The 68,673-nt window shown below is 52.0% G+C and overlaps 1 protein-coding gene across 1 annotated transcript; it reads left to right on the top strand.

Annotated features, from left to right (window-relative positions):
• The first annotated feature begins 32,722 nt into the window (after positions 1 to 32,722).
• Positions 32,723 to 43,217, top strand: CCR7 (C-C motif chemokine receptor 7). Its single transcript, XM_008144910.3, has 3 exons — positions 32,723 to 32,777; positions 39,065 to 39,114; positions 41,781 to 43,217. The coding sequence occupies exons 1-3, from the start codon at positions 32,768 to 32,770 to the stop codon at positions 42,852 to 42,854; spliced, it is 1,134 nt and encodes a 377-aa protein (XP_008143132.2). The 5' UTR covers positions 32,723 to 32,767; the 3' UTR covers positions 42,855 to 43,217.
• Positions 43,218 to 68,673: the final 25,456 nt, after the last annotated feature.

Here is a 68,673-nt window from a genome sequence, read left to right as displayed (position 1 = left end):
CCATCACCACCTACTTTGCACGTAAATTTTATGATTTCCCATGTAATTTCCCAAGGTAGGTCTGTAAACCAGGAGAAGGTGGATAGTTGCTATACAATTGGGAAAAAAAACAACAACAACAAAGTAAGCCATCCAAGTACTAAGTACCAACCAGGCCTGACCCTGCTTAGCTTCCGAGATCAGACAGGATGGGGCGCGTTCAGGGTGGTATGCCAATCTGCTCCGCTGTGGCCTGAGGTGCCAGGCTGTCAGCGTAGTGACAGCTAGAACACCCTGGGCAGCCTGATAGCCCGAAACGAACCACAACTGATTTATCCATGACATGCCTTCTCAGCACCAAGACACGGGGAGAGTTCCGGCTCATCTCACAAGGTCACTCTCCGTTCTCCAAAAGGCGTCGGTTCCCCGAGAGGGGCGTTTCCTCTGGGAGCGGGAGGAGACGGGTTGTTCTGTGACTCCCTGGCCGGAGGCAGACACCTAGTCTACAGAGTGTGCTGTGAGCAGCGAATGCTCTGTCCCCAAGCACCTGCCTCCTAAGTGTGCCTCCGGCGCCCTCTACAGGACACTGGCAAGAACTGGATGCAGGGAACTAGGACAAAGCTGTCCCACTCACCCCGTGACTGAGTGGAGACTTTCGGTGCTCAAGCTCGGAAAGTCCCAGGCAAGCTGAGACAAGCTGGCCACCCCATTAAATAAAGGGTGACCTCAAGTGGCATGTAGCAGATGGGAAAGGGACCCTGCCCTATTAATCCGTCACGGCTTTATGGTTGAAGTGGGGGTGGGGGAGCGGAGAGCACCGAGACCAGGATTCCCAGGAAAGAGGTGCAGGGCCCACCTAAGGGAGAGAAGGAGGCTGTTGAGTAAAGAGGCCCTTTGCCCTGAGTCAAACCCACCCCGGCTCCGGCCCCTCCAGCAGAGCCATGTGCCAGGTGGCTGTCCAGGTTGGGGAAAGGGCAGGGGTGGTGACTACATGTTTCCTTGTGAGTCATTCTTCTGACTTTCATTCTCTCCACAAACAACGAGGGAGCCTTCATGCTATGCTAAGAACCCTTCCAGACACCAGTAACAAAGATCCGGGGTGACTTGGCCCCTGCTGCTCGTTTTATGACGGAGACGTCTGTAAAAGAGGTCAGAGTCCAGGGAGGGGGTGCCCACACGACTGAACAACTGTGCACGGAGGCACACGCGTGGAGGGCAGCTTCCTTTCATGGGCAGCTGAGCACGGCAGGCACCGGGTGGCAGGAGTCAGGCCCAGGGCACGTGAGGGGAGCAGAGGAGGATGAGCTGCTCAGGTACCCCCACCTTCTCTCTGCCTGGCCCCAGGGTCTGACAAGCCCCAGAAAAGAGCACCTGGGTTCAAAGCGTGAAAGAAGCGATTCCATTTCCCACCGCAGGAGGCGGGTTGAGTAAGTTATGATACTCAGTGGGTATTGTGTATAAGGAAGGTTATGTAGCAACATGGGAAAGGCATGCACCGTCAGATTAGGTTCTTCCCAAAGCTAAATGTGCACTGGGACTGTGGACAATTACCGTATTTTCCAGCGTATAAGACGATTGGGTGTATAGAAGATTTTCCTGGGTTAAAAAGTCGTCTTATACACCGGAAAATACGGTACTCTGCATGCAGATGGAGACTGGAAGGGAAGACACAGAAATTGGACCCAGTGGGTTTGTGGTACCTTTTGTTCTTCTCTTTTCGAGACTGGGTTTAAGATAGCTCATCAGCCCCAGCCAATGTGGCTCAGGGGTCTCAGCATTGTCCCATGCACTGAAAGGCCACTAGTTTGATTCCCCCAGATTTCAGGTTTGGTCCCCGATCAGGGTGCATCTGGAAAGCAACCGATTGATGTTTCTCTCTCCCTCCCTCTCTCTCTCATCCTTTCCCTTCCTCTTTTTCTCTCTAAAAATCAATCAAAACCTATTTTTAAATATATTTATATAGCTTGTTATTTTATAATAAACAAGGAAAAATATCTTTAATGTTATAAAGCTCACACATCCTACACTCTAATGAAAAAACACAGTTAAAATAAAACACCACTGCTTTAGATTAATCCTGCTACAAAAGGAAAGAAGAATAATCCTGGATTAATACCTTTGAAGTTCCCCAGGAAGAGAAGAAACAACAGTTTATACAGGGATGTTCCGTCCCCTTTCAACTCCTGGGGCTTAATTATTCTGTCCAGCTTCCCACCCGACCGGAGCCAGAGGTGGCGTCCGAGCACGCAGGCCAGGAGTGCGAAGCCCGGCCAGAGAAGGCGGATTCGCTGAGCTGCCCCAGGCGGGCAGATGTCAGGAGAGGCCGGTGTCCTTCCCAGAGGTGATAACACACCTGGGCCGCCGTGGAAATGAAGAGCTGGAGACTGACTCCACAGTGGTGGCTTCCTGCAGCACTCGGGTGTGTGAGGTGACTGGGGGGCGGGGAGGGGGGGAAGGGGAGGCGAGAAGCTGCGGGACAGGTTCCCAGCTGCTGAGGGTCCAGCTCTGGCAGCCACCCCGCGGCTGCTCCCTCCCTCACGGCCCCTCACACGCACCACCGGCCCCCACTCCATGGCACTTCAGAGAAGGTGAGATGGCTTATGTAAGTTTCAAGCAGGGTGCTTCCTGTTCATCCACATTCAAGACTCCAGGGACTCCAGAGAAGCCCCATCACATTCAGTTCCCACCCCAGTGCTAGCCGGTGTGGCTCAGTGGATAGAGCGTCGGCCTGCGGACTGAAGGGTCCCGGGTTCGATTCTGATCAAGGGCACATGCCTGGGGCTGCGGGCTCGATCCCCAGTGTGGGGTGTGCAGGAGGCAGCCAATCAATGATTTCTCTCATCATTGATGTTTCTATCTCTCTCTCCCTCTCCCTTCCTCTCTGAAATCAATTTTAAAAAAAATTTTTTTTAAAGTTCTCATCCCAGCATCTATCCCAGATCCCAAGGCCTCTCCCTGGGGAAGCCTGGGCTGAGGAGCAGGAAGCAGGTGAACAGTTGTTGGATCAAACCTGTACCTGAGCTTTAGCCATCTGGAAACATGGTTCTGGGGTCAAAGGTGGCCACCCTTGGAGGTTGCCCAGCACCTTCGTTCCTTGTCAGTCACCCCATGCTAGAGAGACAGAAGGAGCTGGAATATTCCTGGGAGAACCCTCCGGGCCTCACCTGAAAACCGACCCCCTGCCAAACCTGCAGGCTGGGCAAATTCCTACAATGCCAGGACCGTGTCGGCCAAGATCTCCACCCCCTTCCTCCTGCCTCAGACCAGAAAACTGCTCTGTCATTCCTCGTCACACTGGCTGTGAGGCCCCGGAGCCTCAATCCTGACCCCGACAAGGTTTCAGTTCTCCCAGGTGCCTGGGGCCTTTGCTCTGAATGTCCCTGCCCCCCTCTCTCCCCAACCTCTTCCTCAGACACAAACAAACTGCCTCTTCTCCAGGAAAGAAGATGGTACACAGAGGCCGAGGGGCCAGCGATGGATCTTTCTACATGTTCATTCAACATTAGCGAGAGCTTCACCTCGGAGATGGGGCCCACGCAGAGGGGAGGGGTGGGGCGGGGGGAGACCAGGGCCCAGGCCCAAAACCGGTTCGGCTCAGTGGATAGAGTGTCGCCTGCGGACTCAAGGGTCCCAGGTTCGATTCCAGTTGCGGGCACATCCCCAGTAGGGGGTGTGCAAGAGGCTGCTGATCGAGGTTTCTCTCTTATGGATGTTTCTAACTCTCTATCCCTCTCTCTTCCTCTCTGTAAAAAATCAATAAAATATATTTAAAAAAAAAAAAAAGAATCTCGAGATGGGAGAGAAACACAGGTGGTAACTCAGGGCTGGGGACCCAGGTCCTGTCTTCCGTGACAGGCGCCACCCAGAGGACAGGCAACGCAGACTCCCGCTCACAGGGACCCTTCTCCCCCAAGTACAGATGAGCCTCTGAGCAGCTCTCCCGGAGAAACTCAGAAACCCCAGCGCCTCTCCAGAAGGGCCCGGAAGAATTCTCCCTTCTTCTGGACTAGCCAGTCCCCAGCCCTTGCCGCCAGCCGCAGCGGCCTTCCGTCTACCAATGAGAGCAAAACTGGGGCAGCTCCGGGTTCTGCCTCCCACCTCGGGGAGCTCCGAGAACCAGATGAGGCAATCCGGGGAAGGGGACCCGCTGCCAAAAAGTACAAGGCGCTGTTCACACCCGCGGGGGTTTTTGGTTGTTGCCTGCGGGGCGAGAGGTGCAAAGAGCAAATTCTCCCCTCCTGCTTTCACTTCCTCTTCTCTCTCTCCACCCTGGGAAGGGGAAAATCCTACCAAGAATAGCAGCTGGTGTCTTCAAGAATACAAAACAACCTTCTCGTTGCATGTTAGCACCATCTCCTGGCGGCAGCCACGTGATTGGGCTGTGACGTGGCCAGGCTCCAGGCCTGAGAGCATGACTAGATCAAAACAAACGGTGCGGATGGAAATACCCTCTGGTCCCATGCGCCACCAAAGCGCCCTGTCAAAGGGCCTCCATCCCGGCACGGATGCTTCCCAGGAAGGGCGAGTGCCGTTGCCATAGGCTGGCCGCTGCAGACGCTGTCTGCGTTATGCTTAGGCGACATGGGCCTGCCACCCACCAGTCCTCGGTGGGAGCGGGCGGGTCTTTCAGTGCCACAGGGAACCCCGGCATGCCCTCACCCTGCCCAGCCTGCTCCCCCTCCCACCACAGCTCCCAAGGGGGCCGGACCGAGGAACAGCGGCTAAGTGGGAGCCACAGCCCCCTAGCCCCGTGGTCGGCAAACTCATTAGTCAACAGAGCCAAATACCAACAGTACAACGATTGACATTTCTTTTGAGAGCCGAAAACCGACTTCTGCGCATGGGCCACGAAGTTTCAATCGCACTGTACGTGCACGTCCGCTCGTGGTATTTTGTGGAAGAGCCACACTCAAGGGGCCAAAGAGCCGCATGTGGCGCGTGAGCCGCAGTTTGCCGACCACTGCCCTAGCCAAACCAGCACCAATCCTGTCACCACGCTCTGAGAACCATTTTTCGATTACTGGGATGAGTAGTGACACGTCACTGTGCCGGGGTGCCAGGCCCTGGGGTGAGCCAAGCGGGGAGTGAACAGCAAAGGACCAGCGAGGAGGAAGGACATGTGCAGTGGGTGTGGGAGGTGGCGAAGCGATGGGGGAGGGGGGTGGCGGGAAGGCCCAGCCTGCCTTTGAGAGACACCAGGCCAGGCGTCCTCAAACTACGGCCCGCGGGCCACATGCGGGTGTTTTTGCCGTTTTGTTTTTTTTACTTCAAAATAAGGTATGTGCAGTGTGCATAGGAATTTGTTCATAGTTTTTTTTAAACTATAGTCCGGCCCTCCAGCGGTCTGAGGGACAGTGAACTGGCCCCCTGTTTAAAAAGTTTGAGGACCCCTGCCTAGGCCTTGACACTTGCAGCCTGAATGCTCCCCCGGGCCCCACCCCAGCCTGAGGAGCACCTGCCCTGCCATCCGGTGCAGCCACACCTGCCCTCCTCTGTGAGGCTGTTCCCAGCACCCACACTTCCAGATGGAGTGAAATGCTCCCCATCTATGGTGTTAACCGTCTGCCTCCCACCAACAGGTGTGGTCACCATGGTATCCCCAGAGACTGGCTCAGGATGGGTTTAAAGAAATATTGATTGACTTTCATCTTTTTTTTTAAAAATATATTTTATTGATTTTTTACAGAGAGGAAGAGAGAGGGATAGAGAGTTAGAAACATCGATGAGAGAGAAACATCCATCAGCTGCCTCTTGCACACCCCTACTGGGGATGTGCCCGCAACCAAGGTACATGCCCTTGACCAGAATCGAACCTGGGACCCTTGAGTCCGCAGGCCGATGCTCTATCCACTGAGCCAAACCGGTTGCAGCTGACTTTCATCTTTGTGCCACCTGTTAACTACACACAGTATATTGCGGAGGAAGAGGAATATATGAATGAATAAATGAATGAATGAATGAATGAATACCAAGTGGTTACAGGGCAAGCAGATGGCCAGACCTAAAGACAGGCACCCTACCTTACACTTACACCACTTTTAAAAAAAAAATGTTTTTATTGATTTCAGAGAGGAAGGGAGAGGGAGAGAGAGACAGAAACATCAATGATGAGAGAGAATTGGCTGCCTCCTGCCCGCCCCCCACTGGGAATTGAGCCTGCAACCCGGGCATGTGCCCTGACCTGGACTCTAACCATGATCTGGTTCACAAGTTCAACCCCTGAGCCACACCGGCTGGGCACACTTACACCACTTCTCTTCCCCATAGAGCTTCAGAGGGAAGCAACCACTTCATTCGGACTAGCTCAACTGGACATCGGAGACTCCCTCAGGGACCCAACGTGTACAGAGCTCCCCCGATGTGCCAGGTGCGGTTCCGGATGCTGGGGACGCAGCAATGAACCAAACCCAGGAGGCACTGCTCTCACGGGGTTCACACGCAACGGGGAAGGAGATAGCTCTGTCCTTCGTGTCACGTACACACTTACTCCTTCCCTCACACCTTCTCCTCGCCCGCCCCGGGGCCGCGGGCTTCAGCGCCTCCAGGCACGAGTGCTGCCGTGTGTCCTTCAGTGAGGCCAACAGACGAGTGACCCCTGACCTAGAAGAGTGGAATGGTGCCAGCCCCCTCACCGGTGACGGGTTCGGGGAGGAGGGCCTTTTGCTTCCTGGTCCTCAAATCTCTCTGCATCCAGGGACAGCCTCTTCCGCTTGGGTGGCCCGGGCCCTCCTGCTTTCGTTAAAGTGAACTCAATAGAGCCTGCTTTCATGACTGGATGACGCCAGATGTCCTGGCGGCCACCCTCGCTCTGGGCCCCGGGCCCACGGTGGGCCTCTGGAGAGCCTGTGTCCCGGGTTTCCTCCCGCGGTGCCCGCCTGCCTCTCCAGCAACCCAGTTTCTAGCAAGAAGCCTGGCAGCCTCGCTGTGTTGTCCTGCAAGCACTTGGGCAGGGGCTGCCAGCCCCCAGGACGGCTGTGGGTGCGACATAGGCACACTGCCTGCTTTCCTGGGTGGCACGACTCTCTCACCAGGCACTGGAGCAGGTGCTGACAAAGACCGAAAAATTCACTTGCGCCCTGGCCGGTGTGGCTCAGTGGATAGAGCGTCGGCCTGTGGACTGAAGGGTCCCAGGTTCGATTCCGGTCAAGGGTTCATGCCTGGGTTGCAGGCTCCATCCTAGTGGGAGGTGTGCAGGAGGGAGCCAATGGATGATTCTCATCATTGATGTTTCTCTCTCTCACTCTCCCTTCCTCTCTGAAATCAATAAAAATACTTTAAAAAAAAAAAAAATGTCACTTGCCCAGAATGAGGGGGTGTGCGTCCGCCTTCGCGACCTGGCCTGTGTGGCTTTCCTACAGAGCTAAGCACACAGTGCAGTCTCAACGAAATTCATTAAAAAAAGAAAAGATACAAGATGCATGAGGAAAACCTGCCCGATGAAAGCTATCACATGAGCAGGGGGGAGGGGAGGGCGGGAATTGTTGCAAAGTGACCAATCCTTTCTTGTAGCAAATGATCTCCATGGGCTTCTCATGATGCGGACTTGTTAAAGGCTGGAAGGGAGTGGCCGCCTTCCCAGATTCACCTTTCCTGTGTCCTCACTAACGCGGCGATCGCTTACCCAGCCCTTTCCTGCCCACAGCACCAGGAGGGCTGTCAGTGCACCCCGACTCATGGCTGAAGAGCGCCTTACCGGTTCCCCATTGCAGGGAGTCCCAAGGATGGTGCTGTCTAGCAGAAACGATGCACACTCCACTTTATACTTAATCGGTAGCTTAATACTTAATACTTTATACTTAATACTTTATACTTAATACTTTATACTTAATCATTCTCTTCCTGTTTCCGCAGGAAAAGATGGCTCGGCAGGCCTGCCTTTGACCTTATAATGCCCACTGGTAAAATCGCTTCCAAAGTGCTCTAAGAGGGAATTGCGGAAAATGGCCTCTCTGCCCTGCAGTGGGGTAGGGAACGTGCCACTCTCCATCAAAAGTTCAGTTCAAAACCCGGTTCCCCAAGATACGTGATCAGTGCTGGGGCCCCGCCAGCAGGCGAGGGGATCCCAAGGCAGGTGCTGGGCATGGAGGCCATAGGGGCATAGGCTACCAAGGAGACAGAACTGAACCTCACATCACCCTGCTTGGCCCCAGAGGATGGCTGGTTAGCCAGAGACAGGTAAGATTCCTCAGGGAAGGAACAACCTAAGACAGGCACAGTCGCAGAGGAGCCATCAGGAGAGAACTTGGGGGTCAACAGAGGTGGGACACAGACCCTCACCCCCCTAACTTTGCAGGGGCCTGAACCCTCACCCCTTCTGAAGGAAGTCTCCTGCCCCCATGGCTGCTTAGCTTCCCATGCCCAGCTCAAATCGGGATCCGGGTAACAGACAGAGACTTGGCCAACAGCAGCTACCCTCTCACTGCAACAAGAATTGTTTGAGTTGTCTTAAACCCATGGTGTGGGGAAGTGGGTTTTTTATGTCTAAATCCAGCCTACCACCAGGAATGCTCAGGGCCTACTCAAGAAGGCAAATAATCCTTTCCACTAATATTTACAGGGTAAAATAAGATTGTTGTTAGAGTAATAAATTTGACAGTAAAATAATAGTCAGGTTTCAGGCTAATTTAAATTGGCTAATTGAAACAAGCGAATATTCTAGAAAAATTAATAGTACTGGACAAAAAGCAGTTCCTAGAGTGTTAACTAAAATTTTTATTGGTAGTTCATCTCATGATAAAATTGCATAACATATAATGAACCTAAAGCAGTTATATTATAGTGCAAAAAATTAAAATTTAAAAGCTATCGAGACTACATTATAAAATTTTCAAAAGCCTCCTAATATTTAAATAAAAAAAGGGGGGGATAGTAGAAGAATATCATGTAAGGAAAAATATCCTGTTAAGTAAATTACATCTAGAAAATTTGTACTTTAGAAAATTAATTGTAATGCTAACAGCAAGACACCCATGAAAAACACACATGGTGTCAAAACAAGCCAGAGGAAAATCATTTGGGCAAAAAATGAAAAAGGATCCCAAGTCAAATTTGTAGAAAATATTCCTTTATTAAATTTTGGTCGAGAATATGTTTGTATATTTTCAGAAAACAACTCCGAGACCATGTGGATTCCGGCAACAGAGAGGAATCGACAGGACTACTCCAGCCATGAAGACAGAAGAGAAGCAGTGCAGAGATGGAAGACGCTGATGTCGCCTTGCCATACTAGCAGTCAGCAGCTGTGCGTCACTGCAGGTTGCCCAGGACCAAACCAGAGAGGGTCGGACCTGCATTACCACCATTTGTCCACCATCTAGAACTGAAATATCATTGCTGACATGTGCACATAAGGAACTGTTTGACATTGAAATTGGGTCTCAAAAGAACTGTTGGCCCAGAAAGAAACTCACTACAGACTGATCCATTTGCCTTTCAGCATAACCATTATTGCTTGTCTCATTTTCGGTTCTTATAAGTGTATTTCTAGTAGCACTTGATCTCACTCATCTAGGGGAAATGATGAACAACATAGACTGATGAACAAGAACAGACCCAGAAACAAGGAGGCATGGATCAGACTGTCAGGTCTCAGAGGGAGGGTAGGGGAGGGTGGAGATATAGGGACGAGATCAACCAAAGGACTTGTGTGCATGCATATGAGCCTAACCAGTGGTTAAGGACAGGGGGGTAGGGGCATGCGTGGGGAGGGGTGTGGGATGGGAATGGGTGGATGAGAACAAGTATGTGATACCTTAACCAATAAAGAAATTTTTAAAAGAATACACACACACAAAAAAAAATTCAGTTCAAAAAGAAAAAACAATCTAGTTCAGCCCAGCCAGCATGGCTCAGTGGTGAGTGTTGACCTATGAACCAAGAGGTCACAGTTCGATTCCCGGTTAGGGCACATGCCCCGATTGTGGACTCAGTGCCTAGAGTGGGGCATGCAGGAGGCAGCTGATGGATGGTTTTCTCTCATCATTGATGTTTCTCTCTTTCTATCTCTCCCTGCCTCTCTCTTCCTCTCTGAAATCAATAAAAATATATTTCTAAAAATCCAGTTCAAAGGATAGATTTGACATGGTGATAGGTTGAAGATTTTTGTCAAAATATAAACCTTGCTCTCCTGAGCAATGTGTGGACTCCTGTAGAAATTCATCACCGTTCTCAGACAGACATGGATAGAATGAATCTCTCCCTGGATGCGTTCCTTCCACAAAAGGGTCTGGTAAGAGTCCTCCCGCTTTAGAAACGGTTGCCATGTTCTATAAAAACGGGCCCCAAAGTCACCTGGTGTCTGGTTTTCTCCCTGGAGAATGGTTGTCTTAGAAATAACATTGTTGCCACATCTCTGCTCCCCAAACTGTCCTGGGGCTCTCTCTCTCAAACCACAAGGAAGTCATTCCTACTTTCTCCCTCTCCCTCTTGCACGGTGGACACTGTGGGCTTCTATAAACACAATTTCTCACTCTTGGTTATTGATATTAGTAGGGCTAAGCATTTTCCCCTACTGAGCAGCCCTCTGGATCATTTGAAATTCACAAGGGGTTGGTAGGCATCCTGGAGTTATGTTCCCTCCCCATTCTCTCTGCTGCCTCTCTCCCCAAGAAGCCCTCCGGGTCCAACTTGAACTTGCCTTTTGGATCCTTCAAAATCTTAAGTGTGAAATGAGACAAATCCCCGTCTCTTGGCTTTGTTTTACCAAAGACTTCTCATCGGGGATGGACATTGGGGAAGGAAAGAGGGGAGTGAGAGATGAGGAAAGCAACCATCACTAATCCCTAAAAGTCACTCGTAAAAAAGCAGCATCTCAATTAAAACTATCACGTGTGCATCAAGTTCAGTCTCGCCCTACAGAGTCAAATGCTGACTTTCAGTTGCGCTGCAGGGACTCATAGAGATTCCGATTCATCAGACAAAAATTCTACAGCTGGCTTATTCTAGGGACCCTTCAGGACTTCCCAGAAGCACTGTGGCATCCACGGTCTCTTCCCACACACAGACAAAACATTATACATTTTTATAAGTGTCAAGTGTCATTTACCTGATTCTGAGAAATCTTTGTCTGATTCCAATTTGCTGAAGTGTAACCAACTGCTTTGCTCTGGGAGCTCATATTAGTCCCTCCCATAAGGCTATTTCTTCTCCACCCCAGTCTTGGCTAATCAAAATCTCGCCATCCAGCGATTGAATATATCCTTATAATAAACTGGTATGCAGCCATGAAACGTGGCATTGTGGAAGAATAGTTCATGACAAAGAGGAAAGTTCGTGATACATTTATCAAGTGAAAATAGCAGGTTACAAAACAGCAGGTGCTATAAAGTATAGCCTTTTTCAAAGGTATATATTCATTTTTTAAAAGATTGAGCAGATATGGTTACCTCTTAAGTAGTTTTATTTTCCATTTTGTGCTTTTCAACATTTCACATTTTAGGAGTACTTTTGTAATTGAACAAATGTAAAGTTCCTGGCTGGGTAGCTCAGTGGGTTAGAACATCACCCGATACGTTAAGGTTGAGGGTTCAATTTCTGGTCAAGGCACATACAAGAATCAACCAATGAATGCATAAATAAGTGGGTACAACAAATAGATCTCGATCTCTCTCTCTCCTCTCTCTCCCTCTCCCCCACTCTCTATTAAAAAAAAAAAAATCAATAAATAAACAAATGTAAAAAAAAAAAAAAAATCCCCTGGCCAGGTGGCTCAGTTAGTTGGAGCATCATCACATACACCAAAAAAAAAAAAAAAAAAAAGGGAGTGTGTGTGTTTGATTCTTGGTCAGGGCACATACCTAGATTTCTGGTTCGATCCCCAGTTAGGGCACATACAGGAAGCAACCGATTAATGTTTCTCTCTCCCATCAATGTTTCTCTCTCTCTCTCTCTCCTTTCCTCTATCTCTAAAATCAATGAACATATCCTCAGGTGAGGATAAAAAATCCAACTTATTATAGTCTAAAATGTGTTTCCTTGAAAAAAATTAATACATTCAAGTTCTAACCCCCAGTACCTCAGAATGTATTTCAGATAGGGCCTTTAAAGAGGTAACTAACATCAAATTAGGTGACATGGGTAAGCCCTAATTGAATATGACTAGTGTCCTTATAAGATGAGAGTAGGACATAGACAACACAGATAAAGGAGTGACCATGTGAAGACACAGTGAGAAAGGCAGCCATCTGCAAGCCAAGGAGAGGAGTCTCAGAAGAAATCAACTCGCCCTAACCAGCTTGGCTCAGTGGATGGAGCGTCGGCCTGTGGACTGAAGGGTCCCAGGTTCGATTTCGGTCAAGGGCATATACCTTGGTTGCAGGCACATCCCCAGTAGGGGGTGTGCAGGAGGCAGTTGATTGATGTTTCTAACTCTCTATCCCTCTCCCTTCCTCTCTGTAAAAAAATCAATAAAATATTTTTTTAAGAAGAAGAAGAAATCAACTCTGCCAATACCTTGGTCTCTCTTCTAGCCTCCAGAACTGTGAGAAAATAAATTTCTGATGCGTACACCACCCAGTCTGGGGTATTTTGTTATGGCAGCCAAGCAAAGTAATACACTACCCATCTTTCAAAGACCAGCTCGAATGCCAATCCGGCCATGAAACCACCTCTCACTCCCAAATTTCCCCTCCTTCAGTCCTTCTGTTGCTCCTTCTCTTGTGTCATTCACCCTCGTTTAGCATAACATTTGCTCACACTTCTCCCTGCTATGTTGTAAACTTCTTGAGGATGAAGTCCTTGTCTCATTCTTTTTTTCCACTCCAGCACTTTTCACTCAGATGGCCTGGAGGACTCAATGAGTGGTTATTGAAATAACCAAAAATAAACTCCCCTAGAATGCCAGTAGGGGTCAGACTACCTAGATGTTTCCTGATGGTGGTGGTGTGTGCATGTGCACGTGCATGCGTGTGTGTGTGTGTGTGTGTGTGTGTGTGTGTGTGTTTTGTTGGTGGGTGTGGTTGTTCCAGGAGGGCAACACCTCTTACTAACTGTGTAATCTTGGGGGCAGTCACACTTCACACCCAAACCTTAAGAATTTGCAAAGCATTTTTATATGTATTCTCGCATTTGGTTGTCATAACAATCCACCAAGATTGTATATTATTTCCTCTGGTTCACAGGTGAGGTAACCATCCTTTGAGAAGGTGCAGAGACAAAACACTTCAGTTGTGGAAACGTGTAAGAACAATAGCCAGAACGCCCTGAGCGCCTGGCACCGCACTAAACATTTTGCATGACTTGTCTCAGTTAACCCTCACCACGAGCCCATGAGGGAGGAAATCTTACCAGACCTATTTTGCAAATAAGGACATTAAGGTTCAGAGGCGTCACCTGAGATCACACATCTAGTGGAGCTGGGACTCAATTTATACCCATAGACTCAGACAGGAATTGCACCAAAATTCAGAGACTAAGTTGGTCTGAAAAGTCTTCTTCGCTGTGGCGAGATTTGAGCTGCATCGTTTTGGACATAGTTGAGTGGAGAGGATGGGGTGGGGCAGCCTGCCTCAATGCTGTTTACGGCTAAGAGTCTCGAAAGTCAGATTTAACCACCCCCTTCAACTCCCACACCCATCTGTGCCCCCAGTAGGTGCCAATCAATGGTCTTGGAGGTGCAAGGGTACAGGGGAGGTCGCTGCCCATGAGTAGCTCAGTCTTCTGAGAAAGCAGATTGTGCCCACTAATAGCAATCCAAGAAGATATGAATGGATTACATTGCCATGGCTTTAAGGCTCTATCCAGGGCTTTGAGGGGAAAACCATGGTTCCAGTGCTGCCAGTAATTTTCTATGAGACTTCAGGCGAATCACAGCCCACCCTGAGGCCTCAACTGCTGGGAAATGGAGTCACTGGATACGTATTGCCGAATGACTCCCGTAGGCTAACTTCAATGCCTTACTTGCAATTTCCATTCTCTTTCACTCTTTTTGTTGTTGTTGTTGTTGTTAGCCATGTGAGTTTAGTGTTAAGGAGAGAGGTCAAAGCAAAGAAATGTGTTTAAAAGTCAACAACATATAGATAAAAGTCATGGGAGCAGATGGACACTTAAGTGGAGAAGTTTGTTAAATTGAAAAATTAATTAACCCATTCTCCCAGGCTCAGCTCATGATCCCACACAACCCAAAGCTCTAACCCTGGCAATTAAAATTTTAAAAAGCAGTTATTTGTTGAAGGAGGGGATAGAAACAGCGCCAATCGCCAGTTTACATGCCCCTGGGATGGACAATTCAGAAGAGTTTGGGTGAATGGATTAACCACACAGGTCCCTGGGAAATCCAGTGAGAGAGGCATGGGTCTGTAGCAATAATGTGATGCCAACAGCAGCACCTGTCCTAACCCAGAGCTGGAACTTGGGGGTGGCCTCTCTTAACTTCTGCCTCTTGCTGGACCCTCTCCCAGTGGAACAGGCACCTCAGCAATGAGGGCACACCTCTCATTGGCTGGTTTCTCATAAGACTCAAGAGACAAGAGGGAGTCTTAAGGAGTTGGTTTGACAACATTTTCTTAAGTAAGTACACAAGTTGAATAAATGGGAACATTTCCACGGCCGGGTCCAATTGATCAATGTGAAGTCACTTGGGATTCTTGAGCACATTTAGCTCGTCAGTCCGTATCTGATTTCTTTTTCTTTGCATTTTTTAATATACTTTTATTGATTTCAGAGAGGAAGGGAGAGGGAGCGAGATATAGAAACGTCAATGATGAGAGAGAATCATTGATCAGCTGCCTCCTGCATGCCCCCTACTGGGAATTGAGTGTCCACAACCCAGGCATGTGCTCCTGAAGGGAATCGAACCCGGGACCCTTCCGTCCTCAGGCTGACACTCTATCCACTGAGCCAAACCAGCCAGGGCCTTTCTTTTTTAATTACAGGACAAAAGCCATCTGCAGAGGCACTCCTTCATCTTTAAATTGAGCCCTTCACTTTTCTCATCCCAGTCTCCAAGGCTAGATACCCAGACACAGTTTTAAGAACATACACTACCATGAGGTGATCCTTTCTCTGGAAGGTAAAGAGAAGGGTCTCTTCTCTCCAGGGGTCTCCCATTCTACAATCTCGGGGCTGCCTCAGTGGTACGGGGCCTCTGCTGATTGCTCTCAGAGTTGGCCTTCTACAACCACCCCCGCAACACCTTCCCCCCCCTCCCCGCCCCCACTCCTGTATGGCAAGGGATCAGGCTCTGTCAGAAAACCTCGTTCTTCCTGAGCGGCTGCAGAACCTGAGAAGATGAAAGAGACAGATTTCCCAGAAACTGCACCCACAAGCTCGGGGGGCCTTCACAAGCTGGAGCTGTACCAGGTGACTCTCCTACCTGAGGGCCAAGCAGGACAAGCCATCAGCGCTGCTGTTCATTCTATGCACTAAGGCTGTGGTCGGCAAACTGCGGCTCGAGAGCCACATGCGGCTCTTACACAAAACACCACGGCCTGGGCGAGTCTATTTTGAAGACGTGACGTTAGAAGAAGTTTAAGTTTAAAAAATGTGGCTCTCGAAAGAAATTTCAATCGTCGTGCTGTTGATATTTGGCTCTGTGGACTAATGAGTTTGCCGACCACTGCCCTAGGCAATGTACCCGAGTCACCTTCATTCACTGATCTGATCAACATGATGGTGTGGGGCATCTCTCTGCCAGGCACCATATTCTGTCCTGGGGCTACAACAATGAAAAGACAAGGTTTCTGCCTCCAGGAACTCAACATCTAGTGGGGCAACAAAGAAGTCTCCATTCCTTCTTCCTCACCCGCCACCCCCACCCAGCCCTGTAGCCCCGATATCGGGAGGTGAGACACGATGGGTTGAGTCAAGTTGGAAAAACTGTTGGGTTGGGCTGTTGACTACCGTGTTGGCTAAGAACCCAGTAGAATCTGAGAAGTTTAGAATTTGCAGCAATTGTGACCGTCTCAGAGGACCTTCTATGTAGCACTGTTTGGAGGGGGGAATCGTCTAGGCTCTTAGTAAGGGACAAGCTTATAAAAAGAAGTTAAAACAGTCATAAAGCTGGATATACTTCCTGCTCCCCTGGAGAAAGGAAAGGTGCAAGTAGAAAAAGATGCAGGCAGCAGAGATTTAGGCTGGGACAGGCAGCCAAACGGAGAAAGTGTGATCCCAGGTCTCCGTGCAAGGGCCCTGAGGCCTGGGCCAGGGGCTGGGGGGGGACTGTGACCACCTGCCCTTTTCTGGCTGGAGAAGTATAGAAGGCAAGCAGAGAGGTACGTAAGTAGACTAAACTCACGCAAACCCCAGCCAACCCCTTTCCCTGCCAACAACAACTTAGTGCCAAGAGGCTGGGTCTGGTTGCACCTGGTTGGGTCTGGTCAGATCTGGTCAGGCATGGAGCTCAAATACTGCCCAAGCCCTTATGTGAACTAGTAGTCGACACAGAGACCTGAGTTCACGTCCCAGCATTGCAAGTCTCTTGCCTTGCTTCAAAAACCTCTGACTCTCTTTAGGCTTCAACTTCCTCACGTATAAACTGGGGAGCATTATCAGTACTTACCATGGGGTGTTGTGAGGACTAAATAACTTGCGTAAAGCACTTAAAGGGTGCCCAGCAGAAGTGGGGGCTCAATATTTGTTAACTATCGTTATCAGCTACATGGAGTCTCTCCCAACCCTCCCAATAAAAGTGGCCTCTGCTTCACAGTCTAACTTTATCTTTCAATTTCTGCCCTTGATGGAAAGATCCCTGTTCCATTCACACCCATAGCCTCCAGTAAGAATTCAAATGATGAGTGAGAATTCAAATGAGAGAGGGGAGAAAAAGAGAGAACTTAGAAGGGTGTCTATTGGCAGAAGACACAACTACCACCAGCTACCAAAACACAGTGAGTTGCTGGAGCTTGCGGTTGAGCTTGCTGGTGAGAGGGATGTGAACTTGAAAGACAGACTTATCCAAGTGTGGTCCCTGGGCACCACCGAGACCTAAGGAATGAGACTCTGAGTTTTGACACGGGGACGCCTTTGCACCCTAAACTTGAGAAGCGCCGGATAGACCAGCGCTTCTCAATCTTGGCCACACACAGGACTCATCGAAGGAGCTTTTAAAAATCCTGATGCCAGGTTGTAGCCCAGAACAATTAGAGTTTTTGTTTACTTTTGCAGCTCACTCGGTTATTCCAATACACAGCCCAGGTGAGAGCCATTGGGCTAGGCCAGCGATTTTCAACTCTTTTCATCTCATGGCACATAAAGTCATGACTAAAATTCTGTGGCACACCAAAAAATACATATTTTGCCGATCTGACCACAAAATCGGTATAATTTTGACTCATTCACACTCGATGGCTATTATGGTGGCTGTTGCCATTATTTTTATTTTTTAGTCTAAGGCCGTGGTCGGCAAACTGCGGCTCGCGAGCCACATGCGGCTCTTTGGCCCCTTGAGGGTGGCTCTTCCACAAAATACCACGGCCTGGGCGAGTCTATTTTGAAGAAGTGGCGTTAGAAGAAGTTTAAGTTTAAAAAATTTGGCTCTCAGAAGAAATTTCAATCGTTGTACTGTTGCTATTTGGCTCTGTTGACTAACGAGTTTGCCGACCACTGGTCTAAGGGAAGAGAGGTCAGTGCCCCTGGCTACATAGCCAGGTATTGCATGTTTTAAAAATTCTTGCAGCGCACCGGTTGAAAATGACTGGTCTGGCCCAACCCTCCAATTTACAGGTCAAGAAACGACGGCCCAGAGGGATCAACGGACCTGCCCAGGGTCACACAGCAAGAAAGGGGCCAGAGCTGGGGACTGGAGCTCCAGCCCTCCGACCCCCGGGCTCGCTCCCCGCAGCAGAGTCTGGGAAATGGGGTGAGGTGAGGGAGCCCCAGGCTTCCCTTTCTGGCTTGGCGTCTTCATGATTGGGTCCTAAGACATGAGTGGCCGTGGGCCTCTGAATTCCCCGGTGCACTGTGTCCGCGGGGGCCTCCCGCTCTGAGGCAGCAGGCCCAGGAGCCGGGGCCAGGGAGGAGGCCGCTCCCCCACACTCTCATCCAGCCAGCCTGGCCCTGCCATTCCCACCACCACCCCCCTGTCTTCCCAGAGACACAGCCACCCAGGGACTGTCCCGCCACCCAGGTGGCACCTTTCTCAGAACTCAGGTGAGGTTTCTGAGCCCCCACAGCCTCAGCTCCTACCTCCTCTCAGAACTGGGACAGGCCCGTTCTCAAGTCAGCAACCACGACAGACAGTCTCGAAACCATCGGGGCCAGAGGCTCCCCCGTGACTTGTTTTTGCTCTCTTGTCAGACCTCTGATGGTCTCCGGTTTCTGACTTTTTCTGGTGTGTTTTGAAGTGGCTTTTTGTTATTCTGCCTCGGCTCACTCACCTTTCTCAGCCTCTCCGCCGTGGAAAACACTCAGCCCTGCTCTGCTGGCCGCCGCGCCTGGATTCCATGTCAACAGCTCGCCGGGTGGCCTGCCCAGGCTCCCAGCCCGTGGAAAGAATTATGTGGCACAAAGCTGGCCCAAGTTCAAGGAGGAGGACAGGGTAGGCCAAGGAAGCAGAGCAGCTTTCTAGGCACACAGTCACCGATGGCCCGGCAGGTCTGTTCCAGGCACACAGTCACCGATGGCCGGGCAGGTCTGTTCCAGGCACACAGTCACCGATGGCCCGGCAGGTCTGTTCCAGGCACAGTCACCGATGGCCCGGCAGGTCTGTTCCAGGCACACAGTCACCGATGGCCCGGCAGGTCTGTTCCAGGCACACAGTCACCGATGGCCGGGCAGGTCTGCTCTAGGCACAGTCACCGATGGCCCGGCAGGTCTGTTCCAGGCACACAGTCACCGATGGCCGGGCAGGTCTGTTCCAGGCACAGTCACCGATGGCCGGGCAGGTCTGTTCCAGGCACACAGTCACCGATGGCCGGGCAGGTCTGTTCTAGGCACAGTCACCGATGGCCGGGCAGGTCTGCTCTAGGCACACCGTGACTGCAGGCCCGGAGCAGGTCAGCACAGGGACCCTCTCCTTCCATGAGCATCAGGCCTGCTCTAAGGAGGGCGCACGCCTGCCAGGTGTCTCTCTGGTCTCCTCTGCTGAGAACTGAGGGGTAGATCTAGAGCTACACTGTCTAGTATGGCAGCCCCTAACCGCACAGGGCTATGGAGCACTGAACATGTGGCTCGTGTGACTAAGCAACTGAATTTTTCACCTCATTTTCTTTTATTTAATGTTAATTAAACTTAAATAGCTACATGTGGACAGCAGTGGTTCTCAAAGTAGAATCACCTGGGGAGATGGAAGGCCCTGCGATGCCCCGACCCATCCTGGACGTCTCCGTTGATTGGCATCAGGTGCGGACTAAGCTGAGCATCGCTGGTGTGAGTTTGGAAAGCTCCACAGGTGACTCTAATGCGCAGCCAAGTTTGAGACCCTCTGGCCCACAGGACTGCCAGCAGCTCTTCCGACTCTGGCTTCCTGTATTTTTATTTGGTTTCTACAACTTTCAAAATTTGAGGACCAAGGAGTCCATGTTCTAAGCAGAATATATGTTCATTGCAGAACATTCAGAGAAGAAAAAAAAAAGGAAGGTTAAAATCCCACCACCCAAATAAAAGGTTAAACATTTAGGCGTAAATGCTTCCAGGTGTTTCCTCATGGATATATCCTTACGGTTTCTTCAAAGTTGGAATCACACTTTCTATTTTATAATTGGATTTTGTCATTTTGCTTTTTTTGGTTAACAAGTATTCATATACCATCCACTGGAATAGCTACATGATATTCTATCACATATGTCAACCACAATTTAAACAAATCCATATTAATATTAGTCCCAATTTTGCTATTGTATTTTAAAAAAGCATTGCTATGAATATAATGATAGCAATATCTTTATGCAAAGCCATTCACTAACCCCTTAGGAAGAAAAGAAAGGAGAGGGATGAGGAGGGGAAGAAAAAGAAAAGAAAAGAATATGCTCAAAACGCATACAAAATTCTAAGTAATTCAAATTACTCTCCAGAAAAGTTGAACCTGGTTACATTCCTGCCAACAGGAGGTGAGAGTACCTGCTTTTATGCATGCTGACATTGGAGATTGAGATTTTCGAATTTAACACGTTTTTTAAAACCCCAAAGACTCCTTGTTGTGAAGTTCAGCACATCCTTCGTGAGCACCATGAACCACGTGCTGCCTGAGGTACTGGGGACAGAGATGGGACTACATCACAGCCCTCTGAGATCTCAGGGAGAGGAGGAGTTCAAGGGCTTGGCTGTAAGTCAGGAAGAACAACATGGCTGCTCACTGGAGGTGCCAGAGTCACACTGTGGAGCAGAGAAGAACAGTCCGTGATTCCTCGTGGCAATGCTGGCAAGTCTGAAGGGAGGCAGTTGAGCTGGCTCCAGAAAGATGAACACAGGCTCTGGTGAACTAAGACTGAGCTATTCTCGGGGGACATCAAAGGTGTTACAACTCCTACACTTATTAACCCCCTACAGTCAGGAAGCTTGTCCTTCGATCTATCCCACAGCCCCACAGGGCAGCTTAAAACCCTTCCCTCTGGCTGTTTGCAGGGGGAACAGTAAACAACTGGTTGCATTCTCCATAAAGTCACCTTCAGAGACTTCTAGATCAATACAAATACCAAGAAGGATATCCTATGTTTCTGTTTGGATTAGTCACTCCTCTAAAAAAATAATAATAATAATAACAACCATGCCTGGCCAGTATGGCTCTGTGGTTGAGCATCAACCTATGAACCAGGAGGTCACAGTTCAATTCCCGGTTGGGGCAAATGTCCGGGTTGTGGGTTGCAGCCTCAATCCACAGTTGGAGACGTGCAGGAGGAAGCCAATCAATGATTCTCTCTCATTGATGTTTCTAGTTCTCTCTCCCTCTCTGAAATCAATAAAAATAAAAATAACAACCATGACATATAATGTCATTATGTTCATCTGAAAAATAGAGTTACAGAAGTCCAGCTCCCGGGGCAAATGTTGGGATAACTTGGATTCCTCAGGCCTCAGGTCCCAAGCTCAACTTACACACCATTCTTAGGATGGCCAATGGGAGCCTTATATAAAGGAGACAGCCAGTTCGAGTCCTGGATCTCCCACCAAGGACCATGACATCCCACCAAGGACATCTCCTTGAGCCTCTAAAACATGGGTAGTAGGAATAGTGGAAAATTAGACTTGAGGGATAGGACGCATTAAAAATAACAATAATAAGAATAACCTGTGACTCAAGTTAGCCAGCCTCTTGACTTCTATTTTCATGAGTGTCTATAACCCACCACACACACACACACACACACACACACACACACACACACACACACACCCTTTATACCAAGTCTCTGACGTACTAGCATTTCAGGAATAAGGCAAGTCCCCAAAGGTGGCCTTTCTTCAGAAGTTCACTGAAAATGAATTAAGGAACTTGCCCAGCTGTGACTCGGAGCAGGGAGGTAAGAGGGGTATGACAATCCTGGAACCTTTGAGTCTTGGGTCTCATTTTCCACCTGTTGACCGACAGTCTCCCTTTCCCTAATTCTGCCCTATTACGTCAGGGACAGAATCAAATTTCCCACCGGCCATGCCTTCACCTCCCTCTTCTCCTCCCAGCTCTGTAACACATGTCCCTGGAGAGTCCCCACATCATAACAGAACAAAAACAAAAACAACAAAGAAAAACTACCAAACCTCCCCCTTCCCACCCCCACCACTCCGCTTGGGGACGCCCACATGATGGGGGTTCTTCAACTCAAGTTTCAAATGCTTAGAAATGAAATGGCCCTTTTTTTTATTTTTCACTTCTGCTATTTACACATAAGTACCTACCAGGGACCTTTACACTCAACCCACCATAATTCAAGTCTATTTTTAGATTTCTCAGCTGTAGAAACCTACAAAATGCTCAAAATGGGCTCCGGCGATTCAGTCAACAAGAGGGAGGAGAAGGGGAGACATGAGCGCAGTTGAGAACCTGCTCGGAGCCAGGCACCCCACTGATTCCACTTCATTTCATCCTCCCAGGGACTCGTAGAAAAAACCCTGTGATCGATCACACATTGTCGGATAGTGAAACTGAGGTCTGGGGAGTTAAGCGACTCGGTCAAAATTAGACAGTCAGTGGTGGGACCTGGATTTGAAACCAGAACTTACTCAAAAGCCAAAGTTCTTTGTACCGAACCCTCCCCCTCTCCATCTTCCTTCTGTTCCACAGCAGAGACACCTTCTTTACCTGAGTGTTCACACTCTTCCTGCCTTAGGTGCCCTCACCTTGCCCTTTTCTGCTTTGGAACAAGGATAGGATCAGCCGGAGAGAAGGGTCTGGAAACGTAAGAGTCCACACACTCCAAAGCAGTGGCATAGGCCTTATTCTGACCCACGTCAGTGACAGGCTCCTTGCTCTCTGGGGATCCTGGTGGGGGCAGAGCAGAAGCGAGCTGGAACTCACTGACAGCAACATGGGAGACTGCTGGGTTTGGAGCTACACAGATCTGTGGTGGAATCCCAGCCTGAACACTTAAGGCACTTACATGTCACTAAGCCTCTCCTCCTCATCTATACATCAGCAATGATATGCCCACGTGGCAGGGTAGTTGAGAGACCTGAATGAGACTATATGAGAGAAAGGGCCCAGGCCAGATTCAGGCACATAGAAATCATCAGTAATGTTTCCTTCTCTTCCTCTCTCACCTCCTCAAGAGAGGGGTACAGGGCTGCCACCAGAGAGCCTGGCCTGAAGGGAACTCTGGTGCCTACCTCTGAGAAAGCTCAACAGACTCATGTAGGCCTGCAGGGCCTAGGCAAGAGTACCCATAGAGACCTACACACCATATGCCCAGATGTTTATATGCCAACGAAGCTAATAAACTGTTCAATAAAATGGGTTCTATTCCATTTTGAAAATATATATTTCCATAATGAAAAATATATTTCATAATCACCTAGATGGCCATGTTCAAATTTAGAATTCTCGGACTCCTGGCCCCCAGCCTGGGCTTGTAGCTCATTTTCCTTCTCTTCCTAGCCCCAGGGCTGCCAGCTAAGCTCTGTCTACATCCTCACCCCCATAAACAGCCACTTTGGGCCACTTCCTGAGCCTAAGGGTTTCTGGATCCTGGAACTTGGAACCTGACACAAAGTGGAGACACAGACCCACTTGGGCCAGTTCTTCACATGACAGGAATTCAGGTAGAAGGCTAGAGATGGGCCTCCCTCCACCTGGATCTGTGGGCAGCACTGCATTTGTGGGAGGTGCTACTTGCTTGTCACTCTAAGTGGCAATTCCTACAGTGAGCTGGAGCCACAACAGTTACCTCATCCTTCTTCCTACTCAAAGCTCCAACCCTGACATTTGGAAGGAAATTATACTTTTGACCATTTGACTCGATTTGCAATAATCCATGTCTTTCTCCACCCCTGGGACGGAAGCCAAGGAGAAGGAGCCTCTGACTTACATGCATTGGTATTTACAGGTAGAATCTCCTCTGCTCTATTTTTATACTTTGTTTTAAAAATCTTTGCTCCAGAAACTATAGACAGAAACCAGGTCTGTAGTTTCCAGAGGCTGGGGGTGGAGGAAGGGGTCGCCTATAGACGAGTATGAAGGAATTTTGGATAGGGAATAAAACTGTTACATACTGTATCATGCTTGTGGTAGTGGTTGCACAACTGTGTGCATTTGTAAAAACCCCTAGAAATTTACACTAAAATAGGTGTAAATTATATCTCAAACATTATGTAATAAAAATTCTTTCTTCAAACTACATTTTAAGAAAGGATCAGGATTTGAAAGAGGAATGTGTTCAGGCATCTATGGTGAGTAAGTGTAGTGGACATCTGTCACATTCGTAGCTTTCCATTGTCTATGGATAGCCTTTATTTCTATAGGAAACTCTCTTGTTATGGTTCTGCCTTTCCAAATAGAAATCAAGAACTCAATCTCCCAGACTCCCTTGCAGCTAGGATATGGACATGTGACCTACTCCCCACCAATCAGAAACACTCATGAAGATTTTGATTCAGAAGTGAGTAGTATATGGACCCTAGGGCTGCATTGGGGCTTCCATTTTTGCTGATGTGGTAGTAACAGAGGCTTTTTACTTTGAGGCTTTCACTGGTTGTGAAGTTAAGTTCCTGGTCACCAACTGCTGTTGTGGAAGGGAAAGAAGAGGGACAGGGGAGTTCCATTCCTTGCTCTCTGCTACTGACTGAGCCTCCTTTGGGGGAAGTTCTGAACTTCTCTGAGTCTCTATTTCCTCATTTGTAGAATGGACATCACAGTGCTTACCTCACAGAATGGTTGTGGGATTACATGAGTCAATTCAAGGTCTAGCCTACAGCAGGTGCTAAGTAAGTATTAGCTCCTGTCCTTCCTCAAACAATAGATGATCCTGGAAATTGGTGATCTGCCTCATCAGCCTGGGCACTTCCCCAGAACCCATGAGCTTTACTCAAAAGCCAAAGTTGACACCAACCTTTGGAGAGCATGGGCAGATGGCCATGCAGATAGCAAGAGATATGCTCAGTAAGCGTCCCTCTTCTTCCCAGCTCCTCCCTAGCTGGACCAAGGAGTGACCACTATTTCATGAGCTCTAGGTAGAGCTTGTTTGTGGTCAAACCAGTAGAAAATGCTTCAGTTTAATTTAATGCCCACTGGTTGAGCACCAAGAACATGCGAGGTGCTATGTTAAACACCTAAGAAATAAATAAGATGCCACTTAATTGTAACCTGATGGAGGGAGAAAGATGGATACCTGCCTCTGATACAAATTAGACTGAGAGATGCTATCATGGCATTATGAACAGCGTGCTGTGGGCATGCGGTGTAAGGAATTCTTCCGGAGGTGGGGGCTCTTTGAGCTAGGTCTTGAGTTAGAACCTAACAGGGGGAGATCCAGCAGCCAGAGACATCTTAGCCTGCGAGAAGAGCATGTGGAAAAGCCCAGGTGAATTAAAGCACTCAGTGCTTTGAGGGGAACCCACAGTTGGCCCAGAATGGTTGAAATACAAAGTGGATACATGTGGGAAGTCAGAGCTGGAGGCCAGAGCTAGTGAATGGGCTGGGTCGAGAAGGGCTTTGATTGCCACGAAGAGGGCCCAGAGGAGGGAGAGCAGCATGCGCTCCTTCAACCATTGTGAGAAGGAGCAGGGTGGTTTCAGGACTCCCCCGAGCTGTTCTTTCTGACCAGAGCTCTACTGAGATTTCCTAAATGTACACAACCTACACTTCTCTACAGCCCCTCCGGGAGATGATCAACGGGATCCCCAAATGTGTGGCCAGAGAGGACATCCAACATCATCTGGCTCAACCCCCAGAGAAGGAAACAAGAGAGGAGGGGCTTCTGGACACTTGTCTGGCTGAGCTGAGACTGGAACCCCACACTTTCCCACCAAAACCAACAGTCTCAAGCGAAGCAAGCATCAAGACACCTGGGCTTTCTAATAACGAAAACGCACCAACTCCATAGTGAAATATGCAGGATTGGCCCAGTGATGGGCTCATTCGGGGGGTGGGGCAGGAGTGGGCATTCGATTTCTCACTTCCCATTCATCACTTGCCACGAGACCAACATCATTTCTTGCCCCTGCTTTCACTACACAGGCTATTTCAGTGCAAGTTTTCCATGGCCCTTGCCACCTTGCTTTAGAAGTCAACACCAGTTTCACTGAGGGACAAAGAGAACCATGGGGACTCTGTGCAACCCTCAGCCCCAGAAAAAGTCTCTGGCTTGGAGCTATTGGGGACAGTAGGACATTGTGGTCAACCCCCTCCCCCCGAGTTGGCAGAAACTAGAATGGCATGAGGTTTTACTGAGCAATTCTGGAAGAATAACTTGCTCCCTTACCTTCCCTTTCACCTGCCTGCAGACTCCCATCCTCACCTGCCCCCATCCCCTTCCCTCGGGGAGCTTGGCGACATGAAAAACACAGACCTATAAACCCTTCCTCTTGATGCCCAAAAATGAACCCACGCAGCAAAACAGGAAGCATCTTCTTGTCAAGGCAAACTCATTGTGTTCTCTGTGCACGCGCGTCCTGACAAGTGGCAGGAAACCGCCACCCGGCCGTGGCAACAGGTGTGAGGGTGACCTGAGGCTTCCCGCTAGCCTGTGCCCAGGCAGCCTTCCCTTTTCTTCATCCTGGCGAGCTGCCCACTTCATCCCTGCAGCCTGACAAGCCCCTCGCCTCTCACCTGTTGGTCCTTTCCCTCTTGGTGGCCCAAGTTCTGATCAAGACTTTAAAAGGTTGTAAACTCTAAAAAGATTATAGTCTCTAGATATAATTCCTAATACTCACCAGCCAGCATAAAATATACACATATGCTGAACTTCAAAGAGCTTCTTTTCTAGATTGTTCTGATGACAAAAATTCTAGGTAAGTTCAAAGCAGAACCTTCCTCAAATTTGGAGCATCCCTGTCTGGCGGGGGCCCTAAATCTAGGCCAAATCTGCCTGCTGGGTTGCCCAGCCACTCTCCTTGGCATCACATGGGAATAGATTGTACCCAAGTGAAATAAAACGGGTTAGAGGTAGAGGGAGGGGTTAAGAGGTGTGACCTTAGACTTTGCCCATTGAATTACAAGCCCAGAGAGACTGGGAGCCAAAGGAAACTCTAGGTAGAGCCCAGAAATTGGCACTTTGACCAGAGCTCCATGAGCAGGAAAGGCAGGACTGGGTTTCTGGGTCTGCTTCCTTCTTTGGATCTCTCCAGATCAGAGACCTTCTCTAGAAGGTCTTTGTTCTTTCCGGCCCTGTTCAAGACTTGCCCTGTTTTGTCTTAGGATAACAGGAGGCTGAGTTTATGGTAGGCTAAATCACGTGCTTGTTTTTCTCCTAGGTGACCAAGTGGTCACAGTTGGACTGAATGACTATGAAGATTTCTTCCGGGTTCTGATCCCTGCTCCTTCTCAGAAACCTTTGCTCATGAGCAGGACTTCCCCAAAGACAGTGCGCACATTTTCAGAGAACACGGAGCCTCATCTGAGGGCATCTTTTTCCAGGCAGGACAGAACAGCCATGGCCTGAGCCCTTCAGGTCATGCCTAGCGTCAGCCTGGCAAGATGGAAAAAGTCCCTTAGCTTGAAGTCAAAGCTCAAGCCACTTCTTCTCTTCGAAGTCTCTGTTTCCTCAAATTAGAAAATTGAAACCTACCGAACAGCAACTCTGTGGGTTAAAGGAGATAAGATACAAGAATGTACTTAGAAATGTGGAAGCCCCATACACATGTGGAGACATTGTTTTCTATGAGCTGACAATGCTCTCTGGTCAGTAGTTGACCAGGGCTTATTGCAAGGAGGCCAAGTTTAACAGGGTGGCTCTCCCTGGCTCCTGAACTCTCAAATAGAGCGATTCTGAGAAAGTAGGCAAACTGTCTAACGTCAGCCTTGACACTTGCTACAGGTCACTCACCAACACCCTCCTCTCTTTGCCTGGTTCACTCCTACGTCCCATAAACGCCACTTTTCCCACGGTCTTCCCGATTCCCCTCCTATGTGCTCCTACGGTGGGTTGGGCTTTGCCAGTCCCCCAACATTCGCTCTTACTACATTGTTCTGTAATCTTGTCTTCTGTTTTTAACTATTATGAATTATTTAATACATAAAGTTTCAAAGAATAATACAGGGAGACCTTGGTCCACCACAAACAAAGCTTTATCAGCATAGTTGACGCTCCTGGATTTTCTTTTCCATTGGTACCCTCCTCTTTCCCCATCCTGAATTTAATGCTCACCTTCCCAAGCATGCTTTTACACTTTTAGTGCTTCTGAGTAATTGCCGCTTTATTTTTCTATCTCCTCCACTGTCACGGAATGAATGTGTGTGTCCCCTCAAATTCACATGTTGAAGCCCTAACAACACCCAGAGTGGTTGCATTTCCAGACGGGACCCCTAAGGAAGTTGTTAAGCTAAGTAAGGTGATAAGAGTGGGGCCCTGATTCAACAGAATGGATGTTCTTAGAAGAAGAGACACCAGAGAGCTCACTTTTTCTCTCTGTCTCAACCCTTGCACATGGGCAAAAAGGCCATGTAAGGACAGGTGAGAAGGCAGCCATTTACAAGCCAGGGGAAAAAGGCTGACCCAGCTGGACCTTAATCTGGAATTTCCAAGCTTCAGAACTGTGAGAAAATCAATTTTTGTTGTGTAAGCCAATCGGCCTGTGGTATTTTGTTACTGACTAATACACCCATCATGCTCGATGTGAACTTGGTGAGGCCAGGGAGCATGGGTGTTCACCTCTGTATCTGTAGAGTCCCGCGCTGTGCCTGCCATAGGAGAGCTCATCAAATACTTGTTGAATGAAGTCATTGCAGAAGCAAAACAGGTGTCCTAGGCCCATTCCCTGAGAGCAGGGTGTTCTCTGCTGTGCCATGATGCAGGTCCTGTTCAAGCTGCTGCCGAGACCAGGATCTGCAGTCAGCTCCCAACAAAGGAAATTGAGAAGAAAGAGAAAGGCGCTCCCAGGAAAGAGGTGGAGAAAGTGGTGGAATCTTAGGAAAAAGTTGAAGTCATTTCATCAATCAATCAATCAGTAGTAGGCATCCAGTGTTGAACAGCCTCCATTTCCGTAAGGCAATCAAAACAGAACCAAGGCCAGGGGGTCCAGAGATGCTCCAGGAATGAGCAAGCACAATGCATTTGCCTCTTTTATGGGCATGTCCTTGGTTCAGACATGTGGGAGGATCCATGGCGCTTCAATTGTAGAATATGAAACCGAGAGCACGCCTTTCCTTATAAAACAAAGCGCATCCTCCGCACAGCCTGGACGTGATGGTGCCTGCTCTCATAAACCCTTGAGCATCGATAAGGGACTTCACTTCTCAAGTCGCTGCTCTGACTTTTAAGGTTCTCCAGGGTGAGGAGGCAGCAGTCTCAAGGAGCTGGCTTCTAGTCCCTTGCTAGGCATGCAACACACACTCTTAACAGGGTGGATGAGTCAGAACCTTCACTTCTCAAGTCCCTGCTCTGACTTTTAAGGTTCTCCAGTCTCAAGGAGCTGGCTTCTAGTCCCTTGCTAGGCATGCAACACACGCTCTTAACAGGATGGATGAGACAGAACCTTCTGTGATAGAGGATATCACCCATTATTGAACTATGCCAAACTACATTTTTTAAAAATCTGTTTTTAAAATCACAGCACTAATTGGGGGCAATGAAAAGACTACCATAAAAGTACATGGCACAATCTTGTTTTAAAGAAGCACAAAGACTATTCTAGAATAGAAAGTAGTTCACATGCCATTGCTGTACATGCCAATTTGGGCGTTGCTGAAGTTAAGTGCTGTGGGAGTTCAGAGGAGGGAGCACAGGGAAGGTAGGCCTGCCTGGGCCTACAAGATGGGACGGGATTTGACAAGTCTTACTGGGTTCCTCTCACACTGGCCCTCTCACAGAGAGTGGATTCACAGCCACTAACTGCACGCTAACAGACTGAGGGGGAGCTCACAGTCAGTGTTGAGAAGTATTAGGACATCCCCATTGTCCACCTCAGAGACCAGCTCAGAAACGAAAACTAAACACTCCCAGGCCAAGGTGTGCAATGTCCACGCAACCAGAGTTGGAGGGGTTGGGAAGGACAGTAAGAGGAGGAAAAGGGTCTGGGTTGGGCACCACCACTTGGCATCCAGCTGAGACTGCTGAGATTAGAATCGGGAGCAGCCCTTTATCCCCCTGACAACATGGTGCATCTACCACAAAGCCCTCCAGTCTTGCCCCGGGTACTGTGGACACTCTTGACATGGAACCTTCTATAAGGGCCTATACCAGCTGGAGAACCAAGAAAATCCTTGAGGATAATGAGGAATATCCGGAGAAGAAAGCCTGGAGCTTACATGGTCCAATTCCACTACTTTTTAGATGGGTATCCAAGAACCAGAGAGAGAAAGTGACTTGCCCAGGGTCTCATAGTCAGTTATAGCAGAGGCAAGGCTGAAACACGGGTCTTCTGCCTCTAAGATCATTTTTTCTTAGAAGCACCTGGCACATGAAAAAGGGCTTCAGGAGGAAGATTCTGGAATAGTTCCAAACTGAAGTTGCTCTGCTCCTCCTGACCAACACCCTGCCCAGATATAACCCATGAAAGTCCTTCCCACCTAGTTCAAGAGATTGCTGATATTCCTAAAAGCCCGTGAGCTAGAGGGGAGGTTCAGTGAGGCTTCTCGTGTCCCTATCAGGGAATTTGGAATAACAGAGAGTGCTTAAGCAGTGGTCAGGATGCCACGAGAAAGTCCTGCACTTCATACTCTCAGATGCCAAAGTTTAGATATCTCCTAGGTCCATGGTCGGCAAACTGCGGCTCGCAAACCACATGCGGCTCTTTGGCCCCTTGAGTGTGGCTCTTCCACAAAATACCACGACCTGGCTGAGTCTATTTTGAAGTAGTGGCGTTAGAAGAAGTTTAAGTTTAAAAAATTTGGCTCTCAAAAGAAATTTCAATCGTTGTACTGTTGATATTTGGCTCTGTTGACTAATGAGTTTGCCAACCACTGTCCTAGGTGGTCCAATCTCTTCACTTTACACTTGAGAAAACTGAGGCCCAGAGAAGAGAGTCGATTTATCCAAGGTCATGTAGGGAGCTGGTAAAGAGCTAAGCTCACTGCACTACATCCCAACTGGATGTTTTTCATAACTCTGGGGATAGGAAAAGCTACCTATTTGTCCATCTCTCTTCCAGCCCTATGCAATCTTGGATTTTCTTCCCATGTTTTAAGCATAGCCTCATGTCAAGCTTGGTCTTCATCCTAACTGTAGACAACAGGGTTGTAATTTAACCTTAACTTTTTTTATACCTTAAACTCCCTGGGGACAGGAATCACCTTGTATTAGTCATGGCTGAAGCAAGCAATATCTTTTTTTAAAATATATTTTATTGATTTTTTACAGAGAGGAAGGGAGAGGGATAGAGAGTTAGAAACATCGATCAGCTGCCTCCCACACACTCCCCACTGGGTATGTGCCCGCAACCAAGGTACATGCCCTTGACCGGAACCGAACCTGGGACCCTTGAGTCCGCAGGCCGACGCTCTATCCACTGAGCCAAATCAGCTAGGGCACAAGCAAGATCCTTCTAGGTATTTTAAACAAAAGGAATTTGACGGAGGGAGCTAGTTATACAGGTGATGGGTGATGGAAGAACTAAGAAGTCAAACAAGGGCTGGTAGGGTCAACCAGAGATTAGTACCAGCAGGAAGTTGATACTAATCATCCCTAGAACGAGAGGGACACAGGAAGAAGGTAGTTTTACCAGAGACCAGAAACTAGGGCAGGATCTGGAGCCAAGGTGAGGGTTACCCATCAGATACTGGCTGGGGATACCACTGGAAGCAGAGAGAGGAAAGAAACATCCTAGTGATGGGAAAATATATACCATGCAAACAGTACCCGAAAAGGAAAGCCTATGCTAATATCAAACAAAGATAGATTTTAAGACAAAAATTACTTTTTGAGAGATAAAGGAGGACATTTTATAAGGATAAAAGGGTCAATACATGACGAAGATATGATAAGTAAGCATATATGCACCTACACAACAGAGCCCAAGAAAATATCCAAAGCAAACACTGTCAGCATTGAAGAAAGAAATAAGAAATACACACAATTTAACAACCATCGTGAAAGACTCCAATACCCTTTAAATAATGGATACAACTAGGTAATAATCAACGAGGAAATAGAAGACTTGAACAACACCGTGAAGAAACTGGACCTAACAAATATACATCTATAGAATACTTCACCCAACATTAGCAGAATGCACATTCTTCTCAGGTGTACATAGAACATTCTCCAGGATAGACCATATGTTAGGACATAAAAAAATCTCAACACATTTTTAAAAATTGGGATCATACAAAGTACATTCTTTGACCACAATCAATAAAAGGAGGAAATTTGAAGAATTCACAACACACTCACTCCTAAATAATCAATGGGTCAAAGAAGACTCACAAGGGAAATTAGAAAATACTTTGAGATGAATGAAGATGAAAACACAACATATCAAAACCTATGAGATGTAGCTAAAGCAGTGCTTAGAGAGAAATTTAGAGCTATAAATGCCTATATTAATAAAAAAAAAAGAAAGGTCTCAATAAAGAACCCAATCTTTCAACCTAAGAAATCAGAAAAAACAAACTAAACCTAAATCAAGCATAAGGAAGGAAATAATAAAGACTAGAATGGAAATAGATGAACTAGAGAATTTTGGAAAGAAGGAGAAAATCAATAAAACCAAAAGTTGGTAAGGGAAAAGATCAGCAAAATTGACAAACCTTCAACTGATACCAAAATCACACAAACGCATCACAAGAACATAAAACTACATTTGAGCATATCCCTTCTCTTCTACTATCCATCATCTGTCAGAGCCTCTCTTTGGTCAAACCTACCCAGAAGCCAGAGGGCAAAGCAGTTTGGGAAATGTAGTTCCCTGTGACACTGAGCAGGGCAAGGAAAGGATGGAGACACAGCTCTCACACTTTCACTGGGCTCAGATTCCCCTGCGCCTGGTATTCAGTCTATATTTGTTGAATCAATAAATGGCCCTATTCCCCTGCCCTGGGCTGGGCCCTTCTTTGATCTGAAGGACTGCAGAGGGGCTTTTTGCATGTAAATGACTCGGTGATTCACGATCCTATGACCAGCACGTGGGCTGGCACTCTGTCACATCTCACACCCCTGGGTCCCTGAAAGTGCCTGTGAGGCTGGACTAGAGGGAGGAGCAGGTGTGGGAGGGGCAGGGAAGAGGGTGGCTCTTCTCACAACTTAAAAGGGGCTCATACCACTTCCTCCCCAGACAGGGGAGCGCAAGCCGGGGCCCAGCCTTCCTGTGTGGTTTCAGCTGCCCTGAGCGTATCATGGACTTGGGTAAGTGGGGGCCTCCGTGTGGGAGAGAACTATAAATGACTCCGTGGAATGGGGGTGGAGGACGGGGGTGGAAGGTGGAAAACTCTACCGAAGACGTCCTGGTCTGCTCTGGTGGAAGGCAGAATGCCAGGCACGAGGGGTGCGCCCTTCAGACCTAGGGGAGAGGGTAACCATTGGTACCAGGACAGACAAAGGGGTCGAGGTAATTGCCATTAGAAACCAACAAGATGTGTCTTTCCAGAACAGTGGGACGGTAGAAGGTGGCGGGGCTGGGGTTGGCGCTGATCTGGAACAGCACCTGTTCTGGCTTCAGGGTGGGGTGATGGGAGAGGCTCTTCAGACCTGTTTCACCAGGGAGAGATCCTCAGGGAGCTCCGGACCCTTCCCTCCCTCTCCGACTCCCACCCTACTCCCCTGCTGAATAGGGATTAGGCTCTCCCTTCTCTTGAGGTTAGGAGGAGGTGCAAAGTCAAGGTGACTGCATTGTGCAAATGGTACTATGCATGCAAATGCAAGCTGGTTGTTTCTCTCTGCCGCACATCCCACCAGCCTTGCTCGCGCCTCCTGCATGTGAAAGGCTGGGTGAGCAACATAGAATGGAACGGCGAGGGCCATTCAGCCCGGAGAAGTCATAGCCGGGGCCTCCAGCACAGTCCCCTGCCTGACTTAGTCCCTGTTACTAAACATGACTCTTCCCTCTAAAAAGCCCATCCTCCCCTCTAACCCTGCTCTTCACTGGAGAGAGTACAAGGGAAGCCCTGAGTGGCGGGGAGAGGTTCGGAGGGGTCCGTCCAGCTCCAGGTACCCCGTTTATAAATCTCAGCTGTGGAGTCAGGCCCTGCGGAGGTTACGAAGGCCAGGTTCCTGGATGGCTCGTTCTCACCAGCGAGCAAGTGCCACGGTGGCCTCAAAGCCACAAGCGGTTGGCTTTGAAAAGTGAAGGTTCCCTGCTGTCCTCACAACCCTCGCTGCCACCACTGCCTTTTGTCTTCGTCTCTGCCTTTCCTACCCGCCTACCCGCCCAGAAAGCTGGGTGGACCCAGCAAACCGCTGTGACAGGGTTAGAGTGGCCACCCCGTGCATGGACTGGACTTCTGGAAGGCAGGGTCTGATTCTTGCATCTCTGAATCTGTACTTTGAGGAGGGGGGGGGGGGGCGGTAAGCAGAAAAATGTTTATGGAATGAATGGATGAATGAATGAATGAATGAATGGTGTCAAGAATTCTGAGCTGTTTTTAGTGTTTTCAAAATCTCCTCCACCTCCTCTCCTCCCAGCAGCCTACCCTCTAATCCCACTCCCCAGCCATCGACCCCCACTGACCACAGGCACAGGATGCAGCCTTCATCCACCACAGACCCTGCTCCTGACTCTCTGCTTGGCCTCTGTGAAGGGGACCAAGCAGTGGCCCAGTGGCGGGCTGGGAAATGCTGGGAAACCGGCTCCCCAGGGTGGACAACGGCCCTGATTTGTAGTGCTTGCCAATGGCCATGGTGTAAATTCTCCCACCATCGCTGCTTTCAGGCTTCCAGCCAATATCAAACCACGAAATGACTGAACCCAGAATCGGAGAGAGATGACAGCACAGGCGAATGAGCCTGTGAAAGTCAGTTCCAGCACACCACAGAGAGTCCTCCTCCAGGCCTCGGTTTGGGGGTGCTAGACTCACAGGCTAGATGTGGGAAGGGAAGGCAACTGCCCAAGAGAAAGGGATGCTCTTGTTGCTTTGCTCAGTTAGAGAGCCCGCAATACTGACAGCACAGCCACTGAGCAGCTTTTGGTCAGAACAGCCTTTAGACGGTTGGTGGGGCAGGTCTGTTTTTCTCTCTTCATCTGCCCAGCAGGGAGCAAGGGGTGGGTGAGGGAGCTGAGTTTCTGTTACACAAAGTGAAAATGCCAAATCCGGGCTGAGCTGGTCTTTTTCACCATTTGAATGAACAGCCCTTCCCACCTTCAAGAAATGTGGCCTAAGCTCTCAGAATCCTCCAAAACAGAGAAAAAAATAAATCTGCCAGAGACTTCTCTCTTACTGCTTGGTCCGATATGGCAGCAGAGGGGAATGGCTGAAGGAATTCAGGGCCCATCCCTCCTGGCCTTCTGGGAGCTTGGCTGGGGAGGAGGAGGGCACTGCAGCCTAGAGGCGCTCTGGAAAATCTCTCCTCTTTGTTTGAGATTTCTTGGTTCCTTTCGTCAACTCTCATTGATTGAGGAGTTCAGGCATGACCAGTCCGCTGGGAGAAAGACACATATGTCACTACGCCAATGCAATAGAATGAGACACGGTGCTGATGGGGTGATGGGTAAGGTGCTTATAAAGCTCAAAGAAAGAAATAGCGAACATGAGTCAGGGGAGCATTTAAGTTGGGTTTTGAAGGGTGTGTAGGAGTTAGTAAACCAGTGAAGGAGCAAGAGGCCCAGGATGGGACAGTGATAGGAGACTCAATTGCCATTAGAAACCAACAAGATAAATGTGGGAATGGCCATAAGATGGGATAAGGGGAGGGGAGCAGAGTGAATCAGAGGGTGCAAGCCCCACGTAAAGGCAGACAAACCTAATTTTTTTGTAAACTTCATGCAGCCAAGCCAAGTATCCTGGGGGCTCAGCCTGCAGGCTCCTAGATGGTCAGCTCTGGCCGTGCCAGGGAGGAAGGGAGGGAGAGAAGCAGGGGGGATGGGCAGGGCTGATCCTTAAGATTTTGTATGGCCTTCCTAAGAAGATTGGGCTTTCTCCTGAAATTGATGGGGAGCCAGTGAAGACTTTCCTTTTTCAACTAGTCGAGTTACAGGGTAAGATTTGTGTTTCCGAAGTTCTGTGACAGCCAGGGGGCAGCAGAGCCTTAGGTCAGGGCAGAGGTGGGGGCTAGCTCTGAGATGATGGGGGGTAGGGGGGAAGCAACAGCACTGGGTGACCAGTGGGATGCGGGGGTGTAAGGATTCCCTTCATGCTCCATGGAGGTCCCTGTACACAGCATGGCCCCAAAAGCCACCCCAAACGTTTCATCAGAAATGTAAGGTTACGCAGTAGTAAGAGTTCCGTTCAAATCTCATATCCATCTCTTAGCAGCTGTGTGACCGTAGGCAAGTGGCTTAACCTCTCTGGGCCTCTATTTTCTGAAATATAGAATAACAGGGATAACCCACAGGATGTTATGAGAGAGAGATACATAACGACAAGGAGAGGCACAGAAGAGCGGTTAGGAGTGCCGTTTCTGGGGTCAGACAGGTTCAAAGCCCATGTCTACTGCTCGCCAGTTATGACTCGGGGGAAGTTACTCCTCTCACCGTGCCTCGGTTTCCCAGGGCCTACCTCACAGGCCTTTTGTGAGGATGAAATGCTCATCCATGGAAACAGGTTGGTGTATACTGAGAGCTCAATAAACATGGATGCCAGCACTGGATAAAGCAGTTGATAACATAGTGACTGTAGATTCAACCAGCTGTCAGCCATCCCTGACTAGAGTCCCCAGCGCCCCTCCCCCCGCCCCCCCCCCCACTTCCCTGCTTCTTCCCTCCCCCTCTCTTGCCCAAGAAAGAGAAACCTTGTGTTGGCAGGTGAGGAATTACAAAGAAGAAAACGTTTGAGGTGGCTTTTAGAACCAGCTGATGGGCAGCCATGATTCCCTGAGTGGCCTGAAGGTCCTGGAAAATATGGGGATGGACGTGGAGGGTTTGGGGGAGCCATCCCCTCCTCCCAGACAAGAAGGGAGTTTCTCTTGCTGGGGGCTCAGGTTGGAGTGCTAGGGAATTTTCTTTTCATCATGATCTTTACTGGAAACTTAAGAACTCAGAACATATCCACCACATCAGTAAACCATTCCTCAACCCCTAAGATTTCCAACGTTACTGGCCTCACCCCAAGCTGCTGCCCAACGCCAGTTGCTTTATGACTTTGTAACAGACAGAAGTGATCTGACTCATGGCCGCCAACCAGGCCCCCCTCTGCCACACACCAGAGTTCCCCTAACTTCCCATTGGGTTACCTTATTTGAAAATGGCCCATTCTGATCCTACAAGATCCCTGCTCATTTGTCATCTCCAACACACCTGGAATGAGCAATCACCTGCACACACACACACAGACACACACACACACACACACACACACACACACGCCCCAGCTCCCACCCCTACCCTAGACAGTGGAAAAAGAAATGGGACAGGGCCCAGGCGAAGGGGCTAACAAGTAAAATAGAAACATGGGTTTTGCTCCTCGTATTTCACCGGTTGACTTATCAAAACTTTGAGGTTTCTCGGTTCTCACTGACAGTCAGAGCGGGCTTTCTCTGGAGTAACCGAAAGACACGCGTTTAAAGAAACCTCGAGCGCTTCACATCGAGATGAGTCAGTGGAGGATGGGCGGTGCATTCGTTGGACCCTGAAGAGAGTGTGGTTAGGGCAGAGGCACGGACAGCGGCTCAGGGGTTCCCGGGGTAGTTCAGCCAGAAAGGGGAATGAGAGAGAGGAACTGTGATGGTGTGTACAAGGACCCATTTTCTCCCCGGGCCGCAAACACTCCAGCACAAGCTGGGGCCAATGGGACGGCGGGTGCCTGTCCTGAGAAATGGAAGGCACAACGAGGACGGCAGGTCCAGGTAGACAGCAGAGGGCCTGACTGCCATGCTAGCTACGCCGCAGGGACTTCCTCCCTGGGGTTGGGTAGAGAAGTCCTAAGGATGTAGAAGGAGGGGTCAGGAGGGGGGGTACAGCCGAATAATGATTTAGGAACATGTCTAGCAGTAACGTGCCTTGCTTGAGGTGAGAGAAACAGCTACCTATTTATGTGGCTTGATGCCAGTCCTTCGCCCAGGGACCCCCCCAAGCCCGAGGTGGACTCTCCAATTCCAAAATCCCCGCCTTGGGCGGTCCCTCTGGAAAACATTCCCTGCGATCTGTGTGTCATGCCGCAGGATTTCCAGCAGGTGGTGCTGTGGCCAAGGACTCGGATTCACTGGGAATTGCTCCTGCCTCTTGGGAAGCTGGAGCCCCTGCTCCCCTGCAGGTCCCCTAAGGAGCAGCTGAGCACGCAGGGCAGTCTCCCAGAAGGTGTTTAAAGCAGGGTCCCCCCCACTTCCAGGTCCCTGCTGAGAGTAGAGGGGCGACAGGCCTGTAAGCCCTGGCTTGGCACCCACAGATGTTTCCTGCAGGCCAGACCTGAGGGGCAAGTCATGGGGAGGGGGCCACAGAGGTGAAGAAGGCCCAGTTTCTTTCTCGGGGTGCTCCCAGGCTGCGGGGTGGGATGAGACTTCTGTAGAAACCACCCTGCGGCCTGTTCCAGGTCCAGCGCTCAGCTCAGCTCAGCCCCAGAGCAGAGGGGAGCAGCCAGGTGCCTGTCCTCCGTCCGCCACACATCGGGCCTGTGCTCCCCTGGGCTCTCAGGACTGTTCAGGCCCAAGGAGAGCCTCCTGGATTCCAGGGTGACCCCAGGCTCCGACCCCTGCTCTGGGCAAGGTCTCTCCCCACAGCTGACCTCCTGTTCCCCTTCTACCCAGAGCCCCCGGCTCTGAGTTAGAAACAACTTAAGGAAGAGGAGGCGTGTACACACCTCGGTCAGGCAAAAACTAGTAGCTCCCTCAGGGACTGGTCCCCATCCTGCCACACGCCCCCAGGACAGTGTCCCCTGGGGCCAGCTGGAGCTTCTTCCCTGGAAGGGCACCCCAGGCATTCGTTCTCCTACTGACTCATCAGCTCCCAACTCCCGGGCACCTCCTCAGTTCTGGGCCTGCGCTAGGGAACAGGGAAGAGGCCCCAAAGACAGGCTGAGGGGTGGGCCGGGTGACTGGGTGGATGTCAGCTGAGAGAAGGGGTGCGGGGAGCCCCATGAAACACTCTCATCCATTCCTGAGCGGCCAGTACGTGTAGGGGACACACACACACACACACACCCCTCTACCACCACCCCTCAGGGCCTTCCTTGCTTCCTGGGAGCAGGAAGGAGGAGGCCATTCTGACCCAAGAGTCGAGATCAGTTGAAGCTCAACCTTGAGGGTTGGTCTGGGCCAGGGTGGAGTCGGAGAGGCCCTGAAGAGCCAAGAAAGGGGAGACGGCCCCGCATTCTCGTCTGATCCTTTCGGGGACCTCGCCGCGGAGGAGGGAGAGGAGGTGAGGGCCGGGAGTCCGGGCAACCGGCCAGGATGCTCCAAGGCACAATCTGGTTCTGATGTTCTGTTTCGGCAAAAGCAGCGCCCGGAGCTTGTGATGAAAGCTCCATCAGCATCTCTATCTCGCGGTTTCCTTTAACAACAGAGAGCCGCCCTGCCCAGCACTAACGCTCTCTCCTTGCCTCCTGCAGGGAAGCCCATGAAGAGCGTGCTGGCCGTGGCGCTCCTTGTCATTTTCCAGGTGAGGTGTCTTCCCTCCTCCACACCCCTGTCCCCCAGCCCACCCCTCCCACGTCCAGGCTTCTGGTGGAGCAGCTGGGCATTGGCTGGAAGGAAACAGACCCAGACACGACCCCACTCGCCATGCCTTAGGCTGACGGTCGCCCCTCTCCATCTGCTGAGCGACCCTAGCGAGTCTTGACTCCATTTCAGTGAGAACCGGAGGGAAAGAAGGGACCGCCCCCTTCCCCACCCACGTCCGATGTCCCCATCCAACAGCCAAGCATGTGGCGCTCACCCTGCTCCGGCTGAGCTCCTAGAGAGAGGGGAGCTTTCTGCCAGGTGAATGAGTTTTGCACGTATGTGCGCACACCCGTGCACGTGCAGCTTCATATGTTTCCGTGAGCTGAGCAAAGAGCCTTTGGTGTGGGGGCCTGGTTACTATCCTCTCACCCCAAGCTGCCTCCCGCCCCAACCTCCATCCAAAGGCTCCCCTAGAAGCCCAGTTCCCTTTTGTGAAATAGAGACGCATCTACCCTCCACCGGAGGGGGGCGAGCGAGGGGCCCAGGACCCCGGGAGCGGAGCGGGTGGAGGGGCGCACGCAGTTTCTGGGGGCCTGAACGCAGCAGGAGGAAGGGCCTCCGGTTTACAAGGCTTTGCTTCTCAATCCCAGACGTGGAGGCGGAACAACGGCCCCCATCCATCCATCCAGAGTTAGAAGCGACTGGAACTCATGGAGTCCACTCTCCCCGCTTTGTTGGGGTGAGGGCTGCCTTAGATGGGGAGGGGGCAGCTGAGACCAGAGCTGGAGAGGCACTGCTTCAGAATTGGCTCCGCCCCAGGTCTGGAGGCCAGAGGGGCGGCTTTCCAGGCGCTCTGGCCAGAGGCAGGCCCCACGCTGGGCCCTGTTCCCAAAACCCCAGCCCAGAGGCCCCTGTAGCTTGGGCTGCAGCCCACAGCCTGGCCCCCTTCCCCAGCCCCACTCCCGCCCCTCCCGCTCCCCCGCCTCCAGGACTCCGGAGGGGCTGTATTACCACACTGCAGGCTGGAAGGGGGGGGAGGGGGAGGGACAGCTGGGACTCATTCTTCTCTTTACTTGGGTGGATGGAGGTGGCTCAGATGGGGCAGGAAGTGGTGGGGCTGTGGGCTGCACAGGCCTCAAGCTTGGTGGCTCATGGGGGAGGTGGGTAGGAAAGGGGGAAAGCGAAGGCAGGGGTTGTGAGGAGCACACTTCATAGAGGCTGCGTGGACGGCCCTCCAGGAAGACCCAGAACCCCCATGTCCAGGGTCCCCAGACCTAAGGCCTCGGGCCTTACTGTGGATGGCCCGCTAAGACGTCCAGGCTGCAGTCATGCCCGGACGAGGGAAAAGAAGTTGCCACTGACTTTTCCTTTCGAGATGACCACACCCAAAGAAGAGGCCCCTGGCATTCTTGTTCCCTCATCCCGTCCCCAGAGCAGGACAGGGATGACTCCAGACTGGAAGTGAGAAAGACAGAGACACAGGGGAGCCGGGAGCCGGGCCTCCACCTCTGGCCTCGGAACCTGGAGGCCCTGAGCGAGCCACATGGCTTCTCCCAGAGCCTGCCTCCCTGTCCTCATCCTTAAAGTCCCTCCAGCTCCCCAGCTGTATGGAAATCCATCGTGGTGAGCTGCCCAGAACCCTGTTCCCGAGGAGGGACCGCCAGCCTCCAGCCCAGCTCCCACGCTGCCCGGGCTCAGCCGTCACTGTGTCGCTGTGCACAGAGGCCTGAGCAGCCGCCTCTGAGCCCTCCTTCATTGCTAAGCTCCTTCAGGCCGCCCAAACCTTCACCCTGCTCTGCAGACAGGCTTTCAGAAGCCCTGAGCGGAGCCCTGTGGGCCGGATCTGCCTGGAGACTGAGGAAGAGAGAGGCAGAGAGGTGGGAGGAGGCGCTGGGAGACAGAGCTGTGCTTCCTTCCGAGGCTCCAAGGGGACCGATCACAGTGGAGGAGGCGGCGGCCCTGCCGCGGAGCTTAGTGCACTGGGCATGCGTTGCCTGAGCCCTGCTGTGTCCCCTGCACTGTGTCCCGGGCCCCAGGGGTCCAAAAAAGTCTCCAAGCTGCTCGCCATCCATGATCACGGCCGCCTGTCCCATACCAGGGCGAGCCAGTCTCTTCACAGAGCCTTTGCCTTCCTCTCTCCTCACTCCAGGCTCCGCTCAGCCTTCATGTCCAGGTGGATTTTCCCTCCAAAGCGGAGGTGTTGTGTAGGCTTCCTTCTGGAAAGCTCTTTCCAGGTTCTGAAGGAGGCGCAAGAAGAAAGACACGGGCTCCCATAAAATAACACCTCCGTGGAGACCATTGGGTGCCTACCCTGGGAGAGGTACCTCACAACAGCCACGTGAAGGAGATGGGGTTCGCCTCCATTTCACAGAGGACAAAACTCAGGCTCAGAGAGATGGAGTGTGTTGAACCCTCTCACGGCTCATTTGACCTCAAAGCCCAGACTATTCCAGTCCACTGTCAGCACATCGTTGGTTTCAAACAAAGAACCACCTGGAAAGTTCAGGGAAACAGAGTCCTGGGCCCCGCGCCCTGAGATTCTGGTGCAGGAGGGGTCAGGCGGGGTCCAAGAACGTGCACGTGACAATGATGGTGATGATGCCGATGATAGCGAGAGCCACTTAGCTAAGCTGGATCGTGTCCCCCTGTTTCCCTTCCCCACAGGTGTGCCTGTGCCAAGATGAGGTCACGGACGATTACATCGGAGAGAACACGACGGTGGACTACACCCTGTTCGAGTCCGTGTGCGACAAGAAGGAAGTGCGGGACTTTAAGGCCTGGTTCCTCCCAGCCATGTACTCCGTCATCTGCTTCGTGGGTCTGCTGGGCAACGCGCTGGTCGTGCTGACCTACATCTATTTCAAGAGGCTCAAGACCATGACCGACACCTACCTGCTCAACCTGGCCGTGGCGGACATCCTCTTCCTCCTGACCCTCCCCTTCTGGGCGTACAGCGCCGCCAAGTCCTGGGTCTTCGGCGTCCACGTCTGCAAGCTCATCTTTGGCATCTACAAGATCAGCTTCTTCAGCGGCATGCTCCTGCTCCTCTGCATCAGCATCGACCGCTACGTGGCCATCGTGCAGGCCGTGTCGGCCCACCGGCACCGGGCCCGCGTCCTCCTCATCAGCAAGCTCTCCTGTGTGGGCATCTGGCTCCTGGCCACGGTGCTCTCCATCCCAGAGATGCTGTACAGCAACGTCCTGAGGAGCAGCAGCGAGCAAGCCGCTCGGTGCTCTCTCGTCACCGAGCAGGTGGAGGCCTTGATCGCCATCCAGGTGGCCCAGATGGTGGTGGGCTTTCTGATCCCCCTGGTGGCCATGAGCTTCTGCTACCTGGTCATCATCCGCACGCTGCTCCAGGCGCGCAACTTCGAACGCAACAAGGCCATCAAGGTGATCATCGCCGTGGTGGTGGTCTTCATCGCGTTCCAGCTGCCCTACAACGGCGTGGTCCTGGCCAAGACCGTGGTCAACGCCAATGCCACCACCACCTGTGAGCTCAGCAAGCAGCTCAACATCGCCTACGATGTCACCTACAGCCTGGCCAGCGTGCGCTGCTGCGTCAACCCGTTCCTGTACGCCTTCATCGGCGTCAAGTTCCGCCACGACCTCTTCAAGCTCTTCAAGGACCTGGGCTGCCTCAGCCAGGAGCGGCTGCGGCAGTGGTCTTCCTGCCGGCACACCCGCCGCTCCTCCATGAGTGTGGAGGCCGAGACCACCACCACCTTCTCCCCGTAGAGGCCTGTCTGCCTGGACTGGAGGGACCTCTCCCAGGGCCCCCCCGGGTCGGGGACGGGGAGCAGGTGACATGACTCAGGACCCACACGCTGCTGAGGGAAAGGGAGTTCTGGCTCTTCAAGTTTATCTCGTGGCGAAAACCCATGCCACCAAAGACAGGCGATCACCAGAAGACAGAGGCCCAACCCTAGCTACCTCAACCAAGTTGGCAGGGACGTGGCTGGTGAGCTGCCAGCCCCGGCCGCACTCCAGCACCAAAGCGGTGATCCCCCAAACCAAAAACCAAAAGTGAAAGTGGAGGAAGTTCACACCTCCTGGAGCCCAGGGATGGGCGCTGGGGAGAGCTAGGGCGGTGCAGGGGCCCGGGGAGCCCTCCGAATGAACCTGCCCGGGCTCAGGCAAGGTCTTCCAGAAAACAAGACCGTGTCTCCAAGGCCGGAGGCGATGGGGAAACTTCTTGGCTGGGCAGGAAAGGGAGACGCCAGCAAACCCTCTGCATCCCTCCCTCCCTCTCTCTTTTTCCACTGTCATCCGAGCCAGCAAGAAATGGCAGCCTCCCAGCCTCCCGAAAAGCACACTTGCCTCTCGCCTGCTGCCTCTCCTGGGGCGGCCGCCCGCCCAGGCTCTCCGCGGGGAGAGGGGTGGCGGTTCCTGCAGGCCAAGCCCGCTGCCTCCGGCCAAAGCCATGTTCCCAGCCCGCTGCCTCCGGCCGGACAAAGCCATGTTCCCAGCCCCGGCTCTGGGGCGGGGATGACACGTGGCCAGACCTTCTCGTGTGTCTCAGCTCTGCCCGGAGGGAGGACAGGGCCAAGAGCAAGGCGAGGGGCCGGGGTGTGGGGGACAGTGCTGGCTGCCCGGAGGCCGCGGTGCTGCTGCTTTGTTCTTTGTCACAGGGACAAAGCACTGTCATCCTGTTCTGCTTTCAATTCACCGAGAGAGCACATTCTACTCAAATAAACATTTTCCCTTGAGGGAACAAAGCTTTAAAAGAAAGGGGGGGGAAATTTTTCTTTTTTTGGGTAAATGGCAAATGAGTGTGTTGTTTTGCAAACCCCCACGCCCCACCGGACCTCCCCCCACCCCCACTTCCCTCTTCCCCTCCCCGTCTTCATTTCTCAGAGCTGCTCAGAGCCAGGTCTGAGCTGTGTAGGCTCCGAGCCATCCAATGACGGGCCCCCCCCCCCCCCCCCGAGACGGAGAGGTAGGAGGACGGGAAGTGCATGCAGCGTGGCGCCTTGCGGACAGCCTTCCAGAGCTCCTGGGACAGGAATGAAGTCTCCTGGGGTCAGCAGTGACCCGGAAACACGGGTCTGAGCAGAGCTTTGGGGAGAACCAAGTTGTCCCTCTCACCTCGGTGGCTGGGAACTCTCACTGACCCTCAGCAGCATATGGATATGGAAACTGGGCCGTCCCAGATCAGCCTGGAGCTACGCCCTGACCCTGGGTCAGTCCCTCGGGCTCCAGAACTGGAGTTTAGAGAGAGGGCCTCCCCCTGGGCACAGAGAGCACAGCACGCTGGATGGAGGGGGCTCGGGATGGGCCCATAGCAGAGGCTGCACCCTTTGCTGGATGCTTGAGAGCCAGGTCTGCCCATCACCCTCCACTCTGGCTGCTGCTGCAGCAATGGCCTTCCAGGGTATGGACCCTCATCATGGAGGGGCAGGGGGTGGGGGGGTACAGAAGCAGCCACGGCCCACACAGGCCCGGGATCCCTGTCCCTGGGTGCCCTGCTGTCTGCCCCAAACTCTGATTTCTTCAAACCAGAGAGGTTAGTCCAACCTGTGGTGTATGAGGAGGTATCAGAAGGGCCCAGCACCGTGACAGCTCGGGGGGCCGGGAGGGGTGGGGGCTGAACACTCATGCCAAAGGTGACTCCGCCAGTTTTCCGGAGTGAAATGAAGCCTGCCAGGTCATGAAGCCCCTTCTCCAATCTCGTGAGCACATTGCATCACCCTCCTCCGAGCGACACACTGGCCACGATTTGTCAAAAGGGCTCCAAGCCGGGACCCAGCGCCCTGGGAGGAATGAGCCTGGCACAGACGCAGGCGGTGGGGGGGGGGGGGGGGGGGGGGGGGGGGGGGGGCAGGGCAGCCCCACAGCCGCACTAAATATTAAAGATGCAACTGCGTGTATGCAAGCAAGCGTGGGGCGAGGGGTGATCCCAGCGTGCCTGTGGGGCCCCGAGGGGGCGCGCCCGGTGCCCGCTGGTATGCTCATCCTAATGAGGTTACGGTGGGAAAAAGGCCCTTCGTTCCTGAAGGGAGGAGGGTAACAGAGCGGTCGTGGACAGGAAGCCAGGCCAACCACACAAACATGCCAGCTCGGCTCCAAACACTTTTCTCTAAAATAACTGGACATCTCCAAGTATGTACAAAGACAACAGAACACCCACCAACGTTAATGCCCCAACAGCTGGCCTTCTCACCGTGGCTAGTTGCTGGCCTGGCCCTGCTCCCTTGCCCAACACTCTCATATACCTACCCTGAGCTTTGGGGGGCCCCTGGGAAGAAGAACCGGATTCACTGTGGAACACCCCCACCGCCCAGGGCCTCTCTGCCCCCCTCTCTCTGTCTCTTTCTCTCTCTGCTTGCTTCATATACTGCCCCATGTCCCCAGGTTCATGGCTCACACAGCCCCTCCCCATCTCCTACAGCCTTCCCCTTCTCTCCATCTCCAGCCCCTGGTCCCCTCATCCTCCCTGGCTACAACTCCAGGCCACAAATCTGTCATTTCAGCCAGAAGCACCGCCCTTCACAAAGCACGGACGCCCAGAGCTGCGAGGGACTCACAGGCCTCCTGGTCCAGCACCCAGCCCTTCTCTAGATGGGGACCCTGAGGCCCAGAGGGAGGAACTGACTTGCTTAAAGAGACATTGCAATGCCGGGATGTTGGATAAACTTGCTTTGGGGACCCGGGGCCCTGGCAGGACTCGGGAGGTGGGTGGGGGAGAGCAGGGGCTCCGGAGCCTGGCCTTCCGCTGCGGCTCCACTGCTCGGCGTCTCAGATTTCTCAGCTGCGAAGTGGAGAGGACTTGGCCAACGTTTCGCACAGGCCCTGGAACGCGGAGCGCGGTGGTGGGGAGCGGGCGCGCTGCCGCCAGACGGCCTGGTTGGAATCACAGCCGCACCACGTGGGCTGCTTACTTAGCCTCTCTGTGCCTCGGTTTCCTCGTCTGTGGAATGGGGATAACCACAGTCCCTACGTCCTAGGGTTGTGGTGAGGGGGAAAAACATCTATATATGTGAAATGCTTAGGAATTCTTATGAAGGCGTTGCTGATCATCACTGAGATGTTTAATAAGTGGTAGCAAAAAAAAAAACACACACACACAGAAAAAAAACAGATGCTAACCGCAAGGAAACCGAAATCAACTCCTTAGCCCCATTTCCACTCCCATATGCTTTGTAAGTCAAGCTGGAGGGTAACTTTGGGTGAGTTCGTCTGTCCTTCCCACCGACCGTGCCGCTGAGTCCATGAGGCCCAGAGAGGGGACTTGCTCCCCTGCGGTCTCTCAGGAGCTTGTGGCAACACCAGAGCTTGGACCCAGGCTCCGAGCTCCCATCCAGCGCTCTCCCCACAGACCTCCCCATTCATTTGCTCCCCCTGCACACCCACCCTGGCAGCCAGCCTCATCCAGACCTCCCGGCTCTTCCCTGGCAGGCTCCGTCCCTCTGGTCCTGTGGCCAGGCCCCTCTCCCTCTCACCCAGTCCCCATCCTCGCCATGGGGTGTGGGAGAACGAAGTGCAATGGGTGTACGGGGATCCGACAGCTGATGTTTTCAAGGAAGGATCCTCCCTGGGACTTGAGTTCTCAGTTGCATTTCTGGGTTGAGGATGAAGTGTTGGAGGCAGAATAAAGAGGCCCACAGGGGTGACAGGGGTGGGGGTTAAGGCAGAAGAGGTGGGGAGGGGGGAGCAATTCTGAGTGGGGAGCAGAAGGCAGGGGAAGGTGAGGCAGGGCTGGTTCCTAGGGACCACAAGGCTGGGCTGGACTGAGAGAGCATTCCAGGAAAGGTGCCCTCACCTACAAGCACACACAGCTTCCAGGGCCTCCCAGTCCCAGGTGGAGAGAGGGGCTGTATTAGTCTCAGAGACAGGCGGCCGTGGCCTTCTTTGCGGAGAAGGGGCTCGGTTTCCCTCATCTGAGCTCCCAGAAAAACCCAGGAGGGGAGGGAAAGGGGGTGAGCCTCTCCTCCAACTCAAAAGGTCGACCCTGTCAGCCCTCCCAGTCCTCACCCCCAGGGGTGCAGCAGGGAGGAGCAGCCTCATTACCCATAACCCCACCGCTACCCCTGCCTTGTCTGTCTTGGGCCCAGAAAGAGACATAGACCAGGGATCCGCAGCCCCTTGCTCACCAGCCAGAGCAGCCCTAGACCCGTGGTCGGCAAACTGCGGCTCGCGAGCCACATGCGGCTCTTTGGCCCCTTGAGTGTGGCTCTTCCACAAAATACCACGGCCTGGGCGAGTCTATTTTGAAGAAGTGGCGTTAGAAGAAGTTGAAATTTAAAAAATTTGGCTCTCCAAAGAAAGGTCAATCGTTGTCCTGTTGATATTTGGCTCTGTGGACTAATGAGTTTGCCGACCACTGCCCTAGACTAACGCGAGGCAACCGATCCCGTGGGAAATCAGAAATGAGGGGACGTGAATGTTCCCACAGCTCCTCTGTGTGTGAGCACGCAGCCCGATTCAGACTTCTCTGCTGCTGTCAGTCCCCTCCCCACCCTCTCGCATTGATTCTGAGGACAGCCATAACCTTATTTTTATCTATTGTTCATTAACCCCAAGGAATTCACTTGCTGGGTTGTTCCATGGGTCACAGTGACCGCTGCACGGTCTGGCCTCCACGTTCCCGTCTCTATGTAAATAAACATCTCCCACACGCGGGAGCATGGCGCAGGGCGGGGGTCAGGTTTTGCCCGGCTCTGACCAGCTCCGTCCCCTGATGGTGCAATAGGCCCCGAGGTCAGACCTCCACGCCCTGGTCCTGGCAAGAGGGCCGGTGAGGAAACAGGACTTGCGTCTTCTCGTGCCTGTGTCAGAGCTTGCTTAGGCCGGAACAGTTTATATTTGTTCTAAGTAAATAGCTGACGTGAAGTTCAGCAGATGCTGCCGATGAAATGCCCCCAAACCTTTTTCCAATGTTTAAAAAAGAGGCCTGGAAATGCAGGCACATGTATCTCGTCTGGTTTATGCAAACTGCACTCCAGTGAGTGAAGCAGGCACGTGGTCACGTGCAAAGGCCCAGGGGTGCATTCTTCCCAGGCAGGAAGGGGTTGTCTCCATGGAGTGGCTGGAGGCCTGCAGTCGAGCCAGGAGCCAGGAGCCAGGAGCCAGTCACCGTCGTGGCATCAGCTCTGCCTCCTGCAGGAGCCTGAGCTTCCTCCCTCACCACCCTCTTGCCTGCACTAACATCTCTTTCCACCTGCCTTCTCCTCACACCCCCATCCAGGGACGCCCAGCTGCCCGAGGGATGCTGCTGGCAACCTCTGGACTAGGGGGTCCAGGGGAAGAAGAGCAAGGAGGACGAGGGGAGGCTCTGAACCTGGGTGGCTCGCGGAGACACCCTCCGCCTTCATCTTCATCTTCAGAACAAGACACAGGCCTAGACGCACCTGGATCCTTCACTCCTTGGTGGAAGGCAGAACTTGGATTTTCGTCCAAGAACTAACCTGCTCTGCCCCCAGCCTCCTTTCAGTGACCCCACCCTTGTCCAGGCTCCCGAACCGCCAAACGTGGGGAGACCATGGACTGCCAAGAGCCTGGGAGTGTTCATGCTGGGAGAGTCGGGCAGAGCGTAGGTGACAGCAGGGCTGGGGGTGTCACAGAAGGGACTGCAGGAATCCCAGAGCCTGGCGGGGGGAGTGGGGGGGGAGAAGAGACCTTGAGCAAGTGGAGGGGGGCTCGCTTAGGAGGGGGCTGGGCTCCCACTCACTGAGTGCCTGTAATGTGCCAGGGCCAGCAGGTGCAGAAGCGGAGGTGTATGTGACTTACCCGAGCTAACACAGCCCGCAAGAATAACAATTTTATTCGGATGTTATCATGCACGTCACACTCTACTAAGTATCATATCTTATTGAATCCTCACAACAACCCTCACCCCCCGGAGTCCCATGTTACCGATGAGGAAGTTGAGGCTCAGAGAGGTTAAGCAACTTCGCCAAAGTCACACAGCCTACTACATGATAAAGCTACCACGTGATCCCGACTAGTTCTACCTGGCCTCTAAAGCTCACGCTCTTACCACTCCACTCCCCTCCACGCCACAGGCCATCTCAATAGTTGTTTATTCGTTACCAAATGTGTATATGGAGCCCTTACTTTGTGGCGGGCATTATGCCAACGCTCTCCAGATGTGCCAGCCAACACTTTTCAAAACCGACTGGATGCAGAGCTCTGCCCTGGGAGGAGGGAGGATCAAATGACAAAGATAGAGTCTCCCCTGCCTGAGGGATGGGACCCCACATCCAAGACTTTGCTGAGAGCGTAGTCTCCCCTTTTCCCCTCCAGGCCCTGCCTCTGGCCCAGGCCCCTCCATAGCCGGCCTGCAGGGCTGCATGCCCTGGGAGGCAGGGGTCCTGGCTCTGCCACAGACTCCCTGGGCATCACGGGGGGTGGGGGATGGGGTCCCTTTCTCTCTCTGGGCCTCCATCTGCGTAGCTGGAAATGAGGAAGCTGGACCAGATGGGTTCATCCCTTGCGGCTTTGATGTGCTGCAGGTACCTTGCCTGGGCGGGGTCAGCGGGCAGGGCTCCGCGTCGATGCCTGGAAGGGGTGCAGGATGAGTGAGTGGGTGAGGGGCTGAGGAAGCTGCCCCACCCCCAGCTGTGGTTTCTGGTGGGGCCGCCGTGGCAGCAGGGGGAGGGAAGTGTTTGTCATCCTTCCAACAAAGGCAGTAAAACAAAAGAAACCCAGGGCACCCTGGGAGCAGGCAGCGAAGGCGCCAAAAATAAAGCACCGGGCACACCTTTCCTCTGACAGGCACCTGCGGCTGCTGAGGGCCTGGCCTGGGGGCTGGGAGAAAGGGTCCGGCACACACTCACATACACGGCTGGCTTCACGGGCCTGAGACCTGCGCAGTCACACAGGCTCCCGTGCTCGGAAGGGCCCGCGCGGGATTTAATGCTTGGCTGTCTCTGCCTTGAAACTTCATGTTGGAGCAAGAGGCCCCACATTTACATTTTGCACTGGGCCTTGCAAGTTCTGCAGCCAGTCCTGCTGCTGTACATTCATAAGTCCATGCATTCACAACATGCTTAAGAAGCACACATTTATAGACAAGAGTGCATACACTGCACACAGACACAGAAGTACAAATACGTGCACACACCTCCCCACGTCCAGCAACATTCCCCTCATCCCACATGCACTCTCAGTGTAGCACGCACACATGACCCAGGGGGCTGTGGACACTCACACGTAACACTCAGACACGTGAAGCTCGCCTGCTGCCCATTGGCACCGTTCAATTGACTTAACTTCAGGGGGCAACAGAACAAAGCTCTGGGGCCCTGGCTGGGAGGTGTGCATGGAAGGGATGTGCACAGGGCAGGGCTGGGAGGTGTGCATGGATGGCATGTGCACAGGGCAGGGCTGGGAGGTGTGCATGGAAGGGATGTGCACAGGGCAGGGCTGGGAGGTGTACACGGATGGCATGTACACAGGGCAGGGCTGGGAGGTATACACGGATGGCATGTGCACAGGGCAGAGCTGGGAGGTGTACACGGATGGCATGTGCACAGGGCAGGGCTGGGAGGTGTACACGGATGGCATGTGCACAGGGCAGGGCTGGGAGGTGTACACGGATGGCATGTGCACAGGGCAGGGCTGGGAGGTGTGCATGGATGGCATGTGCACAGGGCAGGGCTGAGAGGTGTGCATGGATGGCATGTACACAGGGCAGGGCTGGGAGGTGTGCATGGAGGCTGCAGCTGAGCCCCTAGATTCTGTTAAACATCTTGTCTCGTTGTCAGGCCTTGCTATCTGATCCTTGGTCCAGAAATTCCAGACCCCTTATTAGCAGCAGATGTTCAGACGTGTTTATTTCTCTCCTCCCCTCCCTTCCCAGCCAGATGTGCTCATGAGAGTGGACACTGTCTTTTGCCCACCACCCCTTCAGCCCCCGCTGTGTTCCCACCACACCCCTCTCAAGCCAAGCAGGGCCCCAAGGCCTGGAAACTCTTCTTCCTCAACTTTTCTCCCCCTCCCCCGCCACCCCGGGGGAGGCAGTAATCTGTTAGGGGCTACTAAAGAGTTAATCAGGAAACAAATCAGCTCTAAGGGGTGTCTACTGTGCACCGTGCCCAGTCCCCGTGACAGCACCCACATGAAGAAGGAACAGCCACCTGAGTGGAACCAACAAGAACCTTGATTTCGCGCTGCTGTCATGGCTCAGTGGTCGAGTGTCAACCTATGAACCAGGAGGTCACAGTTCAATTCCCGGTCAGAGCACAAGCCCGGGTTGCAGGCTCAATCCCCGGTGTGGGGCGTGCAGGAGGCAGATCTCATCATGGATGTTTCTATCTCTCTCTCTACCTCTCCCTTCCTTTCTATAATCAATAAAAATATTTAAAAAAAAAAAAAAAGAAAAACCTTGATTTTGTTGGAATTCTTACGCGGGCATAGATCGCTCAGATCCAGACACTTCCTCGATTTACTGAGACAGAGAGTGAGACGCTGAAGGGCAAAATGGCTTGGGCAAGAGTTGGGGCCTGTGGTCGCTCTGATATGCAGCCCCTATCTCTGCTATGAGACCAGATGTAGCGCCGTCCTTCCCCGCCTGCCGCACCTCTCCAGGCTCAGCTGGTTCCCACTCCCCAGGCGGGTTGGAGACCAGCCAGGGTGGGAGATCTGGTCACCAGGTGCCCCTTGACTGGGAGGAGGGGGTGAAGCAAGGAATCCGGCACCCAGTTCCCATACTAACTTCACTATGTACCATCTGTGTGACCTTGACCAGGGCCCTACCTTCCCTAGCCTCAGTTTCCCCATCTGAAAACGGGCTTTCTCAGAGCTGTTGGGGGAATGACATTAAATAAAACGGTGGGTGTGGGGGCTCCTGGGAACAGTACAGTGACGTGAAAAGCAAAACTCTATTTTCATTGGCTCGATTCATGATACCCAAGTGGGAAATGAACGTAGAACAAGGACTTCATCTTGGTGGTGACCAGACAAAGAGGCCTCCAGCCTGGACCACGTCTTTGGGGAGGGTAAGGCAGACACCCTCCCCATGACCAGGACTGGAGTCATCCCCCCTCCCCTAGGTACCTGCCTTGACCGTTGCGGGGTAACTCTCCCCCAGGAGAAGTAAGAGTGAGCTCCCTGACACGGGAGAACAGAAGGCACCGGCTGTGGCTGCAGAGCAAGGGGAGTGGCATTGCTGCACCTGTGCCCTGCGGTCCCCAGCCCCCCAGCCGCTCCGCACTGCGCCCTTTCTGCGCACAGCTCCTTCCAGGAAAGGAAGCGTTGGCCGCCAAACTTAGTAGGTACACACCAACTCCTGATTGGCTGGCCCAGCCCCGTGCCTGGCACAGCGCGGGGCAGCGAAAACATCTGTGCAAGAAATGTTTGAATGGTGAATCTGGGGTCTTCCCACACCCTTGACTCATCGTTGAAAATCTACCCAAAAAGTCCTGCATGGCAGAGGCATGCCCAGGCGGCGGGGCCCCCGCTCTGGGAAGAACTGAGTCAAGGCTAAAAGGAAGGGTGCCCTTTCAGACGTGCTGTCCTGGAAGCGTCTCAGACGGTAAACAGATGACCTTGTCCTCCGATGCCTGCCCCCTCCGCAGGCGCAGGGTCCAGCTCTGACGCGGACACCTCTGCAAATATACTGTTTCCATAGGAAATGAAACCCCAGTTTGTTTTCCCTCCGAGGCAGCGCTCTGTAATTTCCAGCACGGCCTGTGCAGTGTCAGCATCCAGGCTCGGGACCTGCGGGCCAGCGGCTCCTCCCAGGCCGCTCGCTGTGCTGACCCCGAGAGGCCGCCACGAGGCTCCCCTCCCAAAAGGGCCTCCAGAGGCTGTGGGCACCAGCGCCCCCTCCCCCCGCCCCCCGCCGCTGCCCCACTGCACAGGGGTGCCCAGCAGAGGGGTGGAGCCCGAGGGGAGTCTGATGGCCCTGGAGGGAGGTGTGGGGGGGCAGGGAAAGAAGTGGGGGGCTGGCAGGGGCTCATTTCCAGTAAGAAGTGGGAGGGAGAAGAAAGGTCTGAGTCTGGCAGCCTGGGCCCCAGCCATCCGTCACAGACGATTTCTGGCTGCAGGGGGAGGGGAGGCTGTTGGAACATCAGCCTCTATTGTCTGAGCTTCATCAGCCTCGATTGTCTGAGCCAGGGAAGCAAAAGCTGATGGAGAAGGGCTTGGGAATGTGTGTGTGGCGGGGAGGGGGGTTTGGAGAGGGGGGGGTGGAACTGCTGGACAAGGCAATGGTTAGCTTAAAAGCCAGGATGAGAAGAGGATGGAGGGGCTGCCCTTCCTAGAAGATGCCCTGCTCTCTGTCCCCATCCCGCTCATTAGAGGCTGGGAGGAAGGTCTCTCCCCCCCCACCCCCCCCCCACCCCCATCCCAGAGGTGATGCAGCCTTCAGGAGGCTCGGAGCCAAAGGACCCAGCCAAGCTGCTGGATCCCTGGCCCCTGTGGCTGCAGCCTGGGCCTCCTGCCCCCTGCCAGGCCATCAGGAAAGTTCCCTCTTCAGCCCCTGGGGTAACAGGGCCCCAGAAGGGGAGCGTGAGGCTGGGGCTGGAGGTTGGATGCCTTTGAACGAGGCTCCTGACCTCACTCTCGCCCCGAACACCTGAACACCCGCGTCAGCAGCGCGGGGCGTGACCGGAGCGAACGCCCACTCTCTCCTCTTCCAAGGGGCTGTGGGCGAGGCGAGGAAACGGGTGTGAAAGTGCTCGGCCGCGGGAGCCCTTGTTGTTGTTGTTACTATTATCTGTGGGGAGAGTTTCACTCCACCCCGAGTTGAACCCCAGAGCTCTCCACGCCGGAGCCCCAGCCACAGGGCGGGCGGCTGCCTCTGCTCGGGCCCAGTTCCCCGATTACTCAGCGGCGTCCACCTGGGAGGCTGCAGCGCCCGGGCAGGCGGCCCAGGCCCAGGCCCAGGCCCAGGCCGAGGCCGGGAGAGGAATGCTGGGAGGGAAACAGGATGTGGCTCTCCCCAGATTGGCAGCCATGGCCACTGCTTTCTGGGGACCCAGAGGCCTGGGAGCCAAACCGTGGAGGCCCGGTGGCCACCGACGCCGCCCTCACCCTCCTGCCCTTGGCCGGGGCAGTGGGAGGCCACGGCCGCGCGGCCACCTCCCCGTGGCACTGTGCGGTTAGCAACAACAGTCAAACCACTGACCTGATTTTCTGCGTAAACGAGAAGATAATAGGGCACTTCTACGTGAACGCACACACACACACATGCAACCGCGCAGTGGAAACTTTCTCTGTTTCCTGGACAGGAACCCAGCCCTGAGTGGGGGGGGGGGGGAGGGGGAAGGCTGAAGCTTCTGTGCCAGGAGCTTCCTGGGGTACAGAGCGCAGTGTTTACCTGCGGTGGGGCAGGGCTCCCCCGTGGGGACAGCGCCTCTGCCCTGATCTGAGTCTCTGAGCTGCTTTCCCTTCTGGGCCGGCCGCTGGGGCAGGGTGGGGCCGTGTCCCCCACGATCCCTCAGCTCTCACACTGCGCTGAGCCCCGACAGCGGGATCCATGAGAGCCTCAACCCCCCAAATCGCCTCCGAGTCCTGGGTGGAAATGTCTGCCAGATAAACAAAGGTCTCCCCCAAACCCAGACGCCCACAAGGCCTCAAATACCTCGCAGCCTGGCTCTGCCGCGTGTAGGCCTCGTGGCGAGTTCTCCGTGGTGGGTAGCTGCTCTTCTTCTTCGTCCCTGTCCAAGGGCGCGCCTTCCTCTGGCCCCCTGGGACAGCGCCCACAGGGGTGGCCGAGTGGGTGAGCTCAGCACCGGGGCCACCCACCTACCTGTGGTCTTAGAGACGCACAGGGTCAGGGCCAGAAGGGACAGCAGAGGTCGCAGGCCAGCTCCTTAGGGACATGCCTGGGGCCTGGAGAGTCCCTGCCCCGACTCCCACTCACCACCTGGCTACTCGAGCGGGTCCTCAGCCCACGGCACCAGCAGCACCGGGAGTTGTAAGAAGGGCAGACGCTCGGGCCCAGACCTGCGGGATCAGAGTCCGCATTTTGACAAGACCCCGAGGTGACTCCTCAGCCCAGGCCTAGGCCTCCTGGCAGATGCGTTCTGCCCACAGCGCCGCCCAGGAGAGCGTGCAGCCCGCCCACCTCGTCACACGGCCTTCCTCCCCGAGAAGAAGGGTCCGGAGAGTTTGGCGGTCATTACCTCGGAGCGTCCTAGGTTGCCTGTGTTGAAGATGGGAGGATGCAGCAGCCCCCTCCTGGGCATGGGGAAGCTCCTGCCCTGCCTGCCTCTCCCCACCTCCTCTCTACCTTCCAGACTTTGCCCTTCCTGAAGCAAGGGGCAGTGGTGGGCAGAGGGCCAGGCACAAGGTCTCCTCTGGCCCGACCTACTCTCTAACAGAGGTCAGAGGTGACCCAGCGCTCCAGTTCTGCCTGCCCCTGCGCCTAGGCTTGGGACCCCCGGTTAGCCCTGATCCGGAGCCCCTCAGTGGGCTCTCCAGGCCCCCGACTACAGCCTACAGCCGACACCTGGGCCTCACTCCCCGTGGGCAACCAGCACTGCAGCTGAGCCCCAGCTGGCTTCAGGGAGGGGAACTGTGTTGGCTGAACTGGAAAGCCATTAAAAGCTATCAACACCCTTCGGGTGTGAATATCTGTTGATTCATTTATTGCTATTAACATCCTAGTGTGAATTAGTTAGTGGGTCTCTCTCAGGGGGCTGGCAGAGAGAGGGATGGGACATCTGGACGGGATGTTTTGACAGGAGAAGCTGGTCTCAGGAAGGAGGAAGCTCAGGTCCAGCTAGTTCCCTCCCCTCCTGCTGCCCCAGCCCCACCAGGGTAAGGGATGCAGGAGCAGCCTGCACCCCAGAGTCCTGTGCCTGGGGGTGAAATAACCAGTTTCCTGTTTTCTCATCTCCTGGCCTGGGATTTCAGAGGGGTTCCATGAAGAGGGGGACAGCCATAATATTCTCCATAACACTAGGTAGCTAAGAGGGAAGAAAGGAGGGGGGAAAAGGAAGGAAGGAGGGAAACTGACATTTAAGAGGCGCCTAATATGCGTGGGTGACTGTGCAAACTGTGTAACCATTGGCTCATTCCATTCTCACAACACTCTAGATCGGTGCTATTATTATTCCCATTGTATAGTCAAGAAAACTGAGGCCGGAAGGGGCTACTAATGTGCACAAGGTCACTAGCTGCTAAGAAGTGGAGCTAGGATTTCAACCAAGAACTGTCCACTTCTCCCACTCCCTGCCAGGTCTAGAGCGGAGACGAGAGGAAGGAGGTGGGTGGCTCAAACACGTCGCTCATCATGGACTTTGAACAAAACTGACAAAATGATCCTCCATCCTGAAGGCTCTTCCCCACTCTCTCTCCTGCCAGATAAGCAGGAAGGCAGGTAAAGGAGCCCCTAAGCAGTGCCACTGGCTGAAAAGGACAGGGGTGGCCTCTCCGGGCTGAGCTGTCCGCAGCAACGAATATCTGCCCCTCTGCCCCTCCCCTGACCCCTGCCTGGTCCCAATATTTAGGAAACTATATGTATTGAACGAAGTGATGAGAGAGCCAGGGTGGTTATCTCATTTCACTATGAGCGCTAGGTGCTCTGATCCCATGTCACTTTGAGGAAACTGAGGCCCAAAGGAGTTTACCAAGGTGGCCCCAAGTCCCACAGCTGGGGGGTCGGATGAAATAGGGGCCACATGAAATAGGGGCCACATCCTAAACCTACAGGGCAGCCTCCCAAACTCAGAGACAGAAAGTAACCACACAGGATGATCTGAAACTAAAACTTGTAACTAAAAGCCGTTCGTGGTGGGTAATCATAACCTAGGCCGGAATTTTTCTCTAACAAAGGTCCATCTGTACCCTAACTGAGCCTGTTGTCTTTTTTTACACCTACAGTAACATGCCTTTGGAATATCAAAGTAATTTCCTTTTTTCCAGACCCCCTCCAAGCACAACCGCCAAACCAGAGCAGAGGCTGCAAATCCCTTCGTTGTTATTGTCACCGTTAATTGTTAACCTTAATCGTTAACCGTTACCAGGCCTGTACCCACAAATGTAAAAGAAGGAGGTGTCTATTCGTTTTACTTTTCATCCAGAAATCTCAGAGATTTCCCCCTTCGCTCTCTCCCGCCTCCCTACTCCATCACCAATGGATTTCATGTAACCCCCTGACGCCTCCTCCTTGGGTTGTAATGTATAAAACAGGTGCAAGCATCAAACAGACTGTCAAATTACAGCGGGAAGGCTGGGGAGTGTTGGGGAGCGGGGAGAAAGAGATCAACCAAAGGACTTGTAGGCATGCATATAAGCACAACCAATGGACACAAGACACTGTGTGGGGTGGGATGAGGGCATGCGACAGGGGTAGTGGAGACTGGGGGAAGGTCAATGGGGGAAAAAAAGGAGATATATGTACTACTATGTGTAATACTTTAAACAATAAAATAAAATTAAAAAATAAAAATAAATAAAGTGTTCTACAAACAGCCACATATACAATGTTGTGCACTTTTCCACTTGTTATTATACCATAAACGGTTAGTGTTATTGCATGTACTTTGAGAACATACAATGATTATGTAAGTTCCCATCAAGTGGCTGATCCATAAATTATTAAACAATTCCTTTCAATAAATAAATAAATAAAATATCTAAATTTGAAAAAAAAATAAAATAAAATAGGTGCAAAACTGCCCTTCTTTGGAGCGTTTTTCTCGGCCCATTGAGATTTTGCCTCCTGGCTGGCTCAAATAGACTCACAAACATTCGTACAGGTTTGGACATTTCTTACGGGGACAGAGGCAAGCCCAGGCCTCTCTGGTTCTCCCTCCAGGACCGCAGTCCTTTAAGAGTGAGCCTGCCTGGATTCTTGAGACCAGGAGCTGTGTCTCCTGCTCCCAAGTCTCCCGGCCCCTGGAACGTAGTCAGTGCCGGTCGGGCCTGACTTCCGAAGGCTGGAGGATCTCACTACCGGGCGAGGGCAGCTGGGCAAGTGTGCCCCACAGAAAGAGCAGCCCGCCAGTCACCCTCGTATCCCTCCTCTGCTCAAACCCTCGCCAGGCTCCACAGTGCCGGCCCCATGAAACACCACTTCCCATACAAGCTCTCCCCCATCTCATCCCAATACCTACCAGCCTCAGTGCCCCATGCCTTCCTGTCCTTCCCTTTGTTTCAGCTCAACTGGACTGGTCTGTGCTCCCCCAATGAAGCCTGCACTTCCCTTTCTCGCCACCGTGGCACATGCTCTTTGTTCCCCCTGAAGTCCCGTCCCAGCCATCACCACCTGTCAGATTCCCATGTGTCCCTCGTGATCCATTACTAGTGCCACCCAAGCAACATTTCTCTTTTTAAAAAAATATTTTATTGATTTTTTACAGAGAGCAAGGGAGAGGGATAGTTAGAAACATCAATGTGAGAGAAACACCAATCAGCCGCCTCCTGCACACCCCCTACTGAGGATGTGCCCACAACCAAGGTACATGCCCTTGACTGGAATTGAACCTGGGACCCTTCAGTCCGAAGGTCAATGCTCTATCCACTGAGCCAAACCAGTTAGGGCTCAAGCAACATGTCAACGGTGAACTTTCCTTCCTTTAGTTCCCATGGGCCTCCTTCACAGGGTTTATAGTCCTGGAAAGCTTATCTCATCGCCCCAGGCCACTGTGAGCTCCTGAGTGCAGAGTCCCGGGCCAGCCCCCGGTGCACGGCAGGGGCCTAGCAGATCTGGGTGGAATTGAATTGTCACAGCATCTCTCAGGAGACAGATCTTACACCTAGAGGGCTGCGGTGGCTTAAAAATGAGAGTCAGATTTCCTGGGGTGCGGGGTGTTCTTAAGCAAGGCTCTGCCCCTCTCTGAGGCTGATTAGAGGTGCCAGCTCTGCCACCGGGAATCATGGGAAATCTGGGAACAGTGAGCACAGCCAAGGAATGTCCCACCCACAGCATCTGGAGCCACTTCCTTCCTGGAGGGAGAACAAAGTAGAAAGAGGAGATCAAGCCTCTCCCTGCACCAAGGGTGTGGAGGGCTGGGCCCTGAGTGGGCAGACCTCCGGGAAACTAAGCTTCCAGGTGACAACTGGGGGACCTGAGGGCCCCTGGGAGAAGGATGGAGATGGGGCCAATCAAAGACTCCTTCCCTTCCTCTTCTCTGTTTCTTCTATTCTCTCCTCCACGAACCCCAGACTTCCCCCCCACACACACACACACCCTTCTCTTTCTCTTTCTCAGACTCCTCCTCCCCCGTCTCTCACTCCCTTATCTCCATGACTACGCATTCCCCTGGACCCCATTGCAGAAAGGCCACGCGTGACTCCGAATCTCCACCCCTTATCTTGACATTCCAAAGTGGCCTTGGAAGCCACATGCTGAGGATGGCACAGCTGTTAGCAACCTGGTCTCTGAATGAGCCCCACTGGTATTTCCTGAGACCACGACAGGAGCAAGCAACAACCTTCTATCATCTCTAAGCCATTGCTCATTCTTGGGCCAATTTGTTACACCTGTTAGCCTACCCTGACCACTACAAGCAACTGCTGATTTACTGAGCACTTCATATACGCCAGGAACTATACCGAGTGCTTTTACATTTGTTATCGCAGTTAATCCTCACAGCAATTGTACATGGGAGCTACTGTCAAGTCCCCGTTTCATAGATGAGAAACTGAGGCTTAGAAAAGGTTAAGTGACTTGGCCCAAGTTACTCAGTTAATAAGCTGCATTCTTTTTTAAAATATGTTTTTATCTATTTCAGAGAGGAAAGGAGAGGGAGAGAGAGACAGAAATGTCAGTGATGAGAGAGAATCATTGATAAGCTGCCTCCTGCACACCCCGTACTGGGGATGGGGCCACAACCCGCACATGTGCCTTGACCGGGAATTGAACCGTGACCTCCTAGTTCATAGGGTGATGCTCAACCCCTGAGCCACGCCGGCCGGGCATAAGCGGCATTCTAACTGAAACCAGAGTGCACAGCCAGCTGGAGGGAGCTGGGTACATGTCTGACATCCTCCCCTAGATTACTGTCACCAGGAAGGTCAGAGTGGTGTTCCGGTCAAAACCTTCCCCCCTGCAGAGACAAGGGTCTGACTCACACTAGACATTTTTCAATGCAATTGCTTCTTGCTCCCATTTTCGGAAAGCCCACTAAGTGCCACAGAGAGTGGGGAGCACTTCACATAAGTCAACTCTGATCATCACCGAAGCCCGCCAGGTGGGTACTGAGCTGGTCTGCAGGCAGGCTCCGGGAAGCTAAGTGACCTGCCCAAGTAGCCAAGCGTGGAAGCATCTTGGTCTGCTGAGAGGTCCCCTTCATCCGCCCCCCCTCCTTTGTCAGGCCACCTCCGACCTGGGAGGCAGCTGGGGATTTCGAGCAGGGCAGGGGAGGGGATGGAGGAACGCGTGTGTGCGTGCCTGTGTGCGTGTCCACAGGCACGCACATGTCCTCCATGAGTACATGAGTGTTTCTATGCTTTCCAACACTCCGTCTGGTTTTCATTTCTTCAGGGAAGGGGGCGGAGTATGACGAAGAGTGGAAGGAAAGAGAATGCCTCGGGCCAAGGAAAGGAAAGATCATAAAACATCAAAGTCAATACAAACTCTAAGCATCATGGCCAGCCCTTCTGGTTTAACCCAGTAGGAAACAGACCCAAAGAAAGGGACTTGCTCAGAGAGTTGGGGTTAAAAGTGTCATTCTAAACCCCACCAGGCCTCTTTCCCCCAACCCCTCCGCCTCAAAGCCGGAAGAGGCCAGAGCACCCACCGTTTCATGGCTCAGCTCAGGGGTCACCTCCTCCAGGCAGCCTCCCTTGGCATCTTTACCAATCCCTGTTCTGCAACGGTTCCCTCACTTGTCTCTCTCACCCACTGGACTGGGAGAGGGCAGGGAACAGGTTCTGTCTTTGTCACTCTTGCCTCCCCAGACCTCAGGACACAGGGCACATAGCAGGCACTCAATAAATATTTGTGGGACTGAATATTCAAATGAGTGACTGGATAAACTGAGTACAGCATGATGATTATACATGCTACTCTACAGAACAATAGCCTCACGCCACACGGTGCTTCCATTTCTCAAAACATATAGTCTCAACGGAACCGCATGAGGCCCCTGTGACAAGAAAAGTGGCATCAAGTGTATGCACACATGTAGACACGCAAACCAGCACATGCAGCGCCCAGCCATGTACGTGTACAAATGTTTAGAGACACATAGACCCATCCCCCACTTGCCAGCCAGTGAGGAGGAGGCCAGAACGTGCTACTTCCTGTTTTATCTGCAGAAACAGAGGGCTCCCCCACCCCAACACACACACACACACACACACACACACACACACACACACACACACACACACACCTGGTTCCTCCCAAGTGCAAGGCTGATTTTCCCCTTTAGCCGGGGGAGAACAAAAGAAAGCTGGTTGTCCACAAGGGGGCATCCACAGACCATCCGACTCAGTGTCTCAAAGCCAAGATCACCACCTACTTGGCCTCAGAGAGACAAAGGATCCACGGGGGAAAGTGAGGCGCCTGGGTGGGGTGCTGTGCAGGAACGCAGAGGAAGAGATGGTCGGCCGCTGGCAAAACAGGACTGAGCGGTGGAAACCGAGACTCGGGCACTAAATGAGAGGAATGGTGGTGAACACTCGCTCTACTACTTATTCAGGGCTTACGATGTGCTGCCCACGTGCCGATGTAATCGCTATCCATGTGATAACTCGTTTAATCTTCATCTCACCTCTGCGAGGTTCCGTACTTCTATAGTTCCTGTTTTCTAGGTGACCAAACAAATGTCTCAGAAGGACTAAGTAACAAAGCCGGAACTGGAGCTCAGGACCGGCTGTCCATAGTTGATGCTGCTCACTGCTCACTCCGTGCCCTTGGCATTAGACCTTCAGACCTCCCACTTCTCAGCCCAGGACTCCACGCTGGACCCCACTTCCCTCATCTCCGAGCCCTCTCGGGAAGTGTTTGAAGGGCCTCGGAGCTGATTTCCTAGGAATCCATCACTGGTTGCCCTGAAGCTGCCCCCTCTGAGGCCCTACATTGTTGCTGTTGAGTTGGCTTCACTCCTTGGAAAGCCATAAAGCCATTCCCAGCAACACCCATACAGCTGCTCCTCTTCCTTTGGCCCAGCCATTTCGTTCCTGGGAACTCATTCCAAGGAAATAATTCCAACGGAAGCCAACTGTTATCTGCGCAGACGCATGCACTGAAGTCTTTCCTTAAAGGTCAAACCCTGGGAACCAGGCGAGGGACGTGCTTGAGTGAACGAGGACATCAGCACAATGGGCAGCCAGGCCTGGTGACCCACAGCCGCAGGACCGTGATGGGAACGGGGAAATGCTTCCAGACAATGTGTCACCATCGCACTCCCACCTAACCAGCTAATTCAACCAATAGTGTTTACCAGAGAGAAAGAGAGAGAGAGAGAGAGAGAGAGAGAGAGAGAGATATTCTGTTCCTGTTCCTGTTCAAAATAGACTCCGAACCTCCCCTGCCCCCAAAGAAATGGAAGAAAAGCTTACACGCAACAATAACAGCAATCTCTAATGAAATCATTCTTGGCTTTTGAGTTTCCAAAGCCCCAGGTCCTACTCATCTGCAGGATTTCCTGCGCGTGATTTTGATGATTGGCCATCAGTGATTTCCACCTCTCGCACAGCACTGTGCTACCTTTCTTCATATTAAATTCTGCAAAGACAGCTGGGGTGGGTTCTGTTTCCTGATGGACCCTGACGGACCATACATACACAGGCACGGACCCTGATGTACAATATCTCCCCCATATTGATCAGGGACCAAAAGAAGACTTCACAATTAGTATGCCTGCCATGATTTCGACGTACAGGAATATGTATTTAGATAGTGACACGTATGCCTGGCCTTTTCCGAACTGTATTTTGTATTAGTTACCTATTGCTGCCGATAACCCTAAGGCTTACGTGTCTTAAAACAATGTCTATTATCTCCCAGTTTCTGCAGGTCATGAATCCAGGTGCAGCAGCTTAGCTGGCTCCTGTATTTCAGGGTCTCTCGGGCTGAAATCGAGGTGTTGCCTGGGACTGTAGTCATCTCAAGCCCCGCCCCACCTTCAGCCCTCCCCCCCCCCCCCAAAGCCTCCCCTGCCGAACTCCTGAGCTTTCGGCCTCAGCTTGGGCATCACCTCCTTGCAGAGGCCTTCCCTGCGCCTCCAGACGAGGTCAGCTCCCCTCCCTGGAGATTTCTGATTCAGACCAAAATAGCATTTTCACCAACCCTCCTCCCCCCCCCCCCAACTCCATGGAGATTTTTTAAACAGTGCAAGTTTGGGAGACCCTATGCACAGCTGTCACAAGCTCTCATAGCTCTCTTCCTTCTCCCTTCTCACTCGGAACACCTGGAACTGATTAGCTAGTTCACTAAAGGGCCGGGCCCACATCTGTCTTGTCCAAGCCCAGTGCGGGTCAGAGGGGAGGGCAGGCTGGAGGGAGGTGGACATGCAGGGCCCGTTTAAAGTGGGGTGGAGTGAATGAGCCCGTCGCTTCTGATGTGGGCAGGAGAGGTTGGCTTGGCTGGGGGCACTGCAGGACATCCAGGGGGTAGGAACAACAGTCAGGTGCTAGGGGAGAGGCAGGGGGCCTGGGACTAGGCGAGACCTTGCAGAGCTGCTGCAGGAAAGCAGGGTGTTTGCCCTCCTTCAGGTGCAGGGCGGGTGGCCCACAACCCCCCTGTTTGGGATTACAGTTGGGAAACCGGAGAGTCAGGGTTGCCAGATTTAGCAAATCAAAATACAGGGGCCTGGTTACATTTGAATTTCAACTAAGTGACAAAGAATTTTTTTTTTTTTAGACTAGATATGTCCCACATACGACACGGGCGCCGTGTGTTTTGTCTGGCAACCCTGCCAAGGAACGAGTGGAGGCTGAGGCACCAAGGCCGGGGCCCATGATGGTCCGCAGGGGGTTCTGGGAAAAAGGACACGTCCTAGGGCTCGCCTGTCCGGACAGGACAGGCCCAGCCACACTGCTCGGGCTACATTATTCTACCAGCTCAACACTGGAAGCAACTTGAGCATCCTTCCAGGGGAGCAGATCTGTTTCCTGGGGCGGCTGTCACGGATGCCACACACTGGGGGGCCGAAAGCAACAGAATTCATTGTCTCACGATTCTGGAGGCTGGAGGTTCAGCAGGGGCCAGGCTCCCGCTGAGACTCGGGTAGAATCCTTCCTTGCCTTTCCCCAGCTTCCTTCCGGCGCTGCCCACCAATCCTTGGTGTTCCTTGGCTTATAGAGCCAGGCTCCGCCTCTTTCCTCACGTGGCATGCTCCTGTGTCTCCATCTCTTGTCTTCTTTTAAAGACACCAGTCCTATTGGATGAAGGCCCACCCCAATCAGGCATGACCTCAATCACATCTGTGAAGATCCTATCTCCAGGGGTTAGGACTGCAGCATATCTTTGGGGGGGGGGACACAATTCAACCGAAAACAAGCAGAATGGATAAATTAGACGTTGATACATAGGAGGATGTCTGTTGTGGATTTTTTATTTTTAATCCTCACTCAAGGATATTTTTCCATTGATTTTTAGAGTAGAAAAGAGAGGGAAAGACAGAGAGAAATATTGATGTGAGAGAAACGCATTGATTGGTTGCCTCCTGCATGCACCCTGACCAGGGCCCAGGCTGGGGAGGAGCCTGCAACCCAGGTACATGCCCTTGACCGAAATTGAACCTAGGACCGTTCAATCTGCAGGCCGACACTCTCTCTACTGAGTCAAACTAGCTAGGGCTGGATTTTTAAGTTTTAAAAAAAAGCAAGGTAGCCTGGCTGGTTTTGTCTCAGTGGTTGAGTGTCGACCTATGACCTGGGTTCGATCCCAGGTCAGGGCACATGCCCGGGTGGTGGGCTTGGTCCCCAGTAGGGGGCATGCAGGAGGCAGCCGATCAATGATTCTCTCTCATCATTGATGTTTCTATCTCTCTCTCTCCCTTGCTCCCTGAAATCAATACAAATATATATTTTTTTAAAAAGCAAGGTACAAGAAAAAAACATGATCCCCTTTTTTGATCTTAAAAAAACTTACCTATGAGCCTTTACATGTGATTATTACTTACTCATGTATTCAGTCAACAAATGGTTACTGAACTCCCACGAGGGATACTGCAATGAACTTGGCAGGTCCCACCCCCGCCCCCTGGAGCCTACAGTTACGGATGCAGGCTGCTAAAAGGACAGACATCTAGCCATTGTTCCTATTCCCAAGTGAGCTTGGAGGGGGAAAGGGAAAGATGTTTTCTTCTTAACGTGTTGTTTTCTGCAGTGCTTGCATCTTTATAGCAAGCGTGTTGTTATTATGTTTAACCTGTTTGCAGTCCGAAAGGCCAACCCTTTGAAAGCTTTCCTGTTATGCCTCTCCAAGCACTGTGGCTCTGACTCAGTGGCACCACCACATGTGCAAGGGTGAGCGAGGACTACTAGGAATGCTATCCACAACCCTCCTGCTCACTGATGAACATTTTATTAAACTGGAGAGTGAAATGTAATTAGAGATCTGTTTATGTGTTTATTTGACGTGCATCTCGGCCACTGGACTCTGAACTCTAAGTTGGTGAGGTCATATTTGTTTTGTACATATTATATAACCAGCCGCCAGAACAGGCTCAACACGTACTAGCTACGTGGTACAAGTGCGTGAAGTGATTGAAAGACTATCAAAGCTTGGGATGGCCCCTCTCCATCATCTAGTCTAACCCACTCATTTTATAACTGACTAGAGGCACGGTGCATGAAATACATGCACTCGGAGGGGGCGTCCCTCAGCCCGTACTGCACCCTCTCGCAGTCCGGGAGCCCTCAGGGGATGTCCGACTGATGGCTTAGGAGCGGGCCTAAGCCATCAGTCGAACATCCTTAGCGCTGCCTCAGAGGCAGGAGAGGCTCCCACCACCGCTGCTGCACTAGCCAGCCAGGAGCCCAGCTTCTGGCTGAGCGACGCTCCCCCTGTGGAAGCACACTGACCACCAGGGGACAGCTCCTGCATTGAGCATCTGCCCCCTGGTGGTCCGTGTGTGTCATAGTGACCGGTCATTCCGCTGTTCGGTTGATTTGCATATTAGCCTTTTATTATATAGGATAAGATTGAAGTCCTGAAAAGTCAAGCCCCAGGGCAAGATAGTGGTGGTGAAGCCTAGAAGAACCTTCTTGCTCTCAATCCAGGCTCTTATCTAGGGGGAAAAAAAAGTGATACGCATTTTATAGTGAGATGGAAAGACATAGAATCCGTTAGGTACAGAGAAGTACTGTCTAATAAGCATCAAAATTTTAAACGACTGTTTTCCTCTCACGGTGGCTTTTTCCACGGGGGTGTGGGGGCTACGTATTCAGCAGATGTTGGGGTTTGCGGGTGCTAATCACACCCCTCACTTCTCCAAGTTCTGATCCAACTGAGAAATAGTCACCGGAGACAAGGAGGGATTCAAATGTCAGCTTTATTGCTGGTGCAGATGGATTGGAGGATGTGGCTTAGACCCAAGGCCCAAACGGGCTTCCTTTTGCTCCTCCCTTGATTTGACCCCCACCCCCGCCCACTCACAGCAGAGCAGCTGGACGAGTGAAGGCTGCCCTGTGCTCATTGCCAAGAGGCAGGAGCAGCGAGAGCACGTGGGTTAGGTCAGTCCCAGAGAGAGAGCCAGGAAGGGGCTGGGCAGTGCACACTCGGTACCTGTTCCTAACCGCCCGAGAGGTCACTCCTCCTCTCACAGGGAGGACCCAGGGAGGGGGGCCAAGAAAGTCGACTGTTTTCTCCCCAGTGCTTCCAAAAGGGTGTAAGTTCCTGTTTGACGGGCTGATAGGAGGAGGGTGGGAGGCCTAATAGAGCCTAAGGACGGCCTTCAATGGACTCCACACCTTCTCACAGAATCTGAAAGCCTCTGCTCCAGGACGCAGCTCTGAGGTTAAAGGTTGCATCCATCGGAGGTGAATTTGCTGGGGGGAGGAAAGGCAGAAAATTAAACGATTGGTACATTACCCTAATAAGGGATCTATTTTTCTTACGCAACAGGAAATGCAGAGGGAAGCAATGCTGGGTGGATAGGAAGCTCCCTCTGGCATTCTGTTGCACCATCGCTAGCAAGTGGATGCTGTCCTCATGCCCATAGGATGTTTTTCCCCTCCACTTCTAGGCGTCCTATTTACATTCTGGGCAGGAGGAAGGGGGAAGGGCAAAAGCACAGCTAAGTCCCTTTTCTGGAAACTCCGTTCAGCATGCGTGTGTTTCCTTGTTGGCCAGAACTGTGACACTCGCCCCACCTCTCTGCAAGAGAGGCTATGAAATTGAACTTCTAAGTTGGCACATTGAATTATTTCAAACAAAGGAAGAATAATGAATGTTGGACAGCAGAATGACCTGCCACAAAGGTCACGCAACAATGATGAAAGAAAACACAGAAAATATTGTCAAAGAATTGCTTGCTCTTTTTTTTTTTTTAAGATCTAAATGGGTTGATTTGTTTTGTTTTATTCTTTTTGGGGAACATTGAGGAAAGAGATTATTCCCTGTGCAAACACTTTCAGATAATAAAAACATAGAACACTTCGTTCATTTTACAGAGCTAACATAATCCTGATACCTAAATCTAACAAAGGAAAAACACACACGAAATACACAGTCATTAATAAAACTGCAACACCAAGCTAAGTTACAAGCTGACAAAAATCCCATGTTTGCCCCTGTCTTGGTTTCTTCCTTGTTTTATGCAGCACGTCTTTAAATAACGTCCCAAAAAAGAATATGTGAGAAGTAAACTTTCTTAGTCCTTATGGATCTACAAATGTCTTTGATCTGGCCTAGTACCAAACAGTTCATCTGGGTATTGAATCCTAAATTGAAAGTCCTTTTCCATCAGAATTTGGGAGGTATTTTTCCATTGTCTTTTGGCATCTAACACTGCTGGTAAGAAATCTGCTTTTTATTCCTTTATAGGTGATTTTTTTTTTTTCTCTCTCTTAGGAAACTTTTAGGAGATGTCTTCTCATGTCCCTGGATATTCTGAAATTTCAGAATTTTTGTGTTTTCTTTATGTTGGGGGCTTGAGGAGCTCTATTAGTCTGAAGACGAATCTTTTCGGTCTGGGAAATTCTGTTTAATGGTTTATTTGAAAATTCTCTCCCCGGCTTTCTCTCTTTTTCCTAAAATACTTATTAATCAAACATGGACCTCCTTCGTAGTTTTATTTTCTGTCATCTCATGTTTTTTCTAATAAAATTTTGTTTCTTTCATATTTTGCTTTATTTTCTGGGTGATTACTTAAACTTCCAACATTTCCACTGAGTTTTCATTATATTTTTATGGCCAGGGGCTTTTTTGTTCTCTGACTGTTTCTTTTTCATAATCTTGTTTCACAGGTCCAAGGTCTTCTTGAAGTCTCTTTTTAAGTTCTCTCTTACCTATAAGCTGTTTCTGTTTCCTCAGGGGTCTTGCTTTCCATTCGTTTATCTCAGTCTTTCTATCTCATATTTCAGGTTTCCTCAAAGAGCTTCTGGCTTATGGTTGCCCATTCGTCTTTCAGAATAAGGCAGTACAAGTTTTCTGGAGGCTTTGTGTACACAGATAAGAGGAGATGAATGGCAAGCTTTGTTTCAGAGTGAGCTGATCTTTGTGCTTTGGAACTCTTAAATGTCAGCCTGCAACGTGTTTTAT

The sequence above is a fragment of the Eptesicus fuscus genome, chromosome 20 (genome assembly GCF_027574615.1).
Source record: "Eptesicus fuscus isolate TK198812 chromosome 20, DD_ASM_mEF_20220401, whole genome shotgun sequence".
In the NCBI taxonomy this organism is placed as follows: domain Eukaryota; kingdom Metazoa; phylum Chordata; class Mammalia; order Chiroptera; family Vespertilionidae; genus Eptesicus; species Eptesicus fuscus.
Note: the sequence above shows the minus strand (reverse complement) of the source record. Positions and strands in the feature narration are given on the sequence as shown.

Coding starts and splice junctions, on each gene's coding strand:
- CCR7 (XM_008144910.3), top strand. Junction 39,115..41,780: donor CGCTCCTTGTCATTTTCCAG/GTGAGGTGTCTT, acceptor CCTTCCCCACAG/GTGTGCCTGTGCCAAGATGA.